Source organism: Chenopodium quinoa, unplaced genomic scaffold, assembly GCF_001683475.1.
Source record: "Chenopodium quinoa cultivar QQ74 unplaced genomic scaffold, ASM168347v1, whole genome shotgun sequence".
Taxonomy (NCBI): domain Eukaryota; kingdom Viridiplantae; phylum Streptophyta; class Magnoliopsida; order Caryophyllales; family Amaranthaceae; genus Chenopodium; species Chenopodium quinoa.
The window spans coordinates 1370307-1442395 of record NW_018743514.1 but is presented as its reverse complement, the minus strand read 5'-3'; the positions used below and the strand labels follow the sequence as shown (position 1 = coordinate 1442395).

General features: G+C 36.1%; 1 protein-coding gene and 1 pseudogene across 1 annotated transcript; one reads left to right on the top strand and one right to left on the bottom strand.

Annotated features, from left to right (window-relative positions):
- Window positions 1–35116: 35116 nt before the first annotated feature.
- On the top strand, window positions 35117–45283 carry LOC110739877. Its single transcript, XM_021920355.1, has 10 exons — window positions 35117–35427; window positions 36178–36397; window positions 36490–36644; window positions 36758–36903; window positions 37529–37591; window positions 37684–37776; window positions 40673–40834; window positions 41786–41877; window positions 44414–44565; window positions 44724–45283. The coding sequence occupies exons 1-10, from the start codon at window positions 35340–35342 to the stop codon at window positions 45026–45028; spliced, it is 1476 nt and encodes a 491-aa protein (XP_021776047.1). The 5' UTR covers window positions 35117–35339; the 3' UTR covers window positions 45029–45283.
- A 51-nt stretch (window positions 45284–45334) lies between these two features.
- LOC110739876 lies at window positions 45335–48548 on the bottom strand (annotated as a pseudogene).
- Window positions 48549–72089: the final 23541 nt, after the last annotated feature.

Below are 72089 nucleotides of genomic sequence, written 5' to 3'. Positions count from 1 at the left end.
CTAAAGGTAGGGAAGATGTAATTGACACCCCATTGCCTCCATTGCTAGATAACGCTACTGAGGCTCAATAGCGTAGGCATAAGGATGCTCTTGAGAAAGCTGTACAAATCACTTGCTTGATGTTGGCAACTATGGAGCCTGGCCTTCAAAAACGTTTTGAAGACCATGATGCATACACCATCATGCAAGAACTCAAAGCCTTGTTAAGAAACAGTCACGAGTTGAGAGGTACGAGCTCCATCAAGAGATTTTGAATTGTAAGATGGAGAAGGGTGCAACAATTCATGATCATGTTTTCAAAATGATTGGCCTTATTCAAAATATGGAAAAACTGGGGCACCATACAACCAAGAGATGGATTCATATATCATTCTCCATTCACTTCCAGTATCCTTTAACCCGTTTATCATGAACTTTAACATGTCTGATGCTAAGAAGACCATTGAATGAGTTACATGCTATGCTGGTTAGTGTGGAGAAGCAAATCCCTAAGGAGGTTAAGAAAGCGTTTCTTATGGTTCAAAAAGGGAAGGGTTTCAAGAAGAAGGGGCAAGGGGCAAGTGCCAAGAGTAAGGGCAAGAAAGTTGCCAAGGCTCCTGAAAAGCTCAAGGCGACTCCAAAACCCAAGCTTGCTGGTGAAAGCAAAAGCTTTTACTGCAAGAAAAAGGGGCATTGGAAGCGCAATTGCCAGAAATACTTGGACTACCTGAAGAATTATGGAGCATCAACCCCAGGTAACTTGTTATAAACATTTTAACTTTCACTTTGGTATGTGATACCAAGTTGCAATGCTAACATTATTCATGTTCTGCAGAAACTGCAAAGAAGTGAAGCTAGCATGGAAATGGAACTTGAAGGTGCACGAGAAGTGTTCAAGTGACCAGAGAAAGCTTCGTAGTTTTAATTTCTTATTAGCTTATGATGATTTAGACTTATTTTCGATTTTTTTGAGACAATTTTTCAGTTTTTGATTGAAATACTGATTGGTTTACTTGTCATAGGCAAGTGTTGATCCTTGACAAGGTAATAAATTGTTTTCATTTGCTAGCTATGAATTTACTTTGTTTTATTGATATAAGTAGATCACAAAAGCGAAAACAGATGATTCAAAACTAACCTACTTATAACTAAGTAAGGTTAGATCACATAAAACCAATTGCAAATCCAAAGATTACAAATGGATGGACTCTTATCTTCATTTGATTATGAATCATTTGAGAGTTGTGAGTCATGCTTGTTAGGTAAGATGAACCAATCACTTTTTAGTTGAAAGGGTGAAAGAGCTAATGACCTTTTGGAACCCATACATATAGATGTGCGTGGACCAATAAGTTCAAAAGTTAAGAATTAGATTTAACTACTCCATTGCTTTTACTGACAATTTAAGTAAATATGTTTATAATTATTTAATGAAGCAAAAGTTGGAATCATTGAAAAGTTCAAGGAATTCCATAATGAAGTACAAAATCAGCTAGAGAAAACAATTAAAGCATTACGATCTGATCGTTGTAGTGAATATTTGACTCAAGAATTTTGATGATCATCTGAGGAATTGTAGAACTACTTCACAATCAAAGGAACACAACAATTAAAAGGTGTGTTAGAAAGGAGGAATCGAACTTTGCTTGACTTGGTTTGATCCATGATGAGCTTTACTTATTTTCACATATCGTTATGAGGATATACATTAGAAAACAGCTGCGAATATACTAATAGAAACCCGTCCAAAGTAGTTGAGAAGACGTCATATGAGTAATGGACTGGAAAAGTTCCAAAGTTTCCATTTCTCAAGATTTTAGGTTGTGAAACCTATGTAAAACGTTTACAAGGTTACACACTAGGCCCTAAATCAGATAAAATTTTCTTCGTGGATTATCCCATAGAAACAAAAGGGTATTACTTCAACAATCGCGCAGATAAAACAGTGTTTGTTGGTCGCGATGGTGTCTTTTTAGAAAGGAAACTCTTTCTACAAAGCCAAGTGGGAGTAAAGTGGTTCTCGAAGAAATTCGAGACGAGCAACAAACGGAGATGGATAACACCACATCAGAGGCGAAGGCGTATGAGTCAACTAATTAGACAAATCATGTGTTGGAGCACGCTAATTCAAATAGCGAGACTTCTATTGTCCCACTTAAGTAAATAACTTTAAAGCGTAGAAGAAAATATTTCTATTGTTGCTCATACCCACAGTAGTTAACTCACAATAAAAAAACAAACAGTTTGTTGAAATTCTACTAAACTAAGGATTCCAAAGTTTTCTTATTGGAATATGTGTGGAACCAACAGCCTATAAGCAAGCTTTGGCGAGCACCAACTTAGGAAATGGCTTGAGGCCATAAAATCCAGAATGGACTCCATATTTGCAAATGATGTGTAAGTCCTGGTAGACTTACAAATGGGGTTAAACCCATTGGTTGTTTAAGTCTATTCGAATTCTTCTAGCGATTGCTAATTTTTCGATTACAAAATTTGGCAGTTGGATATCAAAACCGCCTTCTTGAATTGGTTCTTAATGGAGGATGTGTCTATTACACAACCTAAGAGTTTTGAAGATCCAGAAAACCCTAGAAAGTTTTGCAAACTTCAGAATCCATTTATGGATTGTAGCAAGCATCACGGAGTTGGAACATTCACTTCGATGACGCAATCAAATAGTTTGGTTTCCTCAAGAGCGAAGAAGTATCTTGTATATACAAGAAGTTGTTGGGTTTCGTAGTGTCCGACACTACGCGGAAGAGAAACCCGTCCAAGACCCGCCCACTAATTAAAGCAACTAAGCATGCAATCACATAATTAAACAACAACAGAGAGAGAAAGAGAAATGACATTCTTACCCTCGATGCGTGCTTCGCTCGCTTACGAGCTCTTACTTCAAAGCTCTAGCCTCGCAAGTGCAAAGGCCTCCGACGGCTCGCACCCTCGACTCGACCGGAGCAGTCTTTATCCCGAAGGTTAGTCGGGACTTGACCAAAGGAAAACTAGAGTATTACGAACTTAAAGGTTTTCTCACTAATGATGAGATGCCTTATTGAGTTCAACTCAAGTGCTTTTTCCCAAACCCAAAACATGGGTATTTATAGGGAAGAGAGCCTTAATTTCCCGTTGCCCATCAATGTGAGAGAATTGCATTTTTCTCAATTTATTTTAATCTAAAACAAATTAAAATGCAAATTTAATCAACAAACGCCAAGTGGCCAATGGTGAGCAAGGGTGAGTGACGACCACTAGGGGGGGACCAAAACACCACTTGCTCCCCAAGCAATCCCCAAAGATCGGTCCCCTCCTTGACCGTGAGCTGGCCACGCATAGCTGGCGCTTGACACCTTGGCTGGGCTAGTTGGCCAGCCCGCATACGCATGTGCACAGCCAGTAAGCCACACATGCAATGCGAGCTGCTGCTGTGTAGCGTATGCTAGGCATTGCCTGACACCTGCTGCTTGTGCTAGGCGCTGCTCAGCACACAAGCATGAACAGCCACAACACACGTACACATAGCACGCTACTTGTGCTAGTGCAATGTTGTGAGTTGTGCTGTGCGAGGCCCAGCATGCTGCGATGGTTGGTGCTGCTATGCTAGCAAGCACACATAACCATAGCACACACACGCATGGCACGATGGTTACGATGCTCGTGCTGTGCGATGTGCGATGCCCACCATGCTAGCATGCATGCAGTTGGTGACCTCGCCTAGCCTAGCACTCGCATGGCTAGGTCAATGCGAGGCTATGGCTTGGCTCGTACTTTTCGCTTACTTGATTCCACGTCTCGTCGAATTCTAAATTCGACTTGACTTGTGACGCTCGGTTTTGACACTCTATGCTCGATATCCGACATCTTTGTTCATAATACTCTTATGACTCATCTAATCCTTCGGATTGATTCGTAGTCTCGGATCGGTTACTCGATTGGGGTGCGACCCAAAGGGTTCAGTCAAGATTAAGCCGTAACATTAATTATACATTAATATTACTGATCGGAAGCGGCCTCCACCTAAGCATTCCGATCACTTGACCTCACTGAAGAATTAGCTTTCTAATAATTCCGAACCCTCTATCAGAATAATACACTTGTTGGAAGGACACCATTCCTTTCAATCTCCCACTTGTATGTCGCTTAATATCTCTTCATGAACTATAAGGTAAGATTCTTCGTCATCCTTATTACGTCCAGAAGTGTTTCTCAATTTCCGAGTTTGACTGTCAATAAGCAGATGATTTATAAAATCCATCTGAGCACGGCCATGCATTTTCACAATCTCGCTCTTCGAGAGGCCTAGTAAACAACAAAGACATATTCCCTATTATTAATAGGGGGACATTCCCATTCTCGTCCTGTAAGCTTCCCTTACTAAGAGGACCTAGTCGCCTGAGTGTCGCCTTTATAATCCCCTTTTGCAGCAGACGTTTGACAACATCAAAACGACTAGTACTCAAACAAGAGAACTTACAATACTCATGGTCGAGGAAAGAGGTTCCAATAGCTATAATGATAAATGTACTTAAGACGGTTTTAAATCTCTTAAAGTACTCTCATAGGTTGATCCGATACAGTTCCAAACCAATACTCGTGCAAATGATTTATGACAATCATGTCCTCGCAGCACAATAAACGGTGCTATAAATCATACTACACACTAATCTCAAGGGGTCATTAATCGTCCATCATTTATATCACCTTAATTAGGGATAATTTTCGAATGAAATATTCAATGTTCACTTAACAGGTGTTTCTTTATCCAAGACATCGTCTTGATACCCTGTCTTGAATATTCTTCAAATCGAATGGACTCATTATTTAATTCTAAACCACAATTAAATAGAAATAGAGTGATAATAATTTTGCAGGAAATTAAATTACTCCAAACCGAATGGTTTTAACATAGTGTTTTACATTAAGACATCCAGTTTAATTAAACACGTATACAGGGAAATCAAAGCCAATCTCCAATATGCTTGATTCCCATTGCCTCAACATGCTTGTTGTGCTTCACTTGAGGCAAAGGTTTAGTCAGTGGATCGGCTACATTGTCGTCCGTTCCAACCTTACAAATCCTGATTTCACCCTCGGACTTCCATTCCCTTATCATGTGAATCGCCTCTTGACATGTTTGACCTTCTGATGTTCCCTTAGCACCCTGGCCTGAGCAATAGCTCCATTGTTATCACAATAGAGGTCTATCGGATCCTTGATGGAGGGTACAACATCAAGTTCACTTATGAACTTAAGAAATACGAATCCAAACTGCCTCCTTAGCTGCTTTCGAAGTCGTCAAGTATTCGGTTTCAGTTGTAGAATCTGCAGTGGTGCTTTGCTTAACACTCTTCCAACTAAACGCTCCTCCATTAAGGCAGAATATGTACCCTGACTGCGACTTGGAGTCATCTCTGTCAATCTGGAAGCTTGCATCACTATAACCTTTAACAACTAAATCATCACTACCACCATAGACCAGAAACTTATCCTCGTTCCTTTTCAGGTACTTTAGGATATTCTTGACCGCAGTCCAATGCGCCTCTCTTGGGTTTGATTGGTATTGGCTCGTAGCACTCAAGGAATACGATACATCCGGCCTAGTACATATCATAGAATACATGATCGATCTAATAAGCGAAGCATATGGAATCTGACTCATCTTCTCTCGCTCATCAGGTGTCTGTGGACACTGCTTCTTGCTGAGAGTTATGCCATGTAACATGGGTTCTTGGCCCCTTCCATGTTGTATCGTGCCAGTACCTTATCAATATAAGTACTTTGGCTCAATCAAATCATCCTTTTAGATCTATCTCTATAGATCTTGATGCCCAATATGTATTGTGCCTCTCCCAAGTCCTTTATTGAAAAGCACTTTCCAAGCCAGCCCTTCACGGACTCTAACAGTTTAGTGTTGTTTCCAATGAGTAATATGTCATCGACATATAAGACGAGGAATGCGATGTCACTCCCACTGACCTTCTTGTAAACACAAGATTCATCTGGATTCTTGATAAAACCAAACTCACTAATGGCTTCATCGAATCGCAGATTCCAACTTTTTCTTGCCTGCTTAAGTCTATAAATGGACTTTTTAAGCTTTCATACCTTCCCAGCATTGCTTGGATCGACAAAACCTTCCGGCTGTGTCATGTACACAGTTTCTTCTAAAATCCCATTAAGGAAGGCGATTTTGACATCCACTTGCCTTATTTCATAATCATAATATGCGACAATTGCTAGGATAATCCGGACGGACTTAAGCATGGCGACTGGTGAACAGGTTTCATCATAATCAACGCCGTGAATTTTCCTGTAACCTTTTTCCACCAGTCTAGCTTTGTATATAGATACATTTCCATCTTTGTTGGTTTTCAACTTGAAAATCCATTTGCAACTGATAGCTGTGTAACCTACGGGCAAATCAACCAAGTCCCGGACTTGATTTTCAAACATGGAGTCCATCTCGGATTTCATGGCCTCTTGCCATTTTACAGACTCAGGGTTCGTCATAGCTTGTTTGTACGTAAGTGGCTCATCTCCATCCATAACTAGGATGTCTTGATCTTTGGTTAAGACAACACCGAGGTATCTGTCTGGTTGAGATATTGGTCGTTGCGACCTACGTAGGGTAATAGGTTGAGCATTTGTATTGTCGGTTTGACTTTGACCAATGTCAGCAGCTGCTTCTAAAGCACTCTGACCAATGTCAACAGCTACATCTAAAGCACTTTGACTGTTAGTTTTGTCAGGTTGACTTTGTTGCTCGTCCTCTCGAACTTTGTCGAGTTCGATTTTCCTCCCACTTGTCATTTTGGAAAGGTGTTCCTTCTCCAAAAAGACACCATCACGAGCAACAAACACTTTGTTCTCGGATTTGTTGTAGAAGTAATACCCTTTGATTTCTTTTGGGTATCCCACAAAGAAACACTTGTCTGATTTTGGGTGAAGTTTGTTAGAAATTAATCTTTTGAAATATGCTTCGCAACCCCAAATCTTAAGAAAAGACAACCGTGAGGTTTCTTCGTCCATAATTCATATGGAGTCTTTTCGAAAGCTTTTGACGGAGCACGGTTTAGTGTTAGTGCCGCAGTTAGAAGTGCATGTCCCCAGAAAGATATAGGAAGTTCACTAAGACCCATCATTGATCGGACCATGTCTAACAAGGTTTGATTCCTCCTTTCGGACACTCCGTTCCATTGTGGAGTTCCGGGAGGTGTCAACTCTGAAAGAATACCATTTTCTTTCAAGTGATCGTTGAATTCGTGGCTCAAATACTCGCCACCTCGATCCGATCAAAGTGCTTTGGTTTTCTTGCCAAGCTGATTTTCCACTTCACTCTAAAACTTTTTGAATTTCTCAAAGGATTCAGATTTGTTCGACATAAGGTAGACATAACCATATCTACTATAGTCGTCCGTGAAGGTGATGAAATATCGATAACCATTCCTTGCAGGTGTACTCATTGGTCCACATACATCCGTATGTATTAGACCCAATAAGTCACTATCCCTTTCTCCCAACTTGGAGAATGGTTGCTTTACATCTTGCCTGATAGACATCCTTCGCAATTTTCAAACGACTCTAAGCCGAATGAGTCAAGAATACCTTCATGAAAATGTTTCTTGATGCGTTTGATGTTAATGTGGCCAAGACGATAATACCCCAAGTAGGTTTGATTCGACTCAATGGTCTTAGCTCTTTTGGCGGTATCATTAACATTTATCTAATCATATGCAATTTTATAGAACATATAAGCAAGACATTTCCAAACAACCATTGTTATAGTCTTGCGATCAATGTAACCTGGTGTCCAACACCATAGATCAAAGTATGTTCAAAATCATGATAAACAAAGATTAGTTAATTACAAGCCATAAACAAAAATGTGCCTACAAGCACGACCGAAAGACTATCTTTATCGTCCGCTCGTAGTTGCACATCCACTTGTGAAGCCCTCTCACTTGGTCCCTGAAATGGGATCATAAAGTGAGTTATACATGGTATCCAATACCTATGAATAGCTTTATACACAAGTGTTAATGAAGGTACCTGAGGTAGATGAAACATTCCTCTCCTCCTCATCCTTTCGGAAGATCTTGCATTCCCTCTTGTAGTGGCCTTGCCCACCACAATAGAAGCATAGCATCTTCGCTTTGTTCTTGAACTCCTTCTTCTTTGCTCTTAGGGGCCTTTTGATTGGTCCATAGGAGGTGGCTTGGTGAAGCAGCTGCACCACCTCTCTTAAAGAACGTGTCTCCTTTCCCGCAGCTATATGCGCTCTAAGTGCATCATAGCCCGAGTGGAGTGAAGTAAGCAAGATATGACCCGCCATCTCATCCTCCAATGAGATTCCAAGAAGCTCCATGTGCTTGAAGAGCCTAGTCATGCTAAGCTCATGAGGTCGGAGGGGCATACCGGGTCTCAATTTGGTATTGTAGACCCTTGACCAAAGCCGGCGCCTTTCCTTAGCAAGACAACCTTCTTCCGGTGGCTTTATCTTCATGTTCGAGAGTGACCTAGTCACATCAAACACGAGTCCATCATAGTTTCCATTGAGACTCTTGGTGACTCTCACATTGACAACGTCCTCAAGTGGTTTGAGGAACATGTCCGGAAAATAGAAGGAGAGCTTTTCTTTCCATTCTTCTGGGATGGAATTAGCCATTAGTCGTGAGACTTTCTTACAATCGGAAGACCATGTATCATGAGCTTCATCACTCATGATTCCCTTAGAGAAGAAGCTTGGAATGGGAGTATCAAGAGTGTACTCCAAGGAACAATTCCGAAGAGTTTTCCTGAGTTCCTCTTCCCATTCCCTGAAGTTGACCAAGTTCGGTTTGGCGTAGCCCATCACTACGCGCATTAGTTCGATAAGTGTTGTTCTTGGAATGGCAAATTTTAACTCAATTTTATAGGGACCTAAGGTTTCTATGTTGGTTGATTTAAGTGAACTTAATTAATCATCGCAGCATTTGAAATCCTAAACATGCATCTAACATATCATTCATATACATAAGCATTATTATATATAGAAAACATAAGTAAAAGATGCATATGGCAACTAGCATGACCCCTTGAGTCTTCGAGTCTCCAAGGGTCTTCGATGCATCCTCTTGGCTTGTCTTCTTAGAAACGCCGTCTTCGAGACATCTCCACCAAATATGCAACTACTAGTTACTATGATTAGGATTAATCTAAATATTAAGGTACAGAAATACGCAACGGTACGCAGACCGTATTTAGATTTACAAATATACATAATGGATCGCATTCCGTATTTACTATCCTAATCGGGCCCCACTAGTTGCCATTTTCACAAAAACATGTGATACAATATACATTCCATTCATCTATTCACTATTTGTGAATGGCCCATGCATTTTACCACGAAAACAAGTAACAATGCATAACACGCGCAAACTAGTAACTAACTTAGGTGGTTAATCTGATTAACACGCCTAATTAAAACTAGTCAAAGTTGTTAACCGGTTATGTGATTAAGACGCAATAAATTAGCTCAAGTAATTAACGAATCTCCCACTAAATTCCGCATCCAACTTAATTAATCCAATTAATCAAGCCGGTTAACCCATATTTTGCCAAATTATTTTGCAAGTGCCAGAAGAACCGAGGCCTAGCCTCGTTAAAATAATTAAATAAATAATTATAACGGCCCAAATAACACAAAGTTATAGCCCACCAAATGGCCGAGTGCCTAGCATCCAAGCATTGGGGCTAGGCTTGCTAGGCACCAAGGCTTTTGGCTATGCGTGCCTAGGGTGTTGGCCTGCCTAGCCAGCTGCGCACCCCACGCCTGCTGGCACCAGCAGCCTCGCAGCATGCTACGCATGCTGCTAGCGCTAGTATCTTGTGGGTGGCCTGCTAGCATTGATGGCTTGCTACCCCTTGTGCCGCACCAAAACCGCAGCAAATGCACACATACCGCAACACCAAGTGTGCACTTACTTGCACACACCACACATTAACGCATCAAGGGGGCAAGGCAACCCACACACACACCTTGGCAGCCACATGTGGGTTGCGTGAGCAGCCTGGTTAGCCCAAGGGTGTGTTTTTTAGCGGTCCTTGCCTCGATTTGCTTGCACTTGCCTCGGGATTTTAATCCCGATATGTGTGTGGCATAAAATTGATTCTGAATTTATATTATAACCAACATTGAGCAAGAATGAAAATATAACAAGTCTAACTTAAATAAATTCAATTTTATAGCGCACAAACCAAAATTATTCAAGAACCATTTCTTTAATTCAATTTAAGGTTCATCATGATGCTACAAAAATGAAGGGCTATGCTCACAATTAATTTAACCATACATAAATTAATAATGAGATTTGACAAAATTAAAGAGGTTGGAAAAATAAACCCATTCATCTAATGAAAAATTTCCAACACTAACTTGTGTATAATTGAAAAATTACATCTTCCAATATGATGATTAATTAAATTTCAATCACAAGTTTTGAACTTTTAGGACTTTAACCAAATAAGAAATTATTAAACCCAAAAATTAGTTCAACATGGAATTTAAACAAGGGATATTCTCAATGGTAACCCCCTATAATTGCTACGCACCAATGGTAACCCTTCTTTTTTTGGATTATACAAAATGACACCACTTCTGTTTTCTCCTAATTGTAACATTAATGATGGTTTTTTTAACTTAAAATTAAACCATGGTTAAGCAAAATAGCAAAAAGACAAGAATGCCCCCTTTTATTTCACCCAACCTTCTGTTTTGCATTCCCTCCATTTATTTCTCTCTCCTTCTTTCTCCCTCGTCATAACTCATCATCTTCTTCCCTGTGATAGCTTTCCCATCAAGGGTTCATCGAGACATAAAAAAACGCAGAGCATTGAATGCCAGTGTATAATACCATCAAAAAAAGGCGGTAATACCCTAATTTTTCTTCTGGGTTGAAGTGAAGGGGGATTCAAAGCTTTGTAATTTCAACAATTGCGAGTAGTGTATTGAGGTTTGGGCTAAGGATCGGGGGTACCTGGTGAAAGATCGAATCTTTCTGCATCTTCTTGCCAAAAAGAAGTTCAGGTATGCATAAAAAACTCTAATTTTTAAATAACGTTTGAGTTGTGCATGTTATGTACTCTGTTTTGGCATGATCGTTTTGTTGCATGTTTAATGTGGTTGTGTTCAAGTATTATGCCCTAAATAGAAAATGTATGTTGTCTTGTTTACTGATTTTGTGTTATGGACTTGCTTTTCTGTGTTTGTGCTTGGAATATGGTATGGTGTTAAAATGAGTGATGCGGTGGTGTTGAGGTTTCAGTATAAGGGTGTTGAGGTTGATGTGGTAGTTGAGGATATTGACACAGTCAACCTAGTTGACCTAGTGATAGAGTATTGGGATAAGGCTGTTGAGAGTAAAAAACCAATGCCAAAACATGCTAGTTTTGCTTATGTTCACTAAATGAAACATGTGGACTTGATTATTGATCAAGACTTGATGAAAATGTTTGCTAACTTAAATGGAAGAGACATTATATATATATTGGTGGGTGAGGCTAATTCACCAAATGAGTTACTGAAGGCTGCTAGGACTTTGAGGGCAAATAGAATAGTTGCTGATTTGAAACAAAGTGTAGGACAGTTGGGTACAACAGAATGTGATCCTGAAAAGGGAATCCCTAGGAGAAGTCTAAGGAATCTAGAGGGTAGTTCAAGTCAACATGTGATAGATGTTGAGAGACCTAAGAAACTAACCCCTAGGAGAAACACTTCATCCAATGTTAGAGAACCTGCGGACTCAGTTCCAGACCCTATTCCTGAACCTGTTAATGAGGGAGATAATGAAGCTGATGATGAAAGTGGTGGTGAACCTGTTAATGAGGGAGATAATGAAGCTGATGATGAAAGTGATGGTGAACCTGTTGAAAACCCTATAGTTGAAATATATAATGCAATACCTAGTGATGATACCTGGGCTGATTTGATGAGGGAAATGGAAGATGAAAAAGAATAAATGAGTTGGGGGTGAGGAAGGGGGAGGGGGAGAGGTAGGGGTAGAGCTTTATAGGTGTTGATGGGGCTCACCTAAAGGGGATTTATGGTGGTGTCTTGTTAACTGCAGTGGCACTAGATGCAAACAATGAGCTATTCCCCTTTGCTTGGGCAATTGTATCAGTTGAGGACATAGAGAATTGGAAGTTCTTTGTGTGGCATTTGAAGAACTTGCTCAAAGACAGTGGGAGAGGGGATGAGTGGTGCATTATCTCAGACAGACAGAAGAAATAAAACTTAGCCTCAATCTTATTTGTTATCTTCTTTGAGCATGTGTTTGTCTTACATCAATCTTTTGTTTTTTTAGGGTGTTGATGCTGCATTAACTGAGTTGTGGCCAAAGGCTGGAAGGAGATATTGCTGCAAGCACCTGGTAAAGAATTGGAAGAAACCATTCCCTGGGCCTTTGATGTTTAGCCTGTTCTAGATGGCTTGTAGGGCATATTCCGAGTTCACATTCAAAAAAGCCATGGAACAGTTGCAGAAGGTCAATCCAGCTGCTTTGATATGGTTGTCTAAAGTTGGGCCACAATCAACATGGACCAGCACAAATTCAATGAGGCTATCAAATGTGATGTAAACAAAAGCAACTTTGTGGAAAGCTTTAATGCCACATTGGGTACTGACAGAGCAAGACATGTTCTGACTTTGTTAGAAGGTAACATATTCTTTGTTATGTACATGTAATGTTTGGTGAATGTAGCATTAAAACTTTTGCTTATTACTGTTAGGAATTAGGAGAACAATAATGGTCAGGATGTGCACTAGGAAGCAAGCTTCTGCAAACTGGGTAGATGATGACATATGTCCAAACATCAAGGCCAGACTTAAAGTGATAACTCAAGAGTCCAGGTGTTGCAAGGCATACCCTAGTGCTGATGGGTATGAGGTGACTGATGGAAAATCAGTGCTCCCTGTCAGTCTTGCTGATAAAAGGTGCCTTTGTGGGGTATGGCAGATGTCTGGAATTCCTTGCAGGCATGGCATGAGAGCCATCTTGCATGCAAGGCTTGATCCAAAAGACTTTGTCCATGAATGGTACTCTATGAGAAGGTATAAAGATGCATATGCTGGTGGAACTAACTCCATCCCCGACAGTGATCAATGGCCTGACTTTGACATGCCTAAGATTGAACCTCCTGCCATGAAAAGAGGAGTTGGCAGGCCTTGTAGAGAGAAAAGAAGGGATGAAGATGAAGAAAGGAAGGGCAAGAGAAGCAAAACCATTAAGTGCAGCAACTGTCAAAGCTTTGGGCACAACTCAGCTACATGTAAAGGAGGCCCCACTGCAAAACAAGCTGCTGCTGCTTCTGTCTCTACAAAGGGTAAAGGGAAGCAAGCTGATGTTGCTCCTGCTTCTGCCTCTGCAAAGGGTAAAAGGAAGCAAGCTGATGTTGCTCCTGCTTCTGCCTCTGTAAAGGATAAAGGCAAAAGACCCATGTCTTATTCACAGCCTGCTCCAAAAATGAGGACACTTAGGGGAATTAGGTTCTCAACCCAGCCTCAGTAGATGAATGTGTTTGTTGTAATTAGCATAAGTAAACAGCACTGGAAACTGATTTTTTTAGGTATCTGAATCAGTTTATTTTGGGTATTTTGGGGGGAACAAGGCATATTAACAGTTGGTTTGTATACAATTGCTTAAGTTTGGTTTCTGAACAATTGCTTAAGTTTTAATCTACAAGTATTTCCTTTATGTTTATATTGTGTCCAGCTATATTATATGAACCATTGATACAGTTGAATAACACAGTCACAAAACATAAGAAATTGAATTTGAACAAAATTCTGATTTAATTTAGCTAGGAAGATCAGTACATCATTCAACTACCTACATTGTTGAGGACTAAGTACACACAACCAAAATGCCCTTACATGAAACCTTAATTTCAACTAATTTCCCCCAAATTATCAATCTAGGGTTTACAAAGTCCAAACATAAACAAATTCACTTAATCAAAGTATAGAAAAACAAAATCAAAAAAATCCAAACTGCAATCTTCATCATCTTCTTCCCAAAGCCATCGAAATAACCTTCATCATTCACCTCATCAACAATCCTCACAATATTTTCTTCAGGAACCCACGCAAAAAAAGTGACAAGTACTGCATTTGTAGTAGGGCCTGTCTGGATTGGAGCGTGTGTTAGAAAAACGCACATCCAGATACCTCTTAAATGAACACTCGCAACAGCGAAGCTTGATTGCTCGAGCTCTTCCCATGGTAGCTGCGTAATTTTGGATGGCGAAGAAGACAACAATGGAGGAAGTTGGGGGAATTAAGGGAGAAAGGGTTTTTATAACCTATTTCTGACTTTTTGGGGGGAAAGGTTAACCATGGTTAACTTTATTAATGATATGTAAGTTAAAAAACCATCATTAATGTTATAATTAGGAGAAAACAGAAAAGTGGTGTCACTTTGTATAATCCAAAAAAAGAAGGGTTACCATTGGTGCGTAGCACTAACAGGGGGTTACCATTGAGAATATCCCAATAAACAATTAAAGATTAGATCTCTAACATATTAGGGATTTCAAAATTACACATTCACCATAAACATTCACACTTGAAGCAATTAATTTGTGAAATTGTGAAATTTCAAGTTTATGTGAAAAATGAGCTTACCAAATCAAGCACCAATTATGACTTCATAAACATGCTTAATAAGGTTTATTATTGCATAGTGATGCAACCATACATTTAATCTACCTTTAACATGCCATAATTAATCAAGGTTTAAAGATTTAAAAATTTTCGTCAAAAACAAAAAACCCCTCGAAAAACATGTTTCTGGGTGGATTTTGGCTTCTAGACAGTCCTTAAAAAGGGTCAAAACTGATTTAGAACATCAATTTCACCAAAAATTCATTACTTTTGGGTCGAAATCTGGGTTCATAAGCCAAAATTATTAAACTACGAGATTAAGACTAATTAAAACGAGTTTCTATTCTAATTAGAAAACAAAACCAGAAATTTAAATCCATTTTAAATCACCTCAATTAATTATTAGTTACAAAAATTAAATTGAGCGCGACTCTGATACCGCTGTTGGGTTTTGTAGTGTCCGACACACGGAAGAGAAACCCGCCCAAGCCCCGCCCGCTAATTAAAGCAACTAAGCATGCAATCACATAATTAAACAACAAAAGAGAGAGAAAGAGAAATGACATTCTTACCGTCGACGCGTGCTTCGCTCGCTTACGAGCTCTTACTTCAAAGCTCTAACCTCGCAAGTGCGAAGGCCTCCGACGGCTCGCACCCTCGACCTGACCCGAGCGGTCTTTATCCCGAAGGTTAGTCGGTACTTAACCAAATAAAATCTAGAGTATTATAAACTTAAAGGTTTTCTCACTAATGATGAGATGCCTTATTGAGTTCAACTCAAGTGTTTTTCCCAAACCCAAAACATGGGTACTTATAGGGAAAGGAGCCTTGATTTTCCATTCCCCATCAATGTGGGAGAATTGCATTTTTCTCAATTTATTTTAATCTAAAACAAATTAAAATGCAAATTGAATCAACAAGCGCCAAGTGGCAAATGGTGAGCAAGGGTGGGTGAGGACCACTAGGGGGGGGGGGGACCAAAACACCACTTGCTCCCAAGCAATCTCCAAAGACCGGTCCCCTCCTTGAGCATGAGCTGGCCACGCATAGCTGGCAGCCAGCCTGCCTTGCCTGCCAAGGCTGCCTAGCTGGCGCCTGGCACCTTGGCTGGGCTAGCTGGCCAGCCCGCAGATGCATGCACACAGCTAGCAAGCCACGTATGCAATGCAGGCTGCTGCTGCTGCGTAGCGTATGCTAGTTGCTGCTTGTGCTAGGCGCTGCTCAGCACACAAGCATGCACAGCCACAGCACACGCACACATAACACGCTGCTTGTGCTAGTGCGATGCTGTGAGTTGTGCTGTGCGAGGCCCAACATGCGGCGATGGCTGGTGCTGCTATGCTAGCAAGCACACATAACCATAGCACACACACGCATGGCACGATGGTTACGATGCTCGTGCTGTGCGATGTGCGATGCCCACCATGCTAGCATGCATGCGGTTGGTGACCTCGCCTAGCCTAGCACTCGCATGGCTAGGTCAATGCAAGGCTACGGCTTGGCTCGTACTTGTCACTTACTTTATTCCACGTCTCGTCGAATTCTAAATTCGACTTGACTTGTGACGCTCGGTTTTGACACTCTATGCTCGATATCCGACGTCTTTGTTCATAATACTCTTATGACTCATCTAATCCTTTGGATTGATTCGTCGTCTCGGATCGGTTACTCGATTGGGGTGCGACCCAAAGGGTTCAGTCAAGATTAAGCCGTAACATTAATTATACATTAATATTACTGATCGGAAGCAGCCTCCACCTAAGCATTCCGATCACTTGACCTCACTGAAGAATTAGCTTTCTAATAATTCCGAACCCTCTATCAGAATAATACACTTGTTGGAAGGACACCATTCCTTTCAAAAGTTTAGTAGGAGAAATCTAGTTTTCTTAGTCTTATATGTAGATGACATACTGCTCGTAGGGAACGACATACCAATGCTTAAATTAGTCAAAGTAATGGTTTAAAATTTGTTTCTATATGAAAGACTTGGGAGATGCCGAGTACATATTGGGAATTAAGATTCATCGAGATTGATCTCGAAGGATGATTGAACTAAGTCAAGAGACTTATGCTGATAAGATTCTTGACAAGTTCGAGATGAAAAACTCTAAGAGACGATTTCTTCCCATATCTCATGATACTATGCTCAGTAAAACTCAGTGCCCTCAAAAGCCAAAAGATTTGAAGCGTATGGATAATGTACCTTATGTGTAACACCCCCAAATCTCCCTCTGCGGAAATACTAGTATAATACGTATAATTATATTGTAGAGATAGACTTAGGCGTATTACCGCCGCATGATTACGCAAGGCTACTCAAAATACTTAACTCAATAACAAAACTTGCAGCGGAAACTCAACTTTCTTTTATTAATACTTATAAAAATAGTAACATTGTTATGTACTCAAAATAAAGACAAGACCAAAATTCCTAAACTAGGTGAAGCAAATCCCGGGACTCCCATATGCTCATTCATGACTCCACCTGAAAATAGTCAACACTGCTTACCATTACGGTAAAGAGGGCGAACCAAAACAAATAGGAAATATGGGTTAGTAAAATATGCTAAGTACGATAAGTACAAGATAAGTAAATTCAATTTATTTGCAAACATGCTTTTAAAACCAATTCCAATAATTAATCCAATGAATTCCGAAACTCATGTTTCAAACCAATTCTCAATAATTCAGTAATTTGATGAAACGATTTATAAAACCAATTCCAATAATTCAATAATCAATTCAATAAAACCAATTCCTCTTTTTAAAAACCAAATTCCTCTTTTGAAAACCAATTCCTCACCCAAGTGTGCACACCCCCAAGCTAGTCTCCTTATATTGCAAGGCTATTCTTGAGGAAAGACTCGGTCATCCAAAGTCCAAAGTCTTATCTACCAAATCCGCATAATGGGATTACTAACATGCTTGTAAAGCTTTAATAATAATAATAATTCAATAAAATTCCTCTTTTAATAAAATCAACCTTTATAATAGGTTAATTCAAAACTCCTTTTTATTTAATTCAAAGTGCTTTCAAAATCAACCTTTTAATAAATACTTGAAAATTAAATCTCCTATAAATAACTTTTCAAATCAATAATTCTTCCTTTGAAAAACCTTTTAAAAACTCCTTAAAACAATCCAACATGCTTATTTTTTAAAAACCAAATTCCTTTAAACATAATAAATAATTTCAAACCGTTCAAAACATGATATTAAAATCAATCCTGTAAAAATACATTTATTAAAACAAATATTAAAATCAATACCTCCAAACATACTTTATTTCATAAATCATGATTCAAATCAATTTAATTCAATCACCAATAAAATCATATAAAAAATGTTATTCAAACCAATCACTTTAGAGGGTATCTAGCCACCTAAACGTACCTTAATTCCGAATATCAATCAACACTTCGCACTTTCAAAGTTCAATCACGAATAAACCTTGCAATTAACATAACCATCAGGTTATCACAACATCTTTAGACATAGACTCAAATCTAATGTGCACGGACTATAAAACTCTTTTAAAAATAATACTTTAATATAAAATTATAACTTTGAAATAGGTATTTATATTTTAGAAACTAACCATGAAGAAAATAAAGGAATAGGATTAAAGAGAATTGAACTTGCGTTATTGGAAAGAATAGGCAGAACTTGAAGAGGTCATAACTCCTTTGATATAACTCCAAATTGGGTGATTCTTGAGCCTAACCTCAAGAAAGTTTTTAAAGGAACAATTTTCTGTGAAATAGCAAAACCCCAAAAGTGACCAATTGGCTACAAAGATATACGGGCAGATTTTCTTTTAGAAAAGAGGAGAAGAAAAGTAGGAAAAAGTTGAGGGAAAAGAAGAGTAAAAGAGAAAAAGAGAATTGAGTTTTTGGTGTGAAGAATATGAGAGGTATGAGAGGGTATTTATAAGCTAGCTCATGCAAGAATTATGGTAGGAGAATGTAGGAAGAATTATGGTAAAAAGAATTAAGGGATTACTTGGAGAAGAGAATGAAAGAAATATGGAAAGTTTTGATATTAAGGTGATTAGGAATAATAGAATTAAGGAAAGTGTGTTGTCATGAAAAATAATATGGCAAAGAGATTACTTGGGGAATAATCAAGGAAGATATAAGGTAAGAAAATAAGATGTTAAAATATTTAGGAGATGGAGAAATAAAATTAAGGAAAATAAGAGATTTTAAGGAGATAATTAAAAATACAATTTTCCAAAATAAATCATCCAAATTTGACCATGAGGGCCGAAAATATTGAGCTTCCATAGCTCAAATTTTCGGATCCTATTATTATATTTTAGGGAGTTATTTTGCTAGATTTAAGGAATTAAAAAATAAACGTGTAAATAATATTTATTGTATAAAATAATTAATTAAAAAGATACCAATTATTCACTAAATAAATTAACCTAGAAAATCAGATTTTCCACACTAGGAAAATCCAAAAATCTTAGTCAATCATTAGGAATTTTTGGACCTTATTAATTAAATAATAAAATATAGTTTTTGCTTTAATTAAAATATCCAAAATATATAAATAATCCGGTTTTTAAAATAAAATAAATGGATAATAAATCTAATCCAAAATCCAAAATAATTTATTGAGTTTTAAAATGTATTTGGTGCCAAAATTCAAATATCATTTTGGCTCCAAAAAATTCAAATAGTAAAATAAATTACTAAGATACCCTTTTTAGAAAATATTAATTAGAAAATACGTTTCAAAAATACGGGGTATTACATTATGCCTTGGCAATAGAGTCCACTATGTATGGGCTATGATATGTACTAGAAAGCATTTGTAGCAGATTTCAAGCAAATTTAGAAGAAGTGCACTAGAAAGCTGCTAAGAACAAATCCTTAAGTACTTGAGAAGGACTAAAGGAATGTTTCTAATTTAAGGTGGCAAAAGTGAACGAGTTGTCAAAGGGTTACACGGATGCGAATTTTCAAACAAACAAAGATGACTTAAGATTTCAATCTGGATAAATTTTCTATCTGAATTGGGAACAATGAGCTTGAAGAGTTCAAATTAGAGCACTGTCACAAACTCCATAACAGAATATGAGTATTTGGCTGCAGTAGAAGTAGCTAAGGAGGAAGTTTGGATAAAATGGCACCATTTGCCAGTCAATGAAGCCAAGGTAACATTACAAATCCAAACATTTTGAGAGGAAGAATCGCCTCATTCAAGAGATCATTGGCTGGCGGGATGTCAAGATCTGCAAAGTTTCATATGAATGAGAATATCGCTTATCCACTTACTAAACCCCTTCCACAGCTCAAGTATGAGAGTCATAATAGGGCTCTTGGATTGAAGTAAGTTATGTAATTTAAGTTGTATATGTTTTGAGAAAACTTATCACATAAGTAATGCATCAACTTGCAGAATTATGTTTAAACGGAATCATTTCTCTAATTTAATTGTGATTTGATATTAAATAAAATTTCCAAGATAATTATGAATTGATGGGATCATCAAATACGTGATTTGGTGAATGAAACCCCACAGGTGAACTGAATTCATAAATTATTTCAAAATCATTAAACTGGACATAAATGATTTCAATAAATGGACTGGCATGTAAGATTAATTGGATAGCGCAGTTTCATGGGCTATAGGGGCATAAAGATGCTCGGTCAATCACATGGATATGCATGAATGATGCATGATCGAACTATTGACCTACTTTGAATTTCAAGTATATATAGAACTTCTAGATATATTAGTGGATTCCTTTGACATGAGTGGAACATTGATTTCATTCAACGATTGATTTAACTGTGGTACATCCAAATGTATTCCGTAAAAGGAGACTATAAAAGATGTTTCTTGGTTACTTCAAAAGTTGAGTGGGAGCTTTGGTTGCCACAAGATTAGATTGAGTCTACCTATTTAATTAGAAAATGTGTCATGGCCGCTTGAAGAGGGAGAATTCAGAAAATACGCGGCCGCGTTCAAATGTATTACTCGGTAATCATTTGGTTTTGTAATTCTAACTCAAATTTCAAGAAATGATTTGTAAATTAATATGATCACGACATGAGATGCAATCATATCATCAAATTGACACATATTGACTTAAGGAATTTGAATATTGCACACTTGTCTCAGACAAGTGGGAGATTTAAGGTTTTATGTCTTCGTCAAGTGCAATTACTAGATATACAAAGGATCAAATTATGGAGAAATTAAATTCGTTCTTTTGGGTCGTCTTTATATCATAGCTAGAGGTACTAACAATCTTTGGGCTAGTAAAATAGGCCAAAGTCCAATTGGACGGATCCTATAAGGTCACATAAAGGGCCTAGATTGAGCATAAGAGGAAGAGGCCCATGATGGGCCTCATTACTCTAGGTGGCCGGCCAAGAGGATTGGTTTGGAGGGTTTTGGGCTTCCTAACGTAGTCTAGTTATAATAAGATTATAAATATACTAGGTGCCTAGGGTTTTGTGTAGAACAGTTTTACTGTTAGTTGAAACCCTAATTAGCAAACACGTAACCAACCCTCTCAAACTTCCCCTCTCTCTCTCTCACGGCTCTCTCCTCCTCTTCGGTGCCAATTGTGTGCGGTGGTGGTAGTGATCGTGGTGGTGGTCGATTGTCCATAAAGGTGGTGATTGCGGTGTTTCCCCTTCACTCGACCAATCTAGTATTGGTGGACGGCTCGTTCGAATCCCGTGGACTAAGTAGAGGAGCAACGCTTAGGGCTCTATTCTCTCCCTGATTTTTCAATCAATTTGCTACGTGGAGATCACGCTTCAAAGGTATAATTATGTGATTCTTGTGTGTTATGCATGTGATCCTGTTTTAGGTGCGTATGAATATGATTCATGAAATTCCGCTTAGAGTACCTAATTCCCTACATTTGGTTAGCTAGTATAGGCCTTGTAGAACTTGGTTTTAAAATAATTGATTTCTTAATTTATGTGTTATTGTAGTAAGCAAATGCTTTTTTTTCCTTTATATTCTCAATTATGGAACCTTAAAAATTTGTTTTTTTTAAAAAAAATCAATGTTTTTTGTCGTAGATTCATATATGGTATCATAGTTTGCAATGGTATTATTATTTACAAGTAAAAAAAAGAATGCCAATGTTCTAAATTGTCATTTCATGTGTTCAACTAATTTAACAAAATAGCTGCAACTAATAATTAAATTTATAATTTTACCAAACAACTTTACGTAATCAACTCTTACCAATTAGCTAATCAAAACATCTAGTGCAACCAGCTAGTCAAACCAGTTAATGCAATAAGCTTTTACCAATCAGATATCCACTAATTACCAAACAAGGCCTATATACAGAGTATATGTATAGAAGGAAAATTTAACGAGAATAATCCAACTTTTTTCCGTTCTCCCAAAATAATCCAACTTTTCAATTAAACCTTAATTTGCTAAGTTTCTACTTATTCTCTCTCAGCAAACCTATTTTTCCGGTAATCGGCTGAATAAGTCAACATTAGTTTTTTTTTTTCCTTCTTTCTCCTACTCCCTCTTCCTTCTAAAGCTTATAGTTGAGATCAATGGAGGATGGATGGGACTATCATAGAAACTACCCACCATCCTTTAAACACTACCACCCCACAACTACCCCACCCACCCAACAACCGCCATTTCATAACTAGCACCCACCCTACCTTTCCTCCTCCTTCCCCCGCCACCACTCTTCCGTTTCCCTAAACCACCACCCCTCCATTTTCCAAAACCTTACATCTTCTTCTTCTCTCTCTCAGTTAAATTTCTCTATCCTCCTTGAAACAACCACCACTAGCCTATAGTCAACCCTCGTCGGTTTGGGGTGTTAAATTTGTGGGTGATTTGGAGTATGTGTGGTGGTACAGTGCGTGGTTCATGGTAAAGGGGTGGTGAGATTCGTGAGAAGTGGTGAGTGATGAGATGTGAGCAGTGGTGAACGATTGTGTTGTGGGTGGTCGTTGATTTTGTGGATGTTGTTTGCGGTTGTGTTGTGGGTGGTCGTTGATTTTGTGGATGTTGTTTGTGGTTGTGTTGTGAGTAATTGTTGATGTTGTGGGTGTTGTCTACGTTTGTGTTGTGGGGTTGGTCGTGAATGTTGTGGTGATGTTGGTGTGTTGAGGTGGTTCTAAGTGGTGGTGTTGGTGGAAGTCATGGATGGTGTGTTGAGTGGTGTTGGTAGGTGAAAATTAAGGAAGCGAGAGGAGAAAGAAACAAGCAGGAAAGGGAAGATGAGAAACTAGCTTTTTTTTTAAATTCTCAGAATTTAAAAAAAAAATTGAAAAATAAGGAAGTGCCACGTGGATGGTAACCGGTTGTAAAGGGTAGGGTGACATGTTAGGGTTGTTGGGAGGAAATAAATATTCCCTCCATTTCGTAATAATCGCAACACTTTGACTTTTGCACTATTCATATGCTTTCTTTGACTCTAATTTTTATCAATATATAAAAAATACATAAGAAAAATTAGTTAGAATTGTCCCAACTTTTACTCGTTTGCTCAAAATAATCCCAAATATATGGGGAACTGAATGGCTTGAGGTTTATACGGGTAGGTGACAGGCTAAAGTCGTATCACGTAATCAAAAGTAATTCCTAAAACCACTAACTAAAATAGATAGGGAAGTAGGGTCGAATCCACAAGGAAACAAGTCTTTCTATTCCTAATCAATTAATATAATCTAAATTATCAAGTAGCAAAATTGTTTTTGTGAAAATTAAACTAATAACTAAACTAAAGCAAATTAAATAAGGGAGGAAAACAATAATAAAAGGCCTAGGGTATAGGTTCACCAATAAATAATCTGAAAGGTAAAACATAACAATCAATTGTCAATGCAGCAATTAATCAGATCACAAAGGGCTTTCGCTACGTATTACAATCACAGAATTAATCTACCGGTATTAAATCACATCTCTCGAATCTTGACTTAATCAGTTATAAATTAACCTGCCTACTGAAACTAAGCCTAAACATCAATTCTCATCTCTCGAATCTCGAATCAATATTGCATAACTCATACAATTAAACCAGGCCTAATCTAATTGCATAGCATTAAATCAATCAATAGGAAATCAATCAAACATTGACAATCAACAATAATAAACTACCCCTTCATATTATTTATGGATCCCCACAAACCCTAGAATTAAACTACTCACCATAATTAAATCTAAACTAATCAAAGAAATTAAGCAAGACATAATTAATCAAAGCAATTAAATTACTGAAAATAAAAAGGGAAGAAATCGTTACCAAAATAAACAGAAATGATGAATTGTATAAATCTCAAGAATGTAGAGGGAGAAAGTAAGAGTATGCACCAAAATCTTAAAACTAAAAATCTAGAAATTAACTAATGAGAATAAAAACGTCCTTAACTTCCTAAAATAAAACGTATTTATACTTAGGCTAAAAAGAAAAACAAATTAAATGATTAAACTCTTCCAAAACACGCGCCCGGTCAGGCAGAGCTTCGCCCGGCCGGGCCCGCCATTTTTATCCTTTAGTCTTCACTCGCGCCCGGTCGGGCGCGAGTCAGGGCAAAACCTCTTTTTCTTCTATATGCCTCGCCCGGTCGGGCGCGCCTCAGAGCGAGGGCTTACCCGGTCGGGTGAGTTCTCGGGCAAGCTGAACCTTTTCACTTTTGGGCTATTTCTCTTGGCCCAATTCTGAATTTCCTTTTAGGTCTTAAATACTTGGTCCATTGCCTCGATCTCTTCTTTTCTGAGCCCTTAATCACCGATTTGACGACTCCAACCGGTCCTGGGCTATGAAATATGGTCATAATTCTCCAATGCTCGTAGTGGCTTATGATAAGTCCGGGAAAATGCTCTAAATCTGCAATTTCCTATAAAATAGTACCAAAACTACGAAAACACTAGAAAACGCATATTAGTAATAAAAGTGACTCCGAAGAGCCCATAATGCTCCTAAAAATGACCAAGGGACGGGGGTAAATCACTATATAAAATGAACATATCAAACTCCCCCAAGCCAAACATTTGCTTGTCCCAAAGCAAAGAGCTCCTCAATGAACAAATAAAACATACTTCACCCCCAAAAAATCAATTAAAACCAAACATAACCAATTCAAGGCAAATCTAACAAATATGCATCAAAATCAACCAATAACTCCATCCAACTACTCGTCTTCCCTAATAATTGTCAAATAGAGCAAACCACAAGTGTATATGGAATTCAAGACTAGTGCTCACACACTCAACTCTCATTTATGTGGCGAGTAAAAGATGTACTCGATCGCTCTCCATCCACCCCTTTATATGTGAACAATGCCCTCCCATCTCACGCACTCATGTGTTTAAAAGACATAAACTCAACCTAGTAGTCAACTCGAAATATATCAAATCACTCTTTGCATTGATAAACAACTAGTTTCACATCCATACAATGCACAAAGGTCGGAAGAACTTTAAAGCTTGCAACGTAAGGTTAGGGTAAAAGGGTAGGAAATATTTAGAAAAATGTGAGAGTAAAGCCATGCTTAAGGGAGCCAAAATCCTAATAAATTAAACCAAGGTCAAAATTAAATAATGACCAAATCATCTCCAACACAACTCAACTCTACTAAAAATTCACCAAACATCCAATTATATTAAAAATTCCCAACACTTACAACTTCACTCATATATACAAAATACAAGACTATAGAACTTGAGTGAACAAACAAACTTTGATATTAAAAATTCCCAACACTTACAACTTCACTCATATATACAAAATGCAACACTATAGAACTTGAGTGAACAAACAAACTTTGAACTCTTTTTTTCTTTTTAAATTGACTTATTTTTTCCTTCTTTTTTTTCTTCCTTTTGATTAACCTTCACTTAGAACATTTGAACATTGAAACAATTTTTTTCTTTTGCTCTTTTTTCTTCCTTTTATCTCACATTGGAATTTATCAACTCTGAACAACAATCTCTCAATTTTTTCCAATCCACAAAAATAAGAACAAATAAAAACTTCTCAAATCCACCCACATTGTGCAAATTATGTGCACACTAAAACTCCCTCACCTCACTCACTATTAGCTCCCCCAAGCCAAGATTGGGACTAGTAACCAATGGGGCTTAAATAGGCTTGTAATGTGGCTAAATAAACAATGAAAGGGCACAAGCAACCACATGGGTAGCAAGAAGGGAACATATGTATCTAATGTCGTCTGAAGGCTCCCTAAGAAACAAATTCCTTCATCCTCCTCAATGTGAATAATAATTAGTCATACAAACATTACTCAAAGTTGCAAACCAATACTCAACTTCATTGACATACCAGGAACTAACACACATTTCTAACCAAATCAACTAGTCAAACACCAAATCCACAAATAGTTGGACAAAATTGACGCATGTTAGGGCATCCAAGCAATCAAACATCAAATCATGGCTAACCTATCCACAATACTCATCATCATATACCAAGAATCAAAACAATTTTCATGTATGGGGCACAGGGAAGCATGATTTATCATTCATTGGATCGTATTTTTGTATTTTTTTTATTTTTTCAAAGCAATAAAACCTAACCTAAGAAACAATAAAACTAAACTATACACAAAACAATAAGAGAGAAAAGAAAGATACCTCAATCCAAAAATCTCCCCCAAGCCAAAATCAGACAATATCCTCATTGACTCGGGAAGTAGCCCAGCATGGCTAATCATCACCATCCTCATCACCTCCACCACCACTTGCACCACCAGAAGTACTACCACCAAAATAGTTAGGGTTAACATTCCCCCCATCCCCCCAAAAGGAAGTCTCGGCCATGGCGAGCAAATGCGGAATAGTTAGTGTAAATGCCATGGGAGGTGGGATCCACATATCCCTGGGGTGGTGGCTGGTACCAGTCGGGGTAAACAACATCGTCGGGAATAGCACCCCGACGAGCATATTCATCATACATGGGAAAAAGGGCCTTACCCTGGTTCCTCTCAACGTACCCTAACCTCTAATCAAGAGAGCCCACCATCCTCCTAAGGTCTCCTTGGGCCTGCTCTACGCAACCTATAGCCTGACCTATGCTCTGAAGGTCCCAAATGGTCTCGGGGTCTGGCCTAGGCCGGTGTGGGGGTGGCTGAGGCAAATGGGATGGTGGTGGTGGTGGTACCTAAAGGTGTGGTTGTGGTGGTGATGGTTCACGTGGTCGGGGCTGTGCCCGGCCCTGGTCATGGGCAAGTAGAATATCGTAAGTGTAAGACTCTTGCCCAAGGGGAAAGGCAGTCAGCTCGGGGTTAGGAAGAGGGACAACAGGTGTGTAATCCTTCCCTACCCTGACAAGACACTCTAGAACATTGCTACGGTTAGGCTTAACTCAGTTCAAAAATTGGAAGTACAGCAAGTTCATAAGTGTATCCCCCCCATAGTTGGTCAACCCCTCATATCTAGACTCACTAAACCCCGCCTTCTTAATCGCTATCCTAGTGATTAGACCGCCAAAATGGATAGGGGTCTTGGCATTGTTACTACTGGCATTGGCGTGCCTACTCAAATGGGTAATAATATATCGAGCAATGTTCAATTTCCCGTACCCATAAACATAATGTCCTAGGATAGCTAGCTCGTTGGTTTGGGCGTTGTGGGGTTCATGACGAGCTGGAAAACAAGTCCCCGAAAACCTTTGGAAGATTTTAGGGACGGGGTGGTGGAAAGGAAGGGTGCTAGCATGTTGTGAATTTGGGAAATGTTTGCCCGACAAAGCAAGATATATATCATCGGCCTTATAATCTTCATGCCATTGGGTGGGGGGATGGGGATCAAGTTCAAACAAAGTAGCAAATTCAACATATATTAAACTAATATTTCTATCATTCAACCTAAAATGCAAAATAGGACCATTATTTGATTGAACCACATTCAAGGAGGAAATAAATTCACATGTTATTTCTCTATAAGTGGGATAGTGCATATCAACAAATTTTCGCATGCCAATATCATTCATGAAACGTCTAACATGCTCATATAACCCTAGAGATTGAAGGGTGTCTCGGTGTAACCACCCGAGAAGGATTTACCTCCTGTTCGTAGAGGTTGATGAGCCGTTTCATGCTGTTGCAAAATTGCAATTTTGATCGTCGGCCACTGAGGTAGTTGTAGCTCTGGGTCGACTGGTGCACTTGAGCCCGAATCACGCCCTCCTTGTGTTCTAGCCCTCTTTCCAAACATGTTGATTTTTTTTTTTCAAAAATACACAAAATTAGTATAGGAATAAAGAGGGTGAAAAAAGGAGAAGGAATATGTAAAAATATATGAGTTTGGGTGAGGAATGGAGGAGAGATCTTAGAGAGAAGGTAGAGAGAATTGAGTTTTAGAGAGAGAAACTATGGAGGAAAGAGTAAGAAAGAAGAAAGAAAGAAGAAGAAAATCACGGAGGAAGGTATAGGCGCCGGTTGGGCGATCTAACGAAGTGAAATTTGTTGGGCTCGCGCCCGGTCGGGCGAGATTAAGGTTTCAAGTTTGCTTCTTCTCGCGCCCGATCAAGCGGGTGTTCGCCCGGTCGGGCGATTTTGACTCTTTATGGAACTTTACTCTCGCGCCCGGTCGGGCGGATGATCGCCCGGTCTGGCGAATTGTTGGCCAAAATCCTTCATTCTCTCACGCCCGATCAGGCGAGTGTTCGCCCGGTCGAGCGATTTTGATCAACCTTCCCCGGCAATGGCTCCAAATTTTGACAGGCTAAAGTCGTATCACCTAATCAAAAATAATTCCTAAAACCACTAACTGAAATAGATAGGGAAGTAGGGTCGAATCCACAAGGAAACAAGTCTTTCTATTCCTAATCAATTAATATAATCTAAATTATCAAGTAGAAAAATTGTTTTTGTGAGAATTAAACTAATAACTAAAATAAAGCAAATTAAATAAGGGAAGAAAACAATAATAAAAGGCCTAGGGTATAGGTTCACCAATAAATAATATTACAGGGTAAAACATAGCAATCAGTTGTCAATGCAGCAATTAATCAGATCACAAAGGGCTTTCGCTACGTATTACAATCACAGAATTAATCTACCGGTATTAAATCACATCTCTCGAATCTTGACTTAATCAATTATAAATTAACCTGCCTATTGAAACTAAGCCTAAACATCAATTCTCATCTCTCGAATCTCGAATCAATATTGCATAACTCATACAATTAAACCAGGCCTAATCTAATTGCATAGCATTAAATCAATCAATAGGAAACCAATCAAACATTGTTAATCAACAATAATAAACTACGTAGTTTATGGATCCCCACAAACCCTAGAATTAAACTACTCACCATAATTAAATCTAAACAATAATTAATCAAAGCAATTAAATTACTGAAAATAAAAAGGGAAGAAATCGTTACCAAAATAAACGAAAATGATGAATTGTATAAATCTCAAGAATGTAGAGAGAAAGAGAGAGAGTAAGAGTATTCACCAAAAGCTTAAAACTAAAAATCTAGTAATTAACTAATGTGAAGAAAAACGTCCTTAACTTCCTAAAATAAAATGTATTTATACTTAGGCTAAAAAGAAAAAACAAATTAAATGATTAAACTCTTCAGAAACACGCGCCCGGTCGGGCGGCTTCGCTCGGCCGGGCCCGCCTTTTTGATCCTTTATCCTTCACTCGCGCCCGGTCGGGCGCGCGTCAGGGCGAAGCCTCTTTTTCTTATATATGCCTCGCCTGGCTAGGCGCGCCTCAGAGCGAGGGCTTACCCGGTCGGGCGAGTTCTCGGGCAAGCTGAACCTTTTCACTTTTGGGCTATTTCTCTTGGCCCAATTCCGAATTTCCTCTTGGGTCTTGAATACTTGGTCCATTGCCTCGATCTCTTCTCTGTCGAGCCCTTAATCACCGATTTGACGACTCCAATCGGTCTTGGGCTATGAAATATGGTCATAATTCTCCAATGCTCGTAGTGACTTATCATAAGTCCGGGAAAATGCTCCAAATCTGCAATTTCCTATAAAATAGTACTAAAACTACGAAAACACTAGAAAACGCATATTAGTAATAAAAGTGACTCCGAAGAGCCCATAATACTCCTAAAAATGACCAAGGGACGGGGGTAAATCACTATATAAAATGAATATATTAGTAGGGGGTTTTATGAGATTTTGGGGTGGGGGATGGGGGTTTTGGGGTGATGGTTTAGGGGGAAGGACCGACAAATGGGGGTAGGGGGAGGGGCATTGCTGGCGTAGGGAGGGGGGTCTGGGTGCGATGTAGGGTGGGAGCGAGTTGCTGGAAATAGGGGGCGCGGGTGGTGGTTAGGTTTTTTTTTTTGTTTACTTTTTCTTTTTTATTTATTTTTAATTTCAACCACTCACGTGGTGGCATGTGTCACTTAAATTAAAAAAAAAAATTCTTTTTAACAGGTTATCATTCACTTGGGACCATTTTGAGTGAATGACCCCCAAATTAAGTTAGGATTATTTAAAAATAGTCCAATGTTGGGAGTATTTAAAGTGAATACGTAAAAGTTGGGATTATTTTTACCAATATTGTCAATTTTTTTTGTTTAAGGGACACATGTTACTACGTGATTGGTTTTAAGGGACACATGTCACCACCGTTTATTGGGCTGTTCAACACTAGAGAAAGGGAGAAGGGTGGTTTCCGGGGTTGGGGGAAAGAAAAGGGGGTGGTTTTAGAGGTTGGCAGTGGAATCGGGGTAGATTATAGGGAGGGGGCGATTTTGGTGGGGGGAATCAGGTGGTTGTCAGAAGGGTGAGAGGGGATGGGAGGGCTGCTGCCGGGGAGGGTGGCCGTGAGGGTTGGGCTGAGTTTTCTTTTTCCCATTTTTTTTTAATTTATTTTCAAACAATTATGTAGAGACACGTTTCTCATAACCTGTGACAACAGATTAGGTTACCGGTTGGGACCAATTAAAGAGAACGACCCCTAAAGTTCGAATTACTTTAAAATAATCCATAATTAGAATTATTTTAAGCAAACGGGAAAAAATTGGTATTATATTTATCAAGTTTTCCAATCATATATTGACATGTGCAATATTTTTGGATTAGTCTTTAAATATATTTTTATTATATCAACTTTTATACTTCTTAATACAGAGTAATATATAATTACAAATATTAAAGGTAAAAAAAATATATTAATGGTCAAAGTTGTGCATTGGCATGTGTGATGGTCAAAGTGTTACGATTAATATAAAACGGATGGAGTACTAAACTTAAAATTATTCAGGATTAATCAAAGGTTGGATTATTTTGGGAGAATGAGGCAAAATTTGGGTTATTCTTATTAATTATTGATACAGTAGATGGCCAATTGACCAAACTGGTAAATAAAAAAGACCCTTAGCGATAGTTTGATAAATAAAATAGCCCCGACGACAATTTGGTAAAAAAAAAACTAACCCAAAATATACTAAATTTCCGACAAACTACTCGTAAATGCTTAATTTAGTTCGTTTTCATGATTTTTTTACCTAATTTTCCAACCTCTTTTTCAGAATTAACAATTTGAATAAAAATTATTGTTTAAATATTATTTTTCACGTATTTTCCTACCCTTTATTATCGATTTTTTTTTAAGAAAGGGGTTGGAAATAAATTTGATATCGAGATTTAGCAAAATATAAGGAGAAGACATATTAACTTAATTTTTAAATTAGGAAAATAATTTTAAAAAAAAATACAATAACGAATTGATTAGCAAATTTAAAGACTTTGTCGGAAGAAAAAAATAGATATTTTGGTCTAAATGATGAGATTCATTTTTTTACCAAATTGTATTATCATCGATTTTTTTTTTTTTTTTTTTTACCAAATTGTCTCTAGGGTCTTTTTTATTTACCTATCTGATCGATTGGCCTACAGTAGATAGACGTGGTCAATACAGGGAACAAAAAGCGTAGACACGAATCTAAGTAAAGACGACTGGTTGACCCACATATAAAAGGACGTTTTACCAAATTGAGCTTTAAACGGAAACTATTGACAAAAATGGTAGCGTGGCAAAACTATTTACCAAACTAAGCTTCCAGGGTAAATCGCTGTCTCGGACAGCGTTTTACCTTCTGTATTTTTTTAAATTCAGTAGGGCATAAAACGCTGTCTCGGACAGCGTTTTATCCTTGGGTTTTTTTTTAAAAAAATTCAACTACAACTATTTTATATGTTCAACATAAAGCGCTGTCTCAGACAGCGCTTTATGCTTGAACATAAAACGCTGTCTCAGACAGCGCGTTATGCTTGAACATAAAGCGCTGTCTCAGACAGCGCTTTTCTGCTGGAAACAGCAACCAGCATCCAGGCAGAAAACAAGCTTCAGCAAACAGCTTGCATGCTGCAGTCCTCCAACAGCCACCACAACAGCCAGCTCCACAGCCCTACCGTCCATCGTATCTGTTCACATGCAATTTAACAAATCCCAACAGAGTTAACGCATTAGCAATTAACCAAAATGTTAACGATCAAATGTTCCAAATGTTATTAAATCAAAATGTTCCAAATGTTATTAAATCAAAATTTTCTATTACAAAATAATTCCTCCATCTACGATTACAACGAATTTCAGTTAACAGTCATGGGTCCTCTGAGGGTCTCGATGGACACGTTGCCCGGTTATGGCCCTGAACGTGACAACGACTACATTTGCTCGCGGGCCGGTTAGTCTCATCCATTTCATTACGTATGCGCTTTGACCTTGGTCGCCCTATTCCACGCAACATGCTCCCGTCGGGAATGATTCTGGGACCGTTATAGGGCGTCCAGGTTGTCTCGCAAGGGATTGGCCAGAATTGCGGCGCGTATGTGCTCGTGTATGCCTCCGATTGCAGCACCGGGTCAACCCACGGCCGCTCTGATAGTGAGTACGTTGCACATACGGCTAGAACGTGAGAACATGGGAGGTGAAATATCGTAGGTTTGTTGCAGGTACACGTTCTTAACTGAAAGTTAACAGTATGTTTATGGCCTCCTTTACTACCAAGTCGGTCTCCCCTTTCTGTTGTAACTTGGTAAATATGCAATCGACGGTTATACGCATCCGCTCTGTGATATCTGGCTTTTGCGGTGTTCTTCTCTAGAATGGCAGTGACCTTGGGGGGGTATGCAAGTCCCTGTTCAAATCTTGCCTCAGAAGACTCCCTTCTCAAAGTGAAATATTTGTTAACTCTATGAAAAGTTAACTCGACTAGGGACATGATCGGTAGAAACCGTGCTCCCTTCAACACGTTGTTGAATGTCTCAGAGAAGTTAGTAGTGCAAATCCCGTATCTACGTCCAGCGTCGTGAAAGAGGGACCACATGGTGAACGGAATTTGAACAATGTACTCCATTGCCTTGTTACACGCCTCACTAATGAAACACAGATCGCCGTGTAGTTTTCTTTCCTGCCTTTGGTACGCCGTAGCCTTGAACATATCTCTCATGTCGTTTCGTCGCACGTGAGTCTTCAAGTTAGAAGCTATGTGGCGAACACAAAATCTGTGATAGGCTCGCGGCTCGGTAAATCCAACGTTCGGATCAGTCATTGCTGCAATGATCCCAGGATGTCGGTCAGATATAACACAAAGGCCATCTCGTTGAGTGACATGAACCCGAATGCAACCCAGGAACCAAGACCAGCTGGAGGTGTTTTCCCCCTCAACCAACGCAAATGCTAGAGGAAATACTTGGAAGTTTGCATCAACACTTGTAGCAACCAACAGTGTTCCTTTGTACTTCCCGTACAAGTGCGTCCCATCGATACAGATAACTGACATACAATGTTTAAAACCGTCGATACAAGGGCCAAACGCCCAAAACACTCTTTCAAACACTTCCATGTTGCTGTAGTAAACACCGTCAACCAACGCTTTGTACTTCCACACAACACACGTTCCCGGGTTTGACTGTTGGAGGGCTTGCATGAAGTGCGGAAGTCTGCCGTAAGAACTCTCCCAATCACCGTAAATATCAGCTATTGCTTTCCCCTTTGCATACCATGCCCTCCGGTACGGGACATCATCTTGCGTAGGCGAATAACTATGCAATTGCATCGCTGTAGGTGTGACGGTGTTTGATGTCGAAGGCCCAGCTTCGCCAGTCAATGCAAAATATGCCCCCCCATGTACAGGTGAAGCAATATGAGAACTAAATGGCATGTCAAATTGATCGTCGTGCAGCATTCGACTGAAAGATCCCATCCCATATTCAGTTGATGGAATGTCGTGTGACGGCACTTGAAAGGGCTCTGTGTTGTACCCAGAAATACGTGTAGATTGTTGTTCTGGCCGAGTACTTTGTTGGGTACATATAGGCACCGTTTCCACATATATTTCAGTGGGAACACCCTTCATTGCAACAACGTTCCTTAGAGCTGTCACATGCTTATTCGTAGAAACCGGTAACACTTGAACCCCATTGCCGGTCTCAAACCTCATTTTAATGTGTACGTCAACGGTCATCGGGTCTGAACCAATACTACTATGAACCTCATTCATCAAATCATTCATAGTCATGTTCGGTTCTAGTGTTAGTGGTTCCATATTTCCCCCACTATACTCGACCCGGGGTCCATCAAACAGCATTTCTCCTCCCCACCGGCATAACAAAACTACATTTTGTGACGCCATATTCTACATAACCAAAACACATTTTAGGATTATCGAAATCTAGAGCGAGGTAAATTATCAACACTGAAATAAGACTCTTCTCACCTATAACAACTTCACTTTCAACAACTTCACCAATTTCAACAATTTCATGAACAATTTGAATTATTTCAACAATTTCAACCTAAACTATTTCAATAATTTCAACATTTTCACCATCATCAACTTCACCAATGTCATGAACAATTTCAATAACAATGTACCACATCACCATCAATAATTATCAACAATGTACCACATTTTCATTAATAATTAGCAACAATTACATGCAATTGACATGAATTAACAACAAGTAAGAGCAATTACATACAATTCACAATAATTAACCACAATAACTATGCAATTACACTAAATTCAGTTTAGGGCTAACCACGAAATTGAGTGAGTGAGTGTGAGAGGGAGGAGGGCAGCAGCAAGGTGGCGGCAGCAGCGGTGGCGCAAGGGTGGGCGGCGGCGGCAATGCGGGTGTTTGAGTACGGTCGTGGTTTAGTGTGAGAGGGAGGAGGGAAAGCGTTGAGGTTGAGGTTGAGTTCTTGCGCATTCTGCTGAAGTGAACATACTGATATATGGCCATGAAACGCTGTCCCGGACAGCGTTTTACCCATTGAATTTTTTTTTAAAAAAACCCAAGGATAAAACGCTGTCCGAGACAGCGTTTTATGCCCTACTGAATTTAAAAAAATACAGAAGGTAAAACGTTGTCTGGGACAGCGTTTTATGTTCAACATACAATTGTTAATAATTTTTTTTAAAAAAATACAAAAGGTAAAAACGCTGTCAGAGACAGCGTTATACCAGAGCATAAAACGCTGTCTCGGACAGCATTTTATGCTGGAAGCTTAGTTTGGTAAATAGTTTTGCCACGCAACCATTTTCGTAAATAGTTTCCGTTTAAAGCTCAATTTGGTAAAACGTCCCATATAAAACCCCCCAGAAAACTTAATTGAACCTCCAACTTTGGATTTTGGGCTTTCTTTCAATTCTTCATTCAACCGCGCTTTCTTCTTCTTCTTCCCTTTCCTTCTCTCACCATTAACACAAGAAGAGAGAGAACGAGAGAGATGCGTGAGAACTAAGCTGTGAAAGACGAGAACAATGGAGTTTTCCTCTAAAGTTCATCTCTTCTTTCTCATACTTTTTCTCTCAACATTCTTCTGCTCCTGCTTAGACTCTTCAATCCAAAGTATGTTCTTTCTCACTTTAATTTTCCCTAATTTTGTTTTTTTTTTTTTCAATGTTAATTTGATTTGCGCTGATTAGGGTTTCTGTTGGTTGTATTTTGATTTCTGGGAAACTTTTATTTTGCTAATTAGATGTTTGAATTTGATGAACAATCATTTTGGTTGTTTTTAATTAATTTATGCATGTAAAGTTGAAATTTTATTTGTAAATGTTAATAGGAAGAAAAGGGTAACTTTTTGTTGTTATTGATGATTGGAAGAAAAGGGTATCTAATAATAGAGGCAGTTGTCTTATTTGGGTATTGGGTGTGTGGGTTTAATTTCGTAGAGTGGAAAGATTTGAGAAGTGTATGAAGTTATAATTGCTTGTTGTTTGCTTTTGTCTTAATCAAAAGGTTGCATTAGACTTTGGTGGTGATTATGTCTCAATAACTTTGTCTATTGAATCTTGCAAAATTTGTAGGTATTGAGCTACAATGTGAAAAATACTAGATTTATTTATAAGTTTTTTGTTAGCATTGTTGATTTAACTTTGATTTTATCACTATGATATGGCGATGGAAATGAATTGTCGAAGCTTACATGGTTTGACAACAAAATTATAATGTGGCTTATAAGCTTAGCTTTATCTGATAGTCACTAACAACATGAATACAAGTTGTTGATTTTTTGATTAGTGTGTTTACATATTTTTTACTGTTATCAATGAACATTTGTGGGAGTGTTCTAAGCCTGGTTTTATTTTGCTGCAGCTATCGGTTTGGAGACTCCACATCTCGTAATCAAACCTGTCACCTTGCAGGGCTATGTGCCTAAAGACAGTAAAGAAGTATTATCATGTGAGCGTGTTCACGTTGTTCCTTGCTCAAGAATTAAACTTGAGAGATATGCAAGCTCAATTCGTCTTACAGTGGCACCTTCTGTAGTCATTCCTGAGAGGTTACACAACAGAATTCACATATGCCTGCATAAGTAAGTGGATAATGATATCTTTCTTTTGTACTTCGTCTGAATTAAATGTTGCAAAATTTTAGTGGTACTCATGTTTTATAATGTCTTTGCAGGAATGTTTCAATTGGAATGTGTCAGTGTGAAAAGGACGCATGGAAACCCGTCCACAATGGGTTATGGGGCTCTATAATTTCTCCCTATGAAGATAAATACATTGATGTGAAGTTTCGTGATATATCGGGTTCAGTCACAGTCTCAGCCGCAGAAGGTTGAGCACTCTTTTACCCCTAATACATTTCTTACTTTTGTTGTATATATTCTCTACCCCTCCTCCACTTTTGGTTATTAATTATGGATTCTATATTTTGGTTGTGCTTGCAGAATTCCAACGCTGGCGTCTGTTCAGTCTTGCATTTGGAATCATTCTATTATTTGTTGCACCAATTGTTAGCAGTTGGGTGCCTTTTTACTATAGCAGTACAATGGCTATTGGGATACTACTTGTTGTCCTAATCATTCTCTTCCAGGTACTAATTCTCTCTTTTAGCTGTTATTTTGCACTTCATTCCCTGAGGCACGTTTCCATTGAATTTATATATGATCATATATACTTGACAATGTGGTGTAATAACTCTATTTTTGCATATTGGCTTCTCTTTCTGGTGGGGATATATGTGATTTTAGTCTCATTTCGATTAAGCTTTTTCCTTGTGCTGTTGTGCATTATAATCCATAAGTTATCAACAAGCACTCCCATATCTGAATACTTGTCAGATGGCTCTTTATCACCTATCTTTTTACAAATTAGCTTATTTTGTCTCTGACTTTGTTCTTGTCAGAAAAATGTATCTGACCTTAATGCTAAAATGACCAATTATAGTCTTTCTTTTTTTCTGTTTATGGACAAAAGGTTGCTGTAAGCCTCTACCAAATATTAAGTAGTATGAAACTGCTTAACTCATTATTTTATCTAAGCTGTGATTATTTGGTTCTGACACTTGATAGAATTAGGTGATTAATGTTTCTTTTTTTTTTTTTTTTTTTTTTTTTTTTTGAGCTATACCATGGTTTATGGTTCTGTGCTTTACTTCGAATATTATCTTATAACTATTTTATCTTGTCTTCTTACATCTATATATGCCTGGTGTGCAGGGGATGAAATTATTGCCAACAGGCCGCAAAAATTTCTTTTATCTGACTATATATGGATCACTGGTAAGTGTTTGTATCCAATTTCCAATCTTTGTTTTAGAAGCCTTCCTGTGGACAACAACTTACTTCATTATCTGTTTTCTGCCTTGAATCAGCTGGGAGCTGGGTCCTTTCTCTTGCATCAGTTTTCAATGCTTGTGAATTCCATTCTTGTGAATTTTGGCTTGAGTGAGGAGATGCACAATCCGGTAAGCTCTTTTTTCATTGATCAATTTTATAAGTATGGTTTAAATGTTGTTATTATCTTCCCACACCAGTGAAGCACCTGCATGGACAGAGAATCTGGTGGAGGGGGCCATGATAAGATCTGGAATCCAAACAAACATAGTAACTAAATAGGTATTGAGGACATGACTGGCTAAAGCGCCCCTCACCACCCCCACCCCCCCAAATTTAAAATTAAGTGAAAAGGCTACCAATTTTTGCTGTCCTATGTACTGTTTTATTGATGAAAATCTTATTTGTGCTCTTATATGTGGAAGCATTCCTCTTTTAGAACTTCTCTGACCTAGTATTACCTTTGTCCATTCTGATCTGATGAACTTTATTATTGTTATTCTTTTTCAGGCTGGTTTTATTGTTATTGCTCTGACTGTTATTGTTTTTGTTCTAGTTATTATTTCTGTAATTCTTTATATTTACAGGAACAATAAGTTGACCCAAAGTTAATTGTTTAACTGAATTTTATAAATTTATAGAAGACAATTAATTGTTGGCTTTGATTCGTTATTTATTTTATTATCTTATTTTATAGCAATATTCTAGATTTTCGGCTTATAAGACAAAGGTTAATGTAAAACCACACAGAGAGGTTAATGTAAAACCACACTTCTCTGTGTGGTTTTATCTTTGTGTAATTGCGTTCTTTATCTTATTAAGATTTCAAACTTGGAACATCTAAGGTGTTTTTTGGTTGGATGTAAAAGACATTGGAAATTCTATTTCTTAGGAAATGGATATAGCATGTGTTGTTTGGTTGACACAAATTTATCAAATTGGGGGAAATGTAAATTCCAAGGGAAGTTTCAATTCCCATGAAACATGGGAAATCACTTACCAAGCCCCCCTTGGTAAGTCACATTTCCCATGATTATTGTGGGGCCTACTTGCATTATTATCACTATAATTTAGTCTCTTTCTTTCTCTCTCCAATTTGTTAACCTAGATAAAATATAATCAAGCTAACTAATACAGGAAGCATAGGAAATAAGCTCCTAGGGAATCTTAGTTCCTATATTATCAACCAAACAAAGTTCAGTCAATTCCTAGGAAATGGACGAGGGAAATTACTTCCCATGAAGTATAATTTCCTATGGAACTCATTTCCTATGTCAACCAAACGAAACTTAAGTCATCGTGATTTCACCTAGATATTTATCCTCCATCATAATCCATATCAAATCCGCTTAAAATCTTCCATCCATAAAATTGGTGTTATTTCAGATCCATATACGATACCGATACGTGCTCCGGTTTTTTTTAGTGGTGCAGCCATTGGCAGACCCAGGGGGGTGCTCAGAGGTACATCTGTACCCCCATTCCACCCAAAAAAAATACTGTTATTAAAGAGACCGCTTTTATCTTATAACAAGTCTCTTAGGTGCTGCCATATAAACAACCTCAGACACCAAACCAAGTCTGCGTGTTTTTTTTGCTAAAATCAAAGAGACCCGATATTAAAAACTTGGGTCTCTTAGATTTTATTCATAATCACATGTTCTTGAACTTTCCGCCACTGTATGAGTAACTAGTATTTTCTTACCAAAGAGACTTGTTGTCACAGAAAACAGGTATCTTAGATAATTCTATTTTTCACGCACAAATTTTTTTATATACTCAGTTTTGAAGGAAATATTTATTTACTAATTTATAGATCTTGTTGCCGGAGGATGGAATACTATACCTGCAAAGACTAATACAATAGTAGTGAAATTAATTAACAACCCAAATTTTAGTTGGTAAAAACGATAATACTCCATATATTACTTTGATTTTTTCTTAAGCTTAATTTCGTACCCCCATACATAAAATCCTGGATACGCCACTGTGTGTGGCTTGTACCTTTTGTAACGTTTGATACTATTTACATGCTCCACTTTGACTATCACTAGTTATATGGTAACATTATATTAATTGTAAATCATGTTGTATTCGTTTCAATAGATATCTTCAAAATATCAGGTGTTTATAATTTTACTTACAAAAAATTCACTATATTAATGGCCAAAGTTATGCATTGGCAAATGTGTACAGTCTAAGTGAAGTATATATTGAAAGCATTAGTTATGCCACAAAATTAAGTGGTTCTTAGTTGGTAGTACTAACTAAATGCTAAAGAACTAGCGGGGAACATCACAATAAATTATGTACCACTTATTCTTCCATCAATTACTATGACAACTATCTAGTATCAAACGTTAGAGGGCGTATTAGTAGTATATTAGTCGTGCACTCATATTCAAATTTTATTGGTGTCATAACAGCATCCTAGTTTTGAAATATAATACTAGGGCCAATGCAATAAAATTATTGTAATTGTGGCAGATTTAGGAGAATTGTAGATTAGGTAGCTCTAAGTTGGTAATTAATAGACCATGTTTACATTTTGCTAAGTGACTTATGCTGTATATGCATCTTTAGCATCTTCTATACTTTCTTCCTTTCATATGACTTGCTATTTTTATGAAATGTACTTTGTATTACCTATCTCTAAATCTTCAACAGTGGAGTAACATTTGATTGTTTGTTGCAATTAAATATGAATTGTAATAAAAGGAGAATATTCATTGAAGGCAATGATATAAGCACATTAGAGAAGTCAGAATAGTATATGCTGAATCGAGTGTTCTCAAATCTAGAGATTAGAGATATAAGTATTATGGTTGTTGTAAATAATTGGAAATTTGGTTTGAGATTTGTACTCAAGCTGATATCTGGATTTTTTTTTTATTTTTTTTTATTTTATTTCTTTTGCAAATTTTATTATTGTTTGTAGGAGGCATAGAGGCAAGCATAAGTTACTGAAAAATTCTTCTTTGTCTCTTGAAACTAGATAAAGTGTTTGTGTAAATCCTTTTGGTGCAGGTATCCATTTTTCTATTAGTTGGTGTTGTTCTTGCGGGAGCTGCATTGGGTTACTGGATTGTGCGAAGATTTGTTATATCAGATGATGGAAGTGTTGATGTTGGAGTTGCTCAATTTGTGAAATGGGCAATGCGAATTATTGCGAGTACATTTATTCTTCAGGTAACCTTTAATTTTGCTACAATGATTTCAATTATATGATTCAATAAAATAGGTACTGTTGTCATGTAAGGTCACATGAGATTTAATTGGCACCCATCTATATATCATACCAGAAAGGGGATAGGAACTTCTTGCATTGACAATGATTTTTCGGTGTGCTCAGCTTCAAAAATTTTGCACTGACAGTTGTGGTTGCTATAACAGTTGCATAGTTGTGAAATCACCATCCCATGTGTGTTTCGTGGTCTGTAGTGGCCAGTAGGCCGCCCATTGCTGCATGATTTGACGACTAGGCTCTTCATATAATCCATTAAAAATCTTATTTATTTTTTTAAAATTAAACTATACTTTAATTTTATCTTGTAATTACTTCCTCGATATTTTTATAATTTCATGATGTCCCTGTGGCAAACAATTTATGGAAGATAAATGGACAAATATATCAAAACAACTCAAACTGGTTTCCTAATTCTTCCCATTTACCGGTGTTTAAGTAAATTTAACTAATTTGTCTGTTTATCTTTTCTAATATCTTCCTTAAAATGCTTGCAAATGATACCTGTTGCGATTATTAAAAAATAAAAACGGGCAAAGTGTTGGGAAATAGATGTTCTAGACATTATTAGTAACAATGAAATATGGAATGGTCTCTACATAAGGGATTAACTTTTATTAATTCCATGATGCATTGATGGCGGTCTTGTCTCCAAAATTGGCAGGGGAAAGCACTTTAACTTATCATATACCACCTTGAATTGATAGAGGGTGAATCATCTCTTTGCTTGCATTGATATATGAATATATTCATCTGATGTTTTGTAGAGTTAAGACTCGTAAGAGCTGGTCAGCTTTCAACATTTTAATGATGATACATCGATACTACTTTTTAAGTTCAAGCATATTGCCAGTTGGGATTGTTCTCCTATAACACTGTTTCTTTTTTACATGCAGGGCACTCCTGATACTTTGTTCTCATGGGCAACAGTGGTACTGTGTTGGTTGATGTGCTCATTAATCTCTTCTATGAAGTGGCCTGATTCTGGGTATGTTTAACATAATACGCCCAACCTACTAAAATTTTTTGCCACTACTAGAGAAGCATTCTTTGGGGTGTCTTACATGTCTGCTTTAGCTTAGAAATAGAGTTTTGACAGAGTTCATGTGCATGTTGCGGGAGTCAGGGACCCCTACATAGGTTAGGGGAAATAGTTATTGTTTTATCTTAGAAATAGAATGCTGACAGTGTTCATGTGCATGTTGTGGGAGAGTGGGGGACAAGACTACGTAGATGAGGGAAAATATAAACAATCAGGGATAGATTGCGCACAAGTGCATGAAAATGGTTTAACTTAGGAATACTATAATGGCAGTTATGCCCTGAAAAAACTTTAAGGTTACTTCGTTGCTATTCGGATGTCAAATTGTATTGTGATTAGAATATCCAAATTGCACCAAATGATTTATGTGAACCTCTAAATAGGGCCTTATAGCTATGCAGAATGATATGCCTTGTAATTGAGTGCACATTTAGGATATGGTCCGTATTATATATTAGGGATATGTCTAGCATGTTTGGAAATCAGTATTTTTTTTTATTAAGGAATGTGAGTACACCACAGGTGTTGCTAATAATATATTGGAATTGTTGGGACTCTTAGAGTGCGTTTGGTTCGCTGGTTTTAGGAAAGGGAATGGGAATCATTCCCTTTTAACCTGTTTGTTTGCCACTTTTTCCCTCAATCATTCCCCCATTTCATTTTTCAAAATACCCTAAAACCCCTCTTCCCCATTCCCCACCCCCCCCCCACTTTCCCATTCCATTCCCCACCCACCCTAACCCTAACACTAACACCCATATACGCCGGTGGTGGTCGGACGGCGACTGTCGGCGAGCACCGGGGAGTGGTCGGGGAGGCTCGGCGAGCACCGGGGAGTGGTCGGCGATGTGGTGCTGTGGTGGAGGAGGGAGATCGAGCGTCGGGGAGCGGGGCTGGAGCATCGGGGAGGGAGTTCGAGGTGGTGCTGTGGTCGGTGGTGGTCAGCGACCGTCGGCGAGGGGGACTGGAGGGTCGGCGAGGGGTCAGCGACCGTCGGCGAGGGAGTTCGAGCATCGGGGAGGGGGCTGGAGCATCGGGGAGGGAGTTTGACGGTCGGCGATGGGGGCTGGATGGTCGGCGATGCTCGGGGATGGGTCGGCGGAGGTCTGTGAGGGTTCGGCGGCGGTCGGAGCTGCGCTGTGGTGGTGGTGCTGTGGTGGAGGGAATGATTCCCTGGTTTTTGTAACAAACAACCTTCCAAATTTTCCACTTTGCCATTCCATTCCATTTCATTCCCTTTGTTCATTCCATTCCGATTCCCTTCTGTCAACCAAACGGCCCCTTATTACCTTTTGATGGGAGCAACAAAGTTGATTACTGTTGCTATAGAAGAGGAAAAAGTTGTGTGTTGAATGTGTTTCTATAGAGCCTGATTTTAGAACATGAAGCTCAAATTATTAGTATTGCAAGAATCACAATTATCATTCACCATATATTAAGAATTCTGTTAACATTACAGCTGGTCTTGGGAGTTCTGGTAAATTTATCATAAGCTAGTGGTGACCTGTTGGAGTTGGGTTAGCTAAACTGACCAGAAGCATTTGGTCACACTAAGCATTAGTATCACTCATGGAAAAACTATTAGAGGTTTTCAATTCGGGTGCTCGGGTTGGGTCTATTTTAAAGTTCAGTCATGCTAAATTATTGTGTTCATACAAGTTGGAATCTAAATCAGGTTTTTTTCGGGTCAGATTGGGTCGGGGTGGTCGGTTAAGTTTTTGACACCTCTAGGTAAAAGTAAAAGGTAAAGCAAAAGACATAGAAAATTGACGAGTTTTTGTAACAAATTATAATACAGTTTATACATGGTAAATTAGGTATATTTTACATATTTTGCTCAACTTTTAATGGTTTTTGAGTAACTACTACATGATTTGACCTAATGGCTCTATTCATATTGTTTGATCCAAGAATTTATATTTTAAGTTCAGTAAGTTTAACTTAGAACTTTTCCATTTTTGCCTTAAAGCCCTTGATGATATCCATATATATATAAATATATATATATATATAAATATATATATATATATATATATATATATATATATATATATATATATATATAAAGGGAAAAAAGAAAAACTCTGAAGACATTAGCAGTGTAGATGTTTAAATTTAATAAAGAAGAATATTTTGGATGATTAAGCTATATTTTTATAAAATAATCTTAAATCAAATATTAACTAACTACTTAATGTACCTAGGTAAGGAAGGAGTACTATATAGATGTGGGTAAAATTGATAGCCATTTTTCTTCTTTAAAGAAGAGAGAGGGGGGGGGGGGGGGGTGGGGTGGGGTGGGGTGTTGGTGCCAGCTGGGTAGGCTTTAGTACATATTGGCTGTCCACTTTAGGAATGGATTAAGGTAGTCTTTTTCAGTATTTTTGACTAATTGGATTGCTTTTATATTATGTTTGTGAAATCCTTCTACTTATTTCATAATACATTTTCATGTATTACTTACATACTAATGCATTTGTAGGGATATAAATTTTCATTGGAGAAAAGCTGGAAAGGTGGCTCCTGGGCACAGTCGTGCCGAATTTCTTAGGAGGTCTACAAAAACTAGTCCTCAAGGGAAGTTGTGGAAGTCTCCCAATGCTGCACCTACCTGGAGGAACTCTCCTGTAAGAGGTAAAGAATCTTCACGATCTCATTTTCTTTTAGCTTACGATTACCAAAAATAAAGTTATTTTTTTTGGCTCAAATAGTGTTACTTATTTGATTGTTTAACAAATTATTAGCCTCTTATTCTTCTTAATTCTTATGCTTTGAACTTTTGGCTGTCACAGGTTTGACATCACCTTCTACTAATAGGAGGGTGAATGCTCAGAAGCATTACTATTCAAGCTTCCACAAGGTGCCTAAACAAAAGATGTCCAAGAAGGAGTGGGAAGATTTTACACGAGAATCAACTAGGCAAGCTATGGCTGAATTGACCTCTAGCCCAGAATTTAGTGAATGGATGATTGAGAATGCAGATCGAATACATATTCGAGCTGATGATAGCTCAGATGAAGCAATTGGTAGTGGTTCAGATTCCACCGATGAGACAGTTGTTGATAATGGCCCTCGGATGGGTTTATTCAAATGGTAGTAATCTGTTCGTGATTTAGGGATGTATAGACTAGGAAATTTTGAATTTATTAGCCAGAACAATATTTAGATAGGGATTTGTCGCTGCAGGGTTACTATTTGAAGGTGCCTTGCGGGAAAAAAAATTGTAGAGGTGCATAGGTTAGGACATTAGGAGTAAAGATGTCAATGTCATGAACTAAATAGTTTGGATGTAATTTGACGCGTAATTGACAATTTTCATGCGACGATTAATATTGATGTACATTATGTTTAATTGCTTATAGTACCTTTCACCCTTATAATACTCATTCTGTTGTGTTCTATTTCTTGGTCTTTTTTTCCTTGTAGTCATTGTCAATTGTAATTCAAGTACTTCGTAAGTCCGTATGTCTTTTATTTTATTTTTTTTGACATACTCTAAAAAAGTTTTGCAAACATACTCTAGAGTTTTACTAGCTATTTTGTTAAAAACAACTAAAACAACATTCCATTTCCCGCTTGATCTTATCATCGTGAAACTTCAATCATTTTTCTTTGAACTTGCTTCCTGGAACACCACCTATTACTTTTGTATTCCTGTTTCCATTGAACTTGGGGAATGTCCCATATATGGATATAAAATGAAAGGAAACGTAGAGGGACCCGTTTTCTTTCCTTTTTCAGCAAACCAAATTCTTCAAATGTTAGATTCGGAAGGCAAATTGAGAGAATGCAAGTATACAACCAGGCACACAAAATATACACAGTTTTCCCATGAAATGCGCAACTGCATCTCTACTTCTCTAGTTCCAAATAACAAGGACAAAGAACGTCCGCTTGATTCAGGTCGTTGCACTGCAATATCCATCCTTACACGAGGTTCTTGTTTCATGAATCACAATATACATGGTAGATCTTACATCTTAATCCTCACTTCTCAACTCCTCAACTGTGTGCAAATAATTCGATTGCAGGTTTAGTTGTAGCAAAAAAATAGAACAATTGTTATTAGTACAAGTCATATCGACATCCTCAAGCTTGGGTAACTTTTCTTACTACAAGCATATTCTATCTCAGAATAACAGAGTCAAGCCAGAATGTATGAGAAGTTCCTGCAGACACACACTTTCATCCAATTGTTATTATGCACGCAACACTTCATCTGTTACGATACAATTCATCACCTCGAGAATTGTGCTCCATCTCCTGAAAGGAACAAATGAGTTCTTTCCCCACTTGATATCCAACTACATCCAGGAACCTTTCTCATCCCGTTTGATCTCATCTCCTTCCTTAATAGTCTCTCTTCTCCATACTGGCCAGCTGCGGCAAGCATGTTGCAGTGAGCAATGTGAGCTGCTGCATTTGTAGAATCTAGCTCAAGGAGTCGCTGGAAATTACGGCCAGCAACAATGGCATTTCCCTCATTAACTCCACATACACCTAGCAATGCACCCCAAATAGCAACGCCTTGCTCAGGAGGTAAACTCAACACAATTGTTCAGCTTCCTCAACTTTCCCAGCACGTCCGAGGAGGTTGATCATACATATATAGTGTTCCACATTAGGCTGAATTCCATAATCCTCTTTCATGGCTCTGTAGAAAAGCCAACCTTCTTTCATCAATCCTGTGTGGCTGCATGCAGACAAAATTCCTAGGAAAGTAACAGAATTGGGTTTTATCTTTTCTTTTGTCATGTTATTAAATAGTGATAAAGCTTCATATGCCAGTCCATGAAACGAGAAACTCATAATCATGGAATTCCAAGAAACTAAATCATGACAAGCCATGCTTGAGAACATTTGGTAAGCATCACCTACTTGACCACATTTTCCGTACATTGAGATAAGTGAATTTTCAAGTATTAAGTCCATATTCATTTGTGTTTTAATTAATAAGCAATGCAACTGCTTGCCTTGATCCAGGTGAGCTGCTGCACCAGCTGCTCCAAGAAGAGTGGAGTACGTAGACTGTATAGGTAATACACCTTCCATCCACATTTCTGAGAATAAACTCATAGCTTCTAGAAACAACTCATTTTGGACACACCCAGATATCATTACTGTCCAAGCAATGTCATCCTTGTCAGTCATGTTGTTGAACAGTTCATGCGCCTTAGCTACTTGACCAACATCAAAATACCCTCTGATCATGGAAGTCACTGAAATTTTATCATGGATAGGCATAATCTTAAAGATATACTCAGCCTTGTCCAATTTTCCTATCTGAATATAACCACTGATTATAGCATTACAGGATTGTGTCGTCCAATTTCTTTTGTTCTTCTCAAAGATAGAGCGAGCATACTCCATTAAGCCATATCTAGAATACATATAGACCAGACTATTTAAAAGCCGTCCACTACTATCATGGTATTCAAAACTGTTGGTGATCATTAAAGCATGAAGTTGCATACCAAGTCGAGGATAACCGATCCCAGCACAGGCATAGGCTAGTGAAATACAGGTCTCGTCGTTCAGTTTCACCCCAACCCTCCTCATTTCAAGGGCTAGCAATATAGCTTCTTCATAGTAAGAATTCCAAGAAAATCCACCAACCATAGCTGTCCAAGAAACAACATTCTTTCCAGGCATTCGACGAAATAAATCATAGGCAATTCATACTTCTCCAGCCCTGCAATACCCAGATATCAATGTAGTCCATGTAATTACATTTACATCCTTATCCACCATTTGATCAAACAATACCCTGGCTTTCTCCATCATACAATTCTCTGCATAACCACCAATCATTGCATTCCAAGAAACCGAATCCCGAATTGGCATTGCCTCAAACATCAATCTCCCCCCCTCCAAATCCCATTCTTTACCAACCCAACAATCATTGAATTCCAACTAACAACATTCCTCTCCGGCATCGCCTCAAAAAGTGCCTTTCCTTTCTCAACCATCCCAGAGCTCATCAACCCACAAAGCATTGACGTCCATGACACTACATTCTTCACCGGCATCGCCTCGAAAAGCTTACACGCCTCACTAATCCTACCACTCTGCACATACCCAGAAAGCATAGCATTCCAAGTAACAACATTTCTCTCTGGCATGATATCAAACAAAGTCCGAGCCTCGTCAAGAAGACCCCTTTTAGAGAATTTAGTGAGCAGAGACGTCCATGTAACAACTGAAGACTGATTTCTTCTGTGGGGCATTTCGTCGAGCAGTTGGCGTGCATGCTGTAAGTTTCCATTAACCAAACAACCCAAAAGCTGGGATTCATTGTTGCTGAAGTTTGATAGTTGAAATGTGGAAAACCCAGGTTGGAAATCATATTGGGAGACACAGAAAGTACGATGGATTAATTTAATTGGAGTTTTTGAAAGAGAAATGGCCAAATTTCTGGCATAGTGAATCGCGGGCATCGGCTAGATTATCTCAGCCTTCAATTAAAATGGGTCAATTCATGCTGATAACACCGATCTGATACACTACGTAGTTATCCATCCAATCAACATGAGAAGACTTTATGTACAAATCCTATATCTCATTATTCACCATCATCATTATGACTTAGGAAGAAGAATATACGAGACACCTCTATCGTCCTATTTGCATGTGTCTCTAAAATCAATAAAGTAATCAATGACACTTTCTAAAGTCAATAAAGTAATCATGACACTAAAGTTATCATAACATGCAAATCTAGACTAATAGACATTATCATGACCCAAAAGTCATCATGACATGCATAACTTAGACTAGTCATCACATGTACAACTTTACCGTTTCCTCTTCGATCATATCATAATCAAATCTCGATTGCAAGTCACACATTAACACTTAATGATAAACATTTTTTGTTTATCTAATGGCGATTTCGTAAATAAAAGGAATAGTGGTACCACAATTTCTTCGGTATTTCATGGTTCTCCAAGAGGACAAAACGACACAGTTTTTGCTGGTTTGTAATACTTGCAAAAACTTCTTCCCTCTTACTTTCTGCAATTTCCACATTACTCACACGGTACTCTAAAAGGGCAAAATGGCATAGTTTTGCAAGTTTATAATACTTATTCTTTCCGTGTTTTAATAAGTTTTACACTTATCAAATGCGGCCGTATTTTAATAAGTTTTACACTTATCAAATGCGGCCGTATTTTAATAAGTGTTACACTTTCTTCTTTTGGCAAAAGTTACTACATTTTATACTTTCTCCGTCTTTTTATTAAGAACATGTATTCCATTTTGGGTAACCAAAATTAAGAGTCTATTTCTATTTAAATGTTGTACTTTTTGACAATTTTATTCCTTATTTTATTTATTTATTTATTTATTTTTAATGATTTGTCATTCTTTTTTTTCCTTTCTTTTTTGTACTTTTGACATCAATTCTCACTATTTTCTCTCTCCCTCTTATCAATAATTCTCAACTACTTTTTCTTTTTCTCTATTTCTCTTTAACTCTACATGCATATTTGTACTTCCAATTATTTCTTTTAAGGAATCTACAATTTTCTTAATTTCCATGAAAAAACTAAAATAGGCTCTTAATAAAAGGACGGAGGGAGTATTATATCTTTCTCCTTTTATGGTCTTCACTCAAACCCACTACTATTATATTTTATTTTTTTATTTCTTTCCTCACACATTCATTACTTTTTAATAAATTATTAACCCCAATTTTTTTTTTTTTTTACAATTTATTAATACTCCAAGTACCCCACTCACCTCTTATTTTATTTAAGTCAATCAAATTGCCTAAAATTATAGTATAAAACTTATTAAAACACAAAGGAAGTATAAAAACTTCTTGGTCTCCCTCTTACTTTCCCTCTTAAATTTCTTCACATTATTATCTGTTTTGCCAATTTTTTCTGTTAAAATAATATGTGAATCCAATCAAACTTTGTTTTGTCTTCCAATTGCAAGTTCTTCCTTCTTGTTTTTCTCTTAATCATCTGTTCTCATTTCTTCAACATTTTTTTTCTAAATTAAAGATGATTTTATGCAATTTACTTGGTATTTATCTAAGGTGATGCTGCACGTCATTCTTAATCTCAACTCTGGAATAGAACAATACAAACATTATAATTGTAAAGGTAAATTAAAATAACACTATGTTAAAACAGAATAACATAAAATATATTTAAAATATCACAGGTTTAAACAATATTACAATAGAATTTAAACCGAATAACATCATTTTGTATACAAAATAACTCAAAGTTAACATAAAATTATAGAGTATATAAACCAATCATGGGCCTCAACTATTAGTTTAAGTTTTTGGTTTAGTTGGTCCTTTAACATGGTATTATAGCCAACGTGACCTTTGGGTTCAAATCTCATCTACCTTTGCGGAGGGTCCATGCTGTATCCACACTTCAAGCCCAATGGCCTCTTATGTGAGGGGACGTAATAGAGTATTAAACATATTCCTAGGCCTCAACCATAAAATTAAGCTTTTGCTTAAATTTGATTCAAAAACTTAAGTAGAATAATACAAGGATAAATTAAAATAACAAATAATACAATATAGGATTTCATAAAAATAATACATTGTAAAAACAAAGTACTATTAAATTTAAAACAGAAATATCTTTTGGCCCGCATGATGTCCCAGGTTGTTACAGTACAAAAACAAAATCAGGCAATAGCATGAACCAAGCTTTAAATAGATATTTCCTCTATTTCCTAATTATCGTAACATTTTTCTTTTACATTTGTTTCATAATAATTGCAACACTTTCTTATTTGGTAAGGATCTACATTATTTTACTATTTCTTTCTCCAAAAACCTTACTTATACTAATTTTATTATTATTATTATTATTATTATTATTATTATTATTATTATTATTATTATTATTATTATTATTATTATTATTTCTCTTGCGCTAAAAGTGATCATGGCTAGCAAGTTCTTTCCTCCCTTTTTAGTTTGTCATGATTATTTTACTAAGAACGAGCAAAATCCTAGTTTGGGGGATTTTGATAAGTGAATTTTATATCCACTTTTTATAGAGTTTTTAAATTATTTTTGTAGTCTTTATCCTCTTCTAACCCTTTTTCTCACTCATTTTAATGCCTCGATAGTAGCATTGGTTTTCACCTTTTCTTTGTGTGTTTGTTGATGTTTGTAGGTATAATGGACAAATAGCAACTTTGCTCAAGAAAAGGAAAGTCAAAGAGGTGCCCAAGAGACACCTAGGAGCGGGTGCACACTCACGATGGAGCGGGCACTCTATCCTACTTCACACAATCTGCCTTCCACGTGCAGCAGGAGGAGCAGGCGTGCATCATACCCTCGTAGGAGTTGGTACTCTAACCTTAGGCCAACTTCCTGCCTTCATTCTGCAACAGTTGGAGCGGGTGCGCATCCTCTTTGGAGTGGGCGCTCCTCCCTGCTAGGATGTTTTCAGCCCCCATCTGAAGCCACAAGAGCTCTTTTCTGCGTGACTTTTTGATAGATTTTCCTATGTAATTCGGGGAGTGTAAAGGCTTTCCCTTTGCTCATTTTGTAAGGACAACACTAATTAGAATATTTTTCAACACTCTCCTCATAGTTAGCAACTTAGTTCTTCAATTTAGTGGGTAATTTAGCTTACAATTCCTCAAAATAATCATTGTAGAAGTGGATTTTAAGATATTCTCTTCATTATCAACAAATGTAGACAACTTTGAAGCTTCAACTTTGTAATTTCTATCACATCTCTCTTGTTATTTTCTGGATTTTTTTCTTAATTAAAAGTTTTATATTATCTTACTTGAATCTTGTTTATTAATTGTTGCATGTTGGATCCATTCATAGTTAATCACTTTTCCCCAATCCTTAAACAATTTGAAACCCTAATTTATTTGTTTTACATGTCTTTCACCATAAGTTGGGAGTAGTCTTTTTAACTAGGGGTTGGGTAAAGCTCAACCTAATAGTTAATTAAGTGGAATCAGGAAGGGTTTTAGTGATTGATTTGTGATTAAGTGGAATCAGGAAGGGTTTTAGTTAATTAAGGGTTTTAACTTTTGTTCTTAATTACATAATGTTACTCTTACAAGTAGTCCTTGCTTCCTATCACCTATATTACTCCCAATTTGCTTGATTTCCATGGTTGAGTGGATCCTCATTCCCTAGTGCATCCATATTATTGGTTTAAACCCTTTGCTTGTTTGTCTAGTTGATGAACCATTACACAACCAACTTAAAGTCTTCGAATTAGCTTATGCATTATGATCTTTTGCAATTGTACCCCGTTTCCTTGTGGACCGAACTCTTACTTATCTTTATGCTTGGTTTATGAGGTGTTTGTTTATAAATGTGTTTAACTTAGTGCGGAATGTGAGACCGTTCTACACCCTATTAGGTGTAATTATTGTTAGTCCTTTTTGTAATTACCCTATATGATCCATGAACGGTTTACATGCTCCTTAATAACTTGTTAGCGGCTTCCTACTTTTTCGCCCCCAATTGAGGGCCACCCTCAGGACTATACCTTTACAATCTAAAGGTAGAAGTTTCAAATCTTGTTTTGGACTTCACATTACTTGAATAGAATTATAAATAAAGCTAAGAACAATAGATCATATATTATATGTCAAAGGTTTACGTCTAACCTTTTGGATCATATGGGATTGAAAGCTAGTTCTCAAGGTGTCAAATTATTACTATCCCAAATATTAGAAAATAGGGTGGTATTTATAGAATTAAAATTGGGAGAAGATAGAATCTTGGAAGAAGATAGAATTTCGAAAGTGTGTTGCATGGGTTTGCAATTTTACAAGTTTTGTTTATATCATAACTTTTGATCCAAAATTTGGAATAGAACAAATAATATATATTTGGAAAGCTACAGAAGTCTACTTTCCTACCGAATCAGAATCAGATCAACATAATTTTTATTTTGTAAGGATACAGCCGAAATAGTGAAAGATAGTATCGATTTCGGACCGAGTTTAGTATTTTGACCATACACCTATTTCGTTACAAATCGAAATTTCACTTATGCTATACCATTGGAAATATTATTTCAAGGAATATCCAACTATGTAGGACTTAGATAAAATTATGAAGAAGAAATAACATTTTTCTAAACTACAATTATGAAAAGAGGAATTGGGTAAAGGTTCATGGATTTTGGGCTAAGAAAAGGGTTTGTATTATTGAAATGGATAAAATGGCTAATTAAATGACAGTGGAATAGATCAAAAAGACTATTCAAGTAATTTTTAGATCCATTACATGAGCCTGACCAAATTATGTAGTGAATGTTATTTCGTCATCGAGCATTATTTAGGGAGAAGATTTTAGGTGTATACACTACTAATTTAATTTAAAATGTCCTAAAACATCCAAAAAAAAAACTATTAAGGAGAGGCCCCTTGGGGTTTGTGCATAACACCCACATAACATATAACTATATAGACCAAAGTTGTCTAGGTTGGATTTGAATCTAGTTTAATATGGGTTAGATCATTCATAAATCAACTTGAATGTGTAGGGTCATTAACATATCTAGTTGAATTCAAGACCCCTCTTTTAATGGTCGGATTGAATTAAGGTTTCAACGGGGTAAATTAAGTTTGGGTCATTCAGGGTTTCAGGTTAGGTTTGATTCAAATTAATACTTCTCAAGAAATATTTAGGTTGGGTTATCTCTAATTTGGGTCATGTTTGGGTGGTGTTTCTAGTGCTCATTGCCATCTGTAATCACCATTCAAACAAAATGTAGCTAAAAAAAACCTAAACCCCAATGGAAAAATGGAAATTAAAAATCCAACCTTTTACCTTTCTTCCCTTAAAAATTCAAACTCTTGATTATCCCATAAAAATTCAACCTTTACCTCCTATCTTCATCTAAAGATCCATTATCTGTTGGTGACTGGTTTTTATAAGTTACATGTCACGTGTCACCTTTTAATAGATCTATTTTTTTTTAATAATTAAAAAAAAATTCAAAGCCTCGAGCCGCCCCCTTTTTATAGCCAAATGACCACCCTTGCGCCGATGTCCCGATCTGAACCGCCCACCCTCTTCCGTTCCCCATCCATATTTTTCTACCTTCTCTGTTCAACCATCTTTTTGGATGAAAGGACTTGGAACTTACCTCTTATCTCAAATTCTTAATCTCCCTTCGGTCTTGGGTGCTTTATTCCTATTTTTTGCAGCTGAACCAAAGCATTTAAATTTCCGCATGCAGGGGTGATCAAGTGACAATATTTTTATTTTTTGTTTGTTAGTTTTACCCTAAGAATTTTTTAATTGTTTTGTTTTTTATACATATAACTATACTTTTATGATGAAAATTGATTAATTGTGTATTATTTAAGTTGGTTAATAGACAAGGGAGCAGGGGTTGAGTGAGGGAAATGCGGCGCTGCTGGTTGCGAGGCAGAGCAGTGGTGCGCGGCTGATGGGTGGTGATCGTGGGTTTGATGTTGAGGGTTTGGTGGTGGATGGTGTTGTGATTTGGTTTGATTGTTGCCGTTTGTGAGTGTTGTTGCTGTTGTGGTTAGTGGATCTAGTGTTGAGGGTTTGTGGTGGTTGGTGTTTTGGGTGGTGGCGAGGGTTTCACGGTGTTCAGGGAGTTTAAGGGTGGCAATGGGTGGGGCTAGTTATATCACAAGCGGTTGTGGGTAGGGTTATGGTGATAAGTAGCCATGGAAGGGGGTGGGCGAGTGGCCATGGTGGGAGGAAAGAGTAATTTTTTTTTTTTTTTTTTGAAAGTGGGATGGAGGAAAGAGTTTTTTATTTTTTGAAAGAGGGAAGAAAGGGATTTAGAAAAATGAAAACAATTTAACCTATTTAACAGGTTATAGGCCAATTGGATCTTTAGATGAAGATAGGGGGTAATCAAAAGGTTGGATTTTTTATGGGATAATCAAAAGGTTGGATTTTTAAGGGAAGAAAGGTGAAAGGTTGGATTTTTAATTTCTATTTTACCAACCCCAATTTCACACCTAATAGTACTTAGTCTAGTGGTAAGGGTTATTAATTATCACACAACCATGAGGTTCTGGTACCAATTCTCAATAGAGGAAACTTGGGGGTGGGGATGCCTTACACTTTCCCCCACTCTAAAAGGGTCTTGCCTGAGTAGCTGAGGCGGGTTGACCATTGAGAGAATTTAGTTCGAAATTGCCTTCTCTTTAACAAGTAGTAAAAAATTAACCTCAATTTCTTTCTCTTCACTTCATATATTCTCTTCTCTCTTATTCGTAGTAACTATATATGTACAAGTGTAGTGCTTTACTTCAGTTTGCCACGATCTCTTACTTCGCCTAAATTGGCAAGAGTTACACCCATTAATGAGTGAGAACCCAAAGAAACTAAACATACCATCTCCTCACCCCCCCAATTTTTTTTTCAGCTCTAAAAATGCGACATCCCACCAAACTACTTTTAAATATGTTCCATCCATGAATGAGGATGGTGATCTGAAGGTAATTAGCTAATGGTTTTTAACTTAGGAAACAATGAGGCCTTAGTAGATGCGTGGGGAGAGAGGAATGAAGGAGAATTAGAGAACTTAATTTTACCATAAAATTGTTAACCACTTGTTAAGGCAAATATTGTTCTTTGCCAACAAGTCAAATACCCTATCTTGTTCTAGAGTATTAGGAGGCTGCCACTCGAATTACCAGTCTCAGAGATTGATAACCTTGCTAACGTAACAAAACAAATAATAAGGAAGCTTTCCCAAAGAGAGTAAAACAAGTTATATTGCTTAAAGAAACGAGTAGATGAATATATGACAAAAGATACAAATGCATTCCATTAATTAAAAGATAGAGTCAGTTCTACAATTGTATAAGTTGAAGAGGAGATTACCTCCATGGTCATAGAATTGGAAAAGACAAACGATCTTCAATATATGCTAAGAAAACTATGCTATCGCTTGGCATCCAAGCCAAGGGAAACTAAGAAAGCTAAGAAGAAAGCTTAAAAAGAAATGAAATGATTGTTGTTGATTGCTTTGCTGATCTCCTTCCTTCTGTCTTCATGCTTCTATTTATAGACAAATAGGAGCGGTTATGGCTGACACCCATAACTGTTCTGCAGTTATGCTTAGCGTCAACTCTCTTTGAAAATTGAATTATCCGCTTTGCCTCTAAACCAGTTCTTTTCCATATAAGGCCATTAGTTAATATTAGCCCACTTTTATTTATCCCTGTTTGTTTAGCTCGAAACCTTTCACTAATTCTCAGGTCCAATTTACTAAGTCAATCGGGTCAAAGTCAAGAAAAGGTCAATAAAAGTAAAAAATCTGACTTTTGAGTGTAACACCACTGTTAGAAAATTTACTAGTTTTAAGCTACAATCCTCATCAATACCATGAATTATATAAATTAAGAACAAAAGGTTACCAATAACAGGTATTATTCCGTTTACTAGTGAGAAAGTGCAATTTCATAGGGTTACCAATGATAATATTTCATAAAACTATTATTTTATTTAGAGTCGATTTATTCCTTGTTGTTTCACATCTTAAATTCAATTTGTTGTTTAAAATTACCATATTAGATATTAAAGTTAGAAGTTTTTTTTTTTTGAGTTGTTAGTTTTGAAATATAACATGATTAGTATAAATATGACACATTTAAATTTCATTTTTTTTTTGTAACATAAATCATATGATTATTAAAAATATCAAAACTATAAAATGAAAATCAATAGTGATATCGAAGGACCCATAGAAAAAGGTTGATACAAAATATATCTTAAAGAATCATCATATACATGATATTTTGATGTAAATTTTTAGAACGTATCGTATGAGATTTTCTAATGCAAAATCTAAACGGAATAAATACCATATTAACCTAGATAATTTTTGCTTATATAGTTACCTTTAGCTCTTTTGATGTATTCAAAACATCTTAGTTTCCACAATCACTTAAAGTAAAAAACCCGTCTTCAATTACAAACAATACCAAGCAATGAATTCAAGTTCTAGCTCCAAGAAATCATCAAAACGACCCTCAAAAAAATCGCCAAAATGCCACCAGAAGAATAATAATGGAGAATGGACAAAGGAGGAAAACCAGATATTTGAGAATTCTCTTGGGGAATTGGATGTTAGCAAAAATGATTTGTTTGAACAAATCGCTATAAGGCTTCCGGGAAAGACCGTTGAGCAAATTAAACTCCATTATGAAGCATTGGTTAAAGATATTGAGCGCATAGAGCTTGGAGAGTTTGATCACCTTATTAAGTAGATCTAAAATTATAATATATATTCCTATGTTATTACTTTATAATATAAGAGTGGTAATAAAAATATATATATGTGATGTTTGCTAGTAAATTAAAACACATGCTATTGTATTGTTTCTATAGTTATATCACATTTGAACGGTCAATTTTTTTACAAGGGATATAACCATAATTGATTTAAACCCTTTGCTTGTTTGTCTAGTTGATGAACTATGACACAACCAACTTAAAGTCTTCATCAAATTAGCTTATGCATTAGGATCTTTAGCAATTGTACCCTGTTTCCTTATGGACCAAACACTTACTTATCATTAAGATTGGTTTGTGAGGTGTTCTTTTATAAATGTGTTTGACTTAGTGTGGAATGTGCGACCATTCAACACCCCCGTTAGGTGTAATTATTGTTTGTCCCTTTTGTGGTTACCTTAAATTATTCATGAACGGTTTACAAGCTCCTTAATAACTTGTTGGATGCTGCATACTTTTTCATCCCTAATTGAGGGCGACCCTCAGAACTATACCTTCACGGTATAAAGGTAGAAGTTTCATATCTTGTTTTGGACTTCACATTACTTGAATAGGATTATAAATAAAGCTAAGAACAATAGATCACATATTATATGTCAAAGGTTTACGTCTAAACCTTTTGGATCATATGGGATTGAAAGCTAGTTCTCAAGGTGTCGAATTATTACTATCCCAAATATTAGAAAATAGGGTGGTATTTATAGAATTAAAATTGGGAGAAGATAGAATCTTGGAAGAAGATAGAATTTCGAAAGTGTGTTGCATGGGTTTGCAATTTTACAAGTTTTGTTTATATCATAACTTTTGATCCAAAATTTGGAATAGAACAAATAATATATATTTGGAAAGCTACAGAAGTCTACTTTCCTACCGAATCAGAATCAGATCAACATAATTTTTATTTTGTAAGGATATAGTCGAAATAGTGAAAGAGTATCGATTTTGGACCAAGTTTAGTATTTAGATCATACACCTTTTTGTTTCAAATCGGAATTGCACTTATGCTATACTATTGGAAATATTATTTCAAGGAATATCCAACCATGTAGGATGTAGATAAAATATTATGAAGAGAAAATTACATATTTGTTGTGTTTCTGAATTGTAATTATGAAAAGAGGAATTGGGTAAAGGTTTATTGATTTTGGGCTAAGAAAAGGGTTTGTATTATTGGAATGGCTAAAATGGCTTATAAAATGATAGTGGAATAGATCAAAATAAAGGACTATTCAAGTAATTCTTAGATCCTTTACACGAGCCAGATCAAATTAGGTAGTGAAGGTTATTTAGTCATCGAGCATTATTTAGGGAGACAATTTTAGGCGTCTACACTACTCATTCAATTGAAATATCTAAAACATCCAAAAAAAAAAAAACCAGTAGGGAGTGGCCATTTGGGGTTTGTGCATAACACCTATATAACATATAACTATATAGTTATAGATATATATATATATATATATATATATATATATAATATATATATATATATATATATATATATATATATATATATATATATATATATATATATATATATATATATATATATATATATATAGAAATAGGATCACATGATACCACCCCCCTTATGTGAGAACCCTATTATATGTGAGGACATATTACAACCGTTGGATTAATTGCATCTAATGGCTACAATTTATCCCAATCATATGTAATTTCAAATACAATTTTCCAGCGTTTTCTCTCTCCTCCTTCATTCGAGGCGCCATTTTTCTCTCTCCTCCTTCAATTTCTCTGCTCCCTTCTTACTGCTCTCTTCCTTTGCTTTGATTCTTCATCAATTCTGCTTCTAACTTCATTGATTCTTTGTCAAGGTAATTTTCGTTGATTTTAGTTGATTAAAGTTTGATTTTCGTTGATTTTAGTTTGATTACTTAAGGTTTTTGTCAATTTTTTTTTGCGATTTTTGGCGATTTTTGTGCGATTTTTGGGGATTTTCGAACTTATTAGTTGATTTTAGTTTTAATTTTACTTCATTTGTTTATTTAGGGTTCTTTATAGTGTAATTCGAACTTTTATTTATAATTTCTGAGGTTATGAATGGTTATAGAGATTGATTTTGTCAATCTGGGTACTTGCATTTCCTAATTTGTGCTTAAATTTTGATGCACACTAAGTGTTTGACAATATTCCCCAATGAATCCTATTATTTTATCAATTTCAAATGTAGTACATATTTAATTGATGATCTTCTTATTTAATATTCCCCAAGATTGTATTGAGTCTCGGCTTAGATCCTATGACCAATAACGTTGTACAAGAATTGAAAACCGAACCTAGCGGAGTTGTCTCAAGACTGATTTTGTTTTGGTGGGTATGGATGTGTGATTCTGGTCCGAAACAAGATTGAGGGACAATCTTATGCAGTGAAGAAAGTCAAGCTTAGTGTCGACTCGGAAATTCGATATGATGATGTCGTCAGGTATTGTGAATCTTTTGATTGATTGAATAGTATTAATACCGTAATCACACATCTAAAACTATAGTACATTAACAACTATTCTAATATTTTCTCAAACAATAAACTAGTTTACAGAAATAATATCATATCGTATACTCTAGCTTCTAGGTGTTGTGACATTTTCAGCATCAATTTCTACGGTTGTATTGATTGTGGATTGTCTTACATGTGTCTTTAAGTTTTGTTTCCTATTGATGTATGAGGCTTGTTGTCTACAAAAAAGTTCATCTATTTTTTCATATGATGAGTGCTAGTCTGATAGCCTCATTTGCTGTTATTTATTTGAGAGTTTGAGACTATCAGCTATACTTGGTCCTTTCTGACTCACATCCCTTTTGGTGTTACAAATGAAAATGGTTTATATTTTTAACTCTTACCTGTGTCTTTCTTGGGGTCTTAACCTTGTTAACTTCATCAGTTTATGAGTGATTTTCACTGTCTCAAAACTGTTTTTGCCCTGGAGACTGAAGCTAGAATATGTAGTTTGTAATGAGCAGAAAAACATCTTGGAGCTCATCAGGACAATTGTTGTTTCAGCTCCCTTTATGGCTATCAATCTTAGTGCTTAAGGGCTTCCTTCCATCCATTCTCAAATGTATTTTTCTATGGGGTGTTTGATATACTTGAAACTCCTATCTGAATTCACCTTAAGGAAGGGAAAGGTTAGAGAAAACGATGTTCCAGGGGCAGGATATAACAACCTTGAGTCTACCGGAATTGAGCTGTGTAAGAAACTAAGAACCTTACTGTATGGGGCTATACCTGGTGCTTGTGCTGAAACTGTTACCTATCCATTTGAGGTGGTCAGGGGACAACTTCAAATGCAAGTTTCATGGAGTAAGATTGATTACTTTGGCAACTTATATTAAGATAGTCAAGCAAGGAGGGATTTTGGCTCTCTATGCTAGACATCTTCCCAGTATATTCAGGTATAAATATGCTCTTTCCTAATTCCTACTGCTAATCAGTAATTTTTTTTCCTTTTCTGTCTGAGCTTGTAATTAAAGAATAAAAAGAGGCATTTGATTTCAATTTAGTAGCCTTGCTGTTTGAATCATCTTCACTTTGCATTGAAATTATTGGTTGTTTTGGTGGGAATAACAGGCTGATATCGTCAATCTTTTGGTTAAGCACTACAAAGAAGCAAGGCATGCGGTTTATATGAATAACACAGAGGATGAGGCTAGAACTAAGAGAGAAGAAAAGAGGATGGAAGAGTCCTTTGCAAAACCACCAAGTTTCAAAAACATGGATTTGAAGTCCAAGACTAGGGTGGGAGGCAGATGTTGCATATGCTTTGATCCTTTTTCCATCCAAAATGTTTCGGTTGTCATTTTCTTTTGCTGTCATGCATATCACATGACTTGTTATATGGACTCAGTCAATACATATAGTGATGAGAATGAAGCTCAAGATGGTTCCCTTGATTCTAAGTATGATGAATTTGATGACGAAGAGAATGGTGAAAGTCAGTCAGACTCCTCTCGAATGCAGTGTCAAAAATTAATATTTATTCTTTACTAGTTTGTAAAAAATGAGCAAATAATTTGTCGAAATGAGCAATTAATTTTTTGCTCATTTGTCAAATGAGCAATTATTTTTTGCTCATTTGTCAAATGAGCAAAAAAATTCAATGCTCTCTTGTCAAATGAGCAAACTATTTAATGCTCATTTGTCAAATGAGCAAATGATTCTTGCTCATTTTGTCAAATTAATACTCATTTATGAGTGTGTTTGAATGTTTTAAATATGTTAGCCTACTAGCTCAAGGGTAGAGCATTGTGCAAATGCACAAAAGATGTGGGTTCGAATCCCACGTAGGTTCATTTGTGTAATGAGGAGACACAAGTTTGTATGAGAGTTTAATTGTAACAAAGTTTATATAGTTATAAATCATTTCAAACCATTTTTTTGCTCATATAATTTTTTGCTAATTTGATTTTCTTTATTTTTAATTAATTTTTTTAGTTATTTATAGTTATAACCTATGTAGGAATTGAACCTACATCCTATGCATTTGCATAGTGCTCTATCAATTAAGCTAATAGGTTTTATCATATGTTATAAATAGTTTTTGCATATGTTCTAAAATTTACTGAATAAGTTCCAAAATTTACTGCAACCATTTTGAAATTTTTCGCTTATGCTCTAGAATTTTCTACCTAAGCTCTAGATATATGTCTTAAATTATTTTTCTGTTCTAAATTTTTTCACCTTATGTTGCCCAATTGATAAATTAAAAAGAATTGTTGCTCATTTGATAAATGAGCAATGAATTTACTCATTTGATAAATGGACAAAGAATTGTTGCTCATTTGATAAATGAGCAAAGAATTGTTTGCTCATTTGATAAATGAGCAAAGAATTGTTGCTCATTTGATAAATGAGCAAAGAATTGTTGCTCATTTGATAAATGCGCAAAGAATTGTTTGTTCATTTGATAAAAGAGCAAGAAATTGTTTGCTCATTTGATAAATGAGCAAATAATTGTTGCTCATTTGATACATGAACAAAGAATCGTTGCTCATCACATATTATCAAAAGAAGCAGCAAAGTACCTGTGATTTTTGGACAAGAACATATTATCAAAAAAAAAACTTTCACATTGATTTCAGAACAAAATTAAGCAAAAGCCTCCTCTAATACAAGATAGATATGCCAGTTGCAAGTACCTGTGAGTTTTGGACAAGAACATCAATTGTGGCAAGATACGGAGCTACAGCCAGGGTCTTATTATTGAAGTGAACACGATTCCGAATCTTTTTCTCTGCTACAGTCAAAGCACGACAGTATATGATTAACATCAAACCAAGATCCAAATATACTGGATCACATACCAATCAATCTAGTACTTCCAAGAAACACAAAACCCAAATGCTAAGTTTAACGCAAACTTTCATACAAGTATCTAACGGCCCACCTAGTCCCTACAGGTGGTTCATAAAAGATTATGAGAAGGAAACCCAAGGAAACCAATTACCACGACTAAAATACAGTCCACTACTAGAAATTCACTGATAGTAGAGTACCAAGTCACAGGATTTCTAACAAGCATTTTATCAAACACCTTGTATGCACTATCAGGATATTCATAAGTATCATAAAAATTCACTGAGTTTGTGTGCTTAGGCATTGATAATCTGTTCCACACTCAGTTTCCTCAATTCAACCCTCCAAACAACCTGAATCAGCCACCTCCATCTCACATGAACCAACAAATCATACAACAATACATATAAATCTAGAACATAAGCATAAATATTAATTCAAATCATGTCAAGCAAACAACAAATATTAATTCGAATGGATACAACACAATGAGACTAGTATACAAAATATTAGTCAAAAATCCCCCAAAAAATCATCAAAATCTTTGAAAATATTGGAGTATAAGTTACCGTTGCATTTCAGAACAAATTTCTGTACGAATTAATTGTTCTTCGCCAACCTCCATTCCAAATTTTCTTCAATTTGTTCTTCTGCCAAATTAGGGTTCGTATTTGCAAAAATTCAAATAAATTGCCGAATTCAACTTATTTTATATAAGTTTATGAATAAAATTCGTTGAATTTGAGAAAAAATCAAAAGGAATCGATGTGATTTGCTTTGATTTGGAGCAGTTACAATGCATATTAGAGAAAATTTGGTGGTTTTAAGAGAGAAGATGAAGGAAAGTGTGAAAGTGTTTGATGAGAGAGAAAATCAGATATTTTGGGTAAAATATGAAGTTGGGCAGTTTCATTATTTACACTAATGCCATTACTTATTCTCCGTTGATCTTAACCGTCCACTTTAATCTAATCCTACGACTTAGATTTATTCTCATATATTAGGAGTGTTCTCACATAAAGGGTGGTACTCACCGGATCCCGACCCTATATATATATATATATATATATATATATTGCTTTAAGTTATAGATTATTGATTGATAAATTTATAATCATAAATTAGTCAATGAATAATGTAAGTATGTTATATGTTGATTTGGTATTTGCATTTTTTAGTTGTAGTTTATAATACACAACTAAAACAAAAATAGGGAAAAACAATTTGAGCAATATTTTTTTCTTGTCATAAAGGTCACAAATTATTTTAAGAATATGATTATTGGTTTATAATTGTCCAAGTATTTTTTAGGAAGACTTGTGAAATCTTTAATATAATAATTACTACGTATTAATATGGAATATGTATAAAAAAATATATATAATTTATGTAAATAATTTGTTTCCTTAGTCAATATTTTTTCTTTTTTTTTAAAAAAATAGAAATATTAACTAAGAACACACCAAGAGATGAAACGTGTCATTGCTGGTGTGTCTTTTAGTATATAAAAAATAATATAATGTATGTAAATAATTTGTTTCCTTAATCAATAGTTTTTTTTTTTAAGAAAAAAAAAAGAAAACTAATAAGGACAAACCAAGAGATGACACGTGTCATTATTGGTGTGTCTTTTAGTATATAGTTATTGATGTGTTGGATCATTAATAAATCAACTTGAATGTATAGGGTCAATAACATAACTGGTTGAATTCAAGCCCCCTCTTTTAATGGTCGGATTGAATTAAGGTTTCAACGGGGTAAATTAAGTTTGGGTCAAACAGGGTTTCGGGTTAGGTTTGATTTAAATCAATACTTCTCAAGAATATTTGGGATAGGTAATCTCTAATTTGGGTCATGTTCGGGTGGTGTTTCTAGTGCTCACCGCCATCTAATAATCACCACTTAAACAAAAATTGTAGCTATAAAAAAAAAAAAAAAATAAATAAAAATTAAAAAAAACCTAAACCCTAATTTCACACCATGTAATACTTAGTTTAGTGGTAAAGATTATTATCACACAACCATGAGGATTTGGTACCAATTCTCATTAGAGGAAACTTGGGGGTGGGGATGCCTAACACTTTCCCCCACTCTAAAAGAGTCTTGCCTGAGTAGTTGAGACGGGTTGACCAATGAGAGACTCTAGTTCATTAAAAACGCCTTCTCTTTATCCGGTAGTAAAAAATTAACCTCAATTTCTTTCTCTTCACTTCATATCTTCTCTTCTCTCTCTTCTATTCGTAGTAGCTATGTACAAGTGTAGTATTTTACTTCAGTTTGCCACGATCTCTCTTACTTCACCTAAATTGGCAAGAGTTACACCTATTATGGAGTGAGCTCCCAAAGAAACCAAACATACCATCTCCTCACCCCTAGTTTTTTTCTACTCTAAAAATGCGACATTCCACCAAACTACTTTTAAATATGTTCCATCCATGAATGAGAACGGTGATCTGAGGGTAATTAGCTAATTGTTTTTAACTTAGGAAACAATGAGGCCATAGTAGGTGCGTGTGAAGAGAAGAATGAAGGAGAATCAGAGAAATTAATTTAACCATAAAATTGTTAACCACTACTAGAAAATGTTTTAATGTTTCTAGTTTTAAGATACAATCCTCATTAATACTATGAATTATATAAGGGTTTTTCTAAGTTATGCCCCTCAAGTTATCAAGTTTCTAAGGTGTGCCCATGCCTTTTCAAATTTCTAAGACATGCTCCTAAACTCACTGTTAGTAATTAAGTGATACCCTCCTTGGGTGTTTACAAGGTGTTTCGTAGCTGGTGTTTTGGTGGTTAGGGTTGTGGTTGTTAGGGGTTTTTTTTTTCCTCTCCTTTCCTTGCCTATCTTTTCTTTTCTTTTTTAAAAAAAAATAAATATAAAGCTAAACTCAGTTAACTTATAACGTCCAAGGAGGGTATAATTCATTAATGATAGTGAATCGAGGTATAGCTTAGAAAATGAAAAAGGCATGGGCATACCTTAGAAAAACCCAATATATAAATTAAGAACAAAAGGTTACCATAGATAACTATTATTATTTTCGTTTACTAGTGAGAAAGTGCAATTTCATAAGGTTACCAATGATAATATTTCATCATTATTTTACTTAATGTCAATCTATTCCTTGTTGTTTCACATCTTAAATTCAATTTGTTTTTTAAAATCACCAAATTAGAAATTAAAGTTAGAAGATTTTTTATTTTGAGTTGTTAATTTTTAAATATAACATGATTAGTATAAGTATGACACATTTAATTTTTTTTTTTATTTTTCATAATGACAAGCTAAAGTCGTATCACATAATCAAAAGTAATTCCTAAAACCACTAACTAAAATAGATAGGGAAGTAGGGTCGAATCCACAAGGAAACAATGTTCTTTTATTCCTAATAAATTATTATAATCTAAATCATCACGAAACAAGTAAGAATTGTGAGAATTATACTACAGACTATAATTAAATTAAGGGCATAATCAATAATAAAAAGCACTAGGGTCATAGGTTCATTAATAATTAATATTCCGGGATAAAACATAGCAATTAATTATCAATGCATAAATTAACCAGATTATAAAGGGCATGATTAACTTAGCGGTATTAAATCGCATCTCTCGAATCTTGATTTAACCATTTATAAATTAACATGCCTATTGAAACTAAGCCATCAATTCTCATCTCTCGAATCTCGAATAAATATTGCATAACTCATACAATTAAACCTGCGCAAATCTAATTGCATAGCATTATAACAATCAATAGGAAATTAACCTACAATATTAATAATCAACAATAATAAATCATCCCTTTATATTAATCATGGATCCCCAAGAACCCTAGAATTAAACTACTCGTGCATAATTAAATTAAAATTAACCATGATTAAAAGCAATAATGATAAAACTAAAATAAGGAAGCAAAAATAAATAAAGAGCAATAAAATAGAGTATACGTAAGACAAATAAAAAGCACCCAAATAATCTAATACTAAAAATATTAAATAAACTAAAAGGAACAAAAACTAAAACTAAAACTAATAAAAAATAATTAAAAAACTAAACTTCTCCCACCTACGTACTACCCCCTTATATACCCAGCAAAAGGGGTTTTTTTTACAAATCCCACTACTAATCAAACTCCCAAGGAATCAAAGCCCACATTATAAATCAATCAGCAACCTAAACCCAAAATTAGCAAGCCCAAGAAGAAAAACAGCCCAACTGTTGAAGCAGCACACATCCACCCGACCGGGCCAGGCCTCGCCCGGTCAGCCTCGACTGTCTGGCAGCGAGCTGGGCTTCTTCCCGCATGAGCTTGAGTGTTCTCCTTGGTATTGGACTTCTCTAGCTTTGAGCCCAATCTCCTCTTTTGGACTTAATATAACTTAATCATGATATTAATTTGGACATTTTCACTTAATCGAGCCCTTAACCACCAAATTAAATTCCTCTAACTCGGTCTTGGGCTTAAAATATTTGGTCATAAAATACGATCAAACTCTAATGTCTTTGTAGTGACTCAATAAGCTCGAAAATTATCATGATTCTGCAAATTCCTACAAAATAATACCAACTCTACAAAAACACTAGAAAACACATATAAGTAATAAAAATAGCTCCGTAGAGCTCAAATAAGCACAAATATGACCATGGGATGGGGAATAAAAATATATATAAAATAGACTCATCACATAAATCATATGATTATTAAAAATCTCAAAACTATACAATGAAAATCAATAGTGATACCGAATGACCCATTGTAACACCCCCAAATCTCTCTCTGCAGAAATACTAGTATAATACGTATAATTATATCGTAGAGATAGACTTAGGCGTATTACCGCTGCGTGATTAGGCAAGGCTACTCAAAATACTTAGCTCAATAACAAAACTTGCAGCGAAAACTCAACTTTCTTTTATTAATACTTATAAAAATATTAATATTGTTATGAGTACTCAAAATAAAGACAAGACCAACATTCCTAAACTAGGTGAAGAAAATCCCAGGACTCCCATGTGCCCATTCATGAGTCCACCTGAAAATAGTCAACACTGCTTACCATTACGGTAAACAGGGCGAACCAAAAAATAGGAAATATGGATTAGCAAAATATGCTAAGTACGATAAGTGCAAGATAAGTAAATTCAATTTATTTGCAAACATGCTTTTAAAACCAATTCCAGTAATTAATCCAATGAATTCCAAACTCATGTTTTAAAAACAATTCTTAATAATTCGATAATTCGATGAACGATTTATAAAATCAATTCCAATAATTCAATATTTCAATAATCAATTCAATAAAACCAATTCCTCTTTTTAAAACCAATTCTTTACCCAAGTGTGCACACCCCCCAAGCTACTCTCCTTATATTGCAAGGCTATTCTTGAGGAAAGACTCGGTCATACAAAGTCCAAAAACTTACCAACCAAATCCGCATAGTGGGATTACTAACAACATGCTTGTAAAGCTCTATAAATAATTCAATAAAATTCTTCTTTGAATAAAATCAACCTTTATAATAGGTTAACTCAAAACTCCTTTTTATTTAATTCAACGTGCTTTCAAAATCAACCTTTTAATAAATACTTGAGAATTAAATCTCATATAAATAACTTTTCAAAATCAATAACTCTTCCTTTGAAAAACCTTTTTAAAACTCTTTAAAACAATCTAGCATACTTTTTTTTTTAAACCCAAATTCCTTTTAAACATAATAAATAATTTCAAACCATTCAAAACATGATATTAAAATCAATCCTTTAAAAATACATTTATTAAAACAAATATTTAAATCAACACTTCCAAACATACTTTATTTCATAAATCATGATTCAAATCAATTTAATTCAATCACCAATAAAATCATATAAAACATGCTATTCAAACCAATCACTTTCGAAGGTATCTAGCCACCTAAACGTACCTTGATTCCGAATTTCAATCAACACTTTGCACTTTCAAAGTTCAATCACGAATACACCTTGCAATTAACATAACCATAAGGTTATCACAATATCTTTAGACATAAACCCAAATCTAATGTGCATGGACTATAATACTCTTTTAAAAATAATACTTTAATATAAAATTATAACTTTGAAATAGGTGTTTATATTTTAGAAAACTAACCATGAAGAAAATACAGGAATAGGATTAAAGAGAATTGAATTTGCGTTGGAAAGAATAGGCAGAATTTGCAGAGTTCATAACTCCTTTTATATAACTCTTAATTGGGTGATTCTTCAGCCTAACCTCAAGGATTTTTCGAGATGAACAATTTTCCTCAAAATAGCAAAACCCCAAAACTGACTAGAAGTGCCCGAAAATTGGCTCCAAAGATATACGGGCAGATTTTCTTTTAGAAAAGAGGAGAAGAAAAGTAGGAAAAGGTTGAGGGAAAAGAAGAGTAAAAGAGAAGAAGAGAATTGAGTTTTTGGTGTGAAGAATATGAGAGGTATGAGGGGGAATTTATAGGCTAGCTCATGCAAGAATTATGGTAGGAGAATGTAAGAAGAATTATGGTAAAAAGAATTAAGGAATTACTTGGAGAAGAGAATGAAAGAAATATGGAAAGTTTTGATATTAAGGTGATTAAGAATAATAGAATTAAGGAAAGTGTGTTGTCATGAAAAATAATATGGCAAAAGAGATTACTTGGGGAATAATCAAGGAAGATATAAGGTAAGAAAATAAGATGGTCAAATATTTAGGAGACGGAGAAATAAAATTAAGGAAAATAAGAGATTTTAAGGAGATAATTAAAAATACAATTCACCCAAAATTTGACCATGAGGGCCGAAATTATTGAGCTTCCATAGCTCAAATTTTTGGATCATATTAGTATATTTTAGGGAGTTATTTTGCTAGATTTAAGGAATTAAAAATAATCGTGTAAATATTATTTATTGTATAAAATAATTAATTATAAAGATACCAATTATTCACTAAATAAATTAACCTAGAAAATCAGATTTTCCACACTAGGAAAATCCAAAAATCTTAGTCAATAATTAGGAATTTTCGGAACTTTTTAAGTAAATAATAAAATATAGTTTTTGCTTTAATTAAAATATTCGAAATATATAAATAATTCGGTTTTTTAAATAAAATAAATGGGTAATAATTCTTATCAAAAATCCAAAATAATTATTGAGTTTTAAACTGTATTTGGTGCCAAAATTCCAATATAATTTTGGCTCCGAAATTCAAATAGTAAAATAAATTACAAAGATACCCTTTTTAGAAAATATTAATTAATTAATTAATTAGAAAATACGTTTCAAAAATACGGGGTATTACACCCATAGGATAAGGTTGAAACAAAATATATCTTAAAGAATCATCATATATATGATCTTTTTGATGTAAATTTTGAGAACATATCGTATGAGATTTTCTAATGCAAAATCTAAACGGGATAAATACCATATAAACCTAGATAATTTTTGCTTATATATTTTAGTTTAGTTCTTTTGATGTATTCACAACATCTTAGTTTCCACAATCATTTAAAGTAAAAAAAAAAACCGTCTCCAATTACAAACAATACCAAGCAATGAATTCAAGTTATGCTAGCTCCAAGAAATCATCAAAACAACCTTCAAAAAAATCGCCAAAATGCCACCAGAAGAATAATAATGGAGAAGGGACAAAGGAGGAAAACAAGATATTTGAGAATTCTCTTGGGGACTTGGATGTCAGCGAAAATGATTTGTTTGAAAAAATCGCTATAAGACTTCCGGGAAAGACCGTTGAGCAAATTAAAATCCATTATGAAGCATTGGTTAAAGATATTGAGCGCATAGAGCTTGGAGAGTTTGATCACCTTATTAAGTAGGTCTAAAATTATAATATATATTTCTATGTCATTACTTTATAATATAAGAGTTCGTAATAAGAAAATATATATATGTGATGTTTGCTAATGAATTAAAACACAGCTATTGCATAATTTCAATAATGAAGTCACATTTGAATGGTCAATATTTTTACAAGGGATATAACCATAATGAGAGGATTCTCTTCTTTTTTTTTTCAAAACAAACCTTGTGCCCCTTTTCACATGCATTCTTCTCTTCGACCATCTTCTTTGTCCTTCTTTTCCAATCTTCTTTTGCCATTTTTGTTACTTTTTTTTTCTACTACATCTTTTCTTGTTTTACTTTCAAGGTTATATTATCGTGTTTTTGTTGTTCTTTGGATTTTCATATTTTTTTTATTTTAAATTTATGTATATGATTGTACAAAATCTAAGTTAAGGAAGAATTATTTTGCTTCTTTAGCCCTGCCTAAATCTTTAGATTACTTGACACAATTACTTGTCTATGTCTTTTGTCTTTTGATTAGCTAATTTGCCTTTGATTGTTGTACTTATGATTATATTCAATCATCAATTTTATGAGATTAAAAAGCAATATCACCTACAATTTTGTACCTAATTTCTTTGTTTTATTCATGGCTCTACCCATGTGTTGCATTGCAGTGTGTCACGCCGCATTGCAACATGGCACGTTGCATTTTGCTGTGATATAACACTATTTGTTGTGTTGTGTCGTTTAGCATCATGTCGCGTTGCACGTTCAAAGTTAACTTGCCCTTTGTCCAGCTTCATCCAGCTGGCGTCGTGACACATTAGTAGTAATGCGACGCGACAATCTGTGACGTGGTGCCACTCTTGGTGCGTTGCGCCGCTATCCTGCCTTTTCTATCTTTTCTTTATTATTGCTCCACTCCATAAATACTGGCCTAGGGCCTTTTTAAGGTATAGGCGTTCCTAATCGATCACCATTTCTCCCTCGAGTGTTCCTAAACATCCATATAATACTCAAAGCTTCGCTTGCAGTTCATGGCGTAAAGGTACCGCTTGCAGTTCATGGCGTAAAAGGTATAAATGCAGAGGGTTTTTAACTACTCTATTAAATTTAAGGGAAATTTTACACTATAACCCTCTGGTTTTAACTTTTTCAAATAGTGCCCCCTCCTTTTGAAAGTTACACACTGTAACCTTGAACTTACAATTATGTAACAATAATGGTGACCTTGTCGTTATCCTATTGTTAACAGTCACCGTCGTTAGTGTGGGCCACTCTACACCAATTATTTTTTTTCTCGATTTGAGAGCTAAAAAAATGTTTCGTTAAAGGTTTAAGGGATTATTTTGGATCTAAAGGACCAAATTGAGCTCGGATTTGGCTAAAAAAATAACTTAAAAGCCCTACTTTGTCATTAATCTTTTAACTATATAAATTCGAATTCAAAAAACGGAGCTTTTACATATATTTTTTCCCAAATCCGAGCTCAATTTGCATCGTTAAGGGTTAAAATGACCCCTAAAACTTATAACGGAACAATTTTTTAGCACATATCAAGAAAAATAATAATCGGTGTAAAGTGGCCCCATTAACGGTGACCATTAAATTTAAATTTTCATTTGTCAATCTTGCTTATGTGGAAATTGAATTACGTAATTCTAAAAGAATTTACAAATATCTTATTTACTTGGCTATAACTAAAATTTAGAATCCTACATGGCGTGTTAAGAAAATTTAATCCTATGTGACTCTCTAAAAACTCGGGAAAAAAT

Excerpts from the sequence above, each read along its gene's own strand:
- LOC110739877 (XM_021920355.1), top strand. The coding sequence starts at position 35,340 with ATGGAGTTTTCCTCTAAAGTTCATCTCTTCTTTCTCATACTTTTTCTC. Across the intron at positions 36,904-37,528 it reads TCCTAATCATTCTCTTCCAG|GGGATGAAATTATTGCCAAC; the intron begins GTACTAATTCTC and ends CCTGGTGTGCAG. Across the intron at positions 44,566-44,723 it reads GAGGAACTCTCCTGTAAGAG|GTTTGACATCACCTTCTACT; the intron begins GTAAAGAATCTT and ends TGGCTGTCACAG.